A 72,089-nucleotide genomic window follows, 5' to 3' on the forward strand; every position below is an offset into this window, starting at 1 on the left:
GCAGGACAACTACAAGTCCGGTCCAGAATATGAGATTAGAACCACTCTAATGCACGCAGCAGTGCTGTGGTGAGCTTGGCTGGCTTGATCATTGAAGAAGTAAAAAAATTATTGGCTATTTTGGGATCCCTTAAGTCTCCTGAATGGGCAGTTCACCTGCAAGGACTCAGGCCAGTGCTGTGCTTGGTGCGTGCATGTGGGGATTAGCATTTTTGAAGTTTTGAAGTGGTTAGAGTGCTGGACTAGGACCGGGGAGACCCGAGTTCAAATTCCCATTCAGCCATGACACTTGCTGGGTGACTCTGGGCCAGTCACTTCTCTCTCAGCCTAACCTACTTCACAAGGTTGTTGTGAAAGAAAAACTCAAGTATGTAGTACACTGCTCTGGGCTCCTTGGGGGAAGAGCGGGATATAAATGTAATAATAATAATAATAATAATTAATAATAGTATTGATGATAACATTCAGCCATCCCAGGTCCTTGGGAAGGACTCGATGTCTGGATAAAACAAACCAGTCAAAAACACCTGTCTGATTGTGTAAATAAATAATAATAATAACACATGTAGAGTGAAATGATTTCTATTGAGGGGGCATGTACCCAGATTCACTTCTTAAATGAATGCATATGCAGTGCAGTCATTCACACAAAAATATGTACTTATGTACATATACACATACAAAGTAATGTCTGAATAGGATAAGAGGCAGAGATTGAGAGAGAACTCAACTTCTAGCTGGAGTTAGCTGTTTGGGAATGCAGCTTTATCCATCCATCCATCCATCCATCCATCCATCCATCCATCCATCCATCCATTTATTAAAAGTATTGATATTCCACTTTATATAAAAACATGGAAGGTGGCTAAGAACAGGAAATAAAAATACAGTACAATCATATGAGATCCTCCCTGTGCCTTGGAGTGATTTTTGCTTCTAAGCCAATATCTTAGAGCTGCTTCAGGTGGTGGTGGTGGTGATGATGGCGACTAATGACGATATACCACTTTTCAACACAGAGTTATCATAGTGTCTTACATATACCAAAAGATGTGAGAGAACAGGGCAGGCCCAAGTATTTTTGGTGCCAAAGCCTGGCTGCTGCCCTTGCCCCCGCCTTGTGTTTTTGCTGGCTGCCACTCACTGCTGCCAGCATCAGAGCCAGGGGTGTATCTATGGTAGGGCAGGCAGGGCAGGTGCCCCGGGCGCCACTTGAAGGGGGGTGCCATTTTTTAAAATTCTAAAAAAATTTTTAATGGCCACCAAAAACAAAATGGCCACCACACATGCTCAAATGGCCTCTGTGAGGCCCTAGGCCATATCAGGCCTTGCAGAGGCCATTTGAGCATGCACGGTGGCCATTTTGTTTTCAGTGGCCATATATATATATATATATATATATATATATATATATATATATATATATATATAAATGGCCACCGCACATGCGGTGGTAAAGTTATCTGAAAGATGGGTGTCAGATGTTTGGACAGGGGGTGCAATTTCAGTGCTTGCTCTAGGTGCTATTTTCCCTAGATATGCCTCTGATCAGAGCAGATAGCCAGTGGGCAGGCCAGAGGAGAAGAGGAAGTGCAGCAATGGCAGGAGGGGCAGGATGTGGCTGCTGGACAGCTCACTGGCTTCTCTGGTTACCCATGTGGCCAGAGTAATTAGTCAGCTGGTAGTCTTATCCTGCACCCACTGCACCTCCTCTTCTGATTGATCTTGCCCATCCACTCTTTCTCCTTCTGTCTGTCGGGAACCAGGAAGCAGGAAAAGCAGGCGGAGGAGGCAGCAGTGGAGGGTGAGACAATTGGGTGCTACACTCACTACCCCATTCCTGTGCTTCCTGATCCTACTACCCCTAGTGTTGCCAACTGTCCTGGATTGGCTGCGACATCCTGTAATTCCAGGGGAAAGTGGACTTCCTGACCAGGATGCTCTTTTCTCTATATTTATAGGCAGCTGCGGCAGCCAGCGTGAGCTCCAAGCAGCTCCACAATGCCTCCAACAGCAATAGCTCTTTCCCTGCTTGCTCACTCTCTTTGGAGGCTACAGTACTGCTGCTGAGCGGCTCCCCTGTCCACCCAACAATCAGCTTGTTACGTGTCTTATGTAAGGCATCCTGAAACTTAAAAACAGACAGTTTGTAATAAAATGGAATGCTTTTGTCTCTGCCATAGCACGGGTGGCTAGGGATGTGCGAAATTATTCGGGTACAGAACTATTTGTATCCAAATCTACCTAGGAGCCCCTGGTGGCGCAGTGGTAAAACTGCTGCCCTGTAACCAGAAGGTTACAAGTTCGATCCTGACCAGTGGCTCAAGGTTGACTCAGCCTTCCATCCTTCTGAGGTTGGTAAAATGAGTACCCAGAATTTTGGGGGCAATATGCTAAATCATTGTAAACCACTTAGAGAGCTCCGGCTATAGAGAGGTATATAAATGTAAGTGCTATTGCTATTGCTACCTGTTATGGGCAATTTGTATACAAAACAAATTGCTCCTCTGCTAGCCCAGCCAGATTTGGGTACAAAACAAAACACCCAAATTTCAGAGCCAAATGTTTGGTTGTTTCTGACCTCCATTTTGTGGTGATCTCTGTGCAGTCTCCATTTTGTGCTTTGACGTTGTTTTGAATTTCCTGCCCTTCCAAGCTTCAGAGTGGTGAACGAAAGCATGGACTGATTTGCTGATGATTCCCTCCTTGTTCCAGATTGGCTCTTTTTGCTCTTGCCACTGACTGACACTGCATTGGACAGGGAAAGGGTTGAAGAAGGGGCAAGGGTGGGGGGAGTTCAAGGAGAGATTTTCAAATAAAAAGGCAGCAGCCACCATTCTGCCTTTCTGCCTCGTGGGAGGAGAGAGAGAGAGGGAGGGAGGGAGGGAGGGAGGGAGAGCGAGCCAGAGGAGTTTTGCTTTACCTTTTGCCTTGCCAGCCTAAGCCCAGCCTGCCTTGCCACTCAGCCTGCCTTGCCACCCAGCCAGACTGCCCCTGCTGCATGCCAGCCTAGAGTGAATTCTCTGCTGCATTGCTGATTTAGGAATAGAGATGAAAAGAGATTTTTTTTTCACCCCCTTCCTGCTGCTGAGAGAATCACTGCCTGCCTGTGCCTGCTGACTGTACCAGCCACCAGCCCCAGAAACCCTGTGGCCACTGGCCACCTGGCCAGCCATCCCTTTATTTCCAGATTCCCCAGGCTTTTGCCCCAGTCCCGCCCCCCCCCCCCGCTCGAATCTGAAGACTGAAGAAGGAGAAGAAGATTGAAGAAGAAAGAGTAGACTCAGCAGAGACCAGACCACAGAAGTGGACAACTGGAAGCAACATGGGCAAAGTCCTAGGCTGAGTGAGTACCTTTTTTCACACACACCCCTTGAATTGTGTATTTTGCATTTTTTTTTCCTGGTTGGAGGGAAGTTTGACATGACAGATCCACCTTGCCACCCTCTGCAGCGGTCTCTGTGGGGGGTGGGAGCCCGAAGGTTGTGTCTGAGGAGGCCCAGGAGGAAGCCCCTGTGTTTCTTGTCCTTGGGACTTCCCAGGCCAGCTCTGAGGGCAGTGGTGGTAGCGTGCCCCAGAAGGAACCAGCACAAACGCCACCACCCAAGTGGCCCCGTGTCACAGGAGAGTCCAGCAATGTGGGGTAGGATCACTTTGAGCTTTGTCCTGGTGATCCCAGCCTTGCTGCCTGCATCCATTGCAAGGTACTTGTTAGCAGGCGCAAAGACCTGAAGCACTTCAGCCCGTTGGGTCTGCTGTTGCACCTGCGGCAGTGGAAACCGGGGGGTCCAAACCTCTGCTGACAGCGGTGCTAAGCCAAGTGCCTCCTCTAGCAGCAAGCAGTCAGTGTCTCCTGCTCCTAGGCAGGAAAAGCTGACTGAGCATTCAGCCTCTGGGGAAGCAGTCTGATCGCCCAAAACCACACCTGGTTACCCAGACCATTGGGGAGATGATGGCATTGGACGATCAGCCATTTAATATGGTGGAGAATGTCGGCTTTCGCCATCTGCTCCAGTTGCTTGCCCCAGAGTACAAAATCCCCACATGCACCACCTTCAGTAGGAGGGTGGTGCCCTCCCTGTACCATGTGTGCAGGGAGGCTGTGTTGGCCCAGTTTTGTGCAGCTGGGCCCAGCACTAATTTGTACTTCACTGCAGATCTCTGGACGAGCCTCAGCAGGCTGCACACTGCCTTCATGTCCCTGGCAGCCTACTGGTGGGGGCAGGAGGGTGAGGGGACATCCAGCTCCTCTGGCATGGTATCCATCTCCGCCCATGCAGGCAAGACTTCTTGGGCAGTGTTGCATGTGGAGGCAATCCACATGCAGGTCAGATGAGTTGTCAGCGATCCTGGACCAATAGGTGGGAACTTGGCTGGTTGGGGAGCCAAACCTCCGCTGAGACTTTATGGTCACTGACAACTCAGTCAACATTAATAAGGCAGTTAGGCAGGTTCAATTTATGCACATCGCTTGTGTTGCACACACTTTGAACCTGGTGGTGCAGGATGCACTTGGACTTAAGGAGGCAAATCCAAGTGCCAGCAGAGGTTAGGTTTAGTTCTGAAATTTGGGTGGTACCTTCCTTGCACCCATTGGGAACTACCACCCACCACAAACTGCCCTTCCACCAGAGTGAAGAGGCAAGTCGCCTGCTCAAGGTGAGGCAGATTGAGCTGGGCCTTCCCAAACACTTGATCCCTCAGGATGTTCCTACCCGGTGGAACTCCACCTTTCTCTTGCTCCAGTGCCTGCAGGATCAAGAGGGAGCCATCCACAGCCTGGCAAGGCATAGTGGCTTGGATGTATGTGATCTGTCCACTGTGGACTGGAAGCTCATTTCTGAGCTGATCTTAGTACTCGAGCCATTCTATGCTTACTACTCCCTACAGCTGTGCTGAGCAGTCTGTTCTGCTCTACCTGCAGGAGCCAGTGGAAGGCTGGGAGATGGAGCCATGCCAGCTTTGGGCAACGCATTGCCAAATCTGGCAGGACTTGGCAACTGTTGCTGGTCAGTTCCTCTCATGCCCACCAACCAGTGTCTCAAGCAAGAGGTTGTTCTCTATTACCGGGACGTGGTGACCCCTCAACACAGATGGCTGGATGCTGAGTTGGTCGAGCAGCTGGTCTTCTTGAAGGCCAACCTCCCCCTGCTGGGGTACCCCAAGCTGGCTGTGGAGGGTGAGTGACTCACGTCACCTCACTATGCAGTGCCTCCCATGCCACGGCAGCTCATCCCGGTCAAGATGTATCACAGTCTCTGCCCCTTACTGCTGCTGACATACTCAGACATGCACACAGGCACTGCCACACTGCTAGCCCGAGAAAGGTGAGATGAGGCACTGCTGCTGTGCTGGCACTCAGGGCTAGGACAAGTAAGTGCTCCCTGCATCAGGAAGGGGTTCTCCCAGATGTTGCTGAAAGAGACTACAACTCCCATTCCTTGCTGTTTCAATGACTGGCCACCATCGAGACTAGGGACAATGGGAGCTGTAGTCACTCTCAGCAGCATACATCTGTGGATCCCTCCCTCTTGCAGGAGCACTCACTTGCCCAGTCCTGAGGGCTGGAAGGCAGAAGCAGCACACCATCCATCGCAGAGGCAGGCTGCTGCGTGTGTAGCCACAGGAACTTTTGGGTGTTGTTTCACACATGCTTATGTTGAACTACACATGTGAGGAGCATTCTGTCACAGAGGGTTTGTTTTGTTTCCCTTTAACGTTGAATATTGTTATATTTGTCTCAACCATGCATGACACCACGAGGCCCATGATGGAGGTGGGTTGTGTCCTGGCCTGGCACCACCATGGCCCAGCAGCAGCAGCAGCAGCACAACCCATCCATCAGAAGCTGGGGGCGGGGGCAGGCAGGATGGAGGGTTTTGGAAGATGCACGCTGATATGAAAGAATCAATTTAATTGACTAATTGAATTGATGCTGATATGAAATGAATGTGATGATAATATGGTGCTGATGATCTGGTGATGAGTTGTTCATTCATTTCCATTTTGTAGTGAGGCTTTCACTTGTCTCTTTAATGTTTGTTGTATGAGACTTTGCTTTGCTTTTTCCACCCGTGGAAGGACTGTGACTGAAGCAGCACATACACACCTGCACCTACTCCACCCGCCCCCCCAGCTGTGGCCAAGGATGAGCTTGCTGTTGGTGCCCTCACATATTGTCAGCCTGTCTGTCACACAGAGGGCACATAGCATTCTGAGGCCATGGCAAAAAACAACCCTAAACCCACTAATCCTTTTGCTGAGCACACACGCACAGGTAAATGTTTCCCCTCTACATAATCTCGAGTCTAGCAGTATATGTATTATGCAATTCAAATGCCTTGGTTTGTTGTTGTGCCTGTTTTTTGGTGACCTCATGGATGGGCACAGGACAGCTTCTGTCTCTCTCTGTGTGGACTTTTGCAATAAAATTTGGGTCATATTGTGACTGCTAGCATCATCATCATTTTTATTTGAACTAGATTGCTTGCATCTACCATAGGTTGTGCTGGTGCCACAGGCTCTGATCCGTTGCAGAAATGTAAAAAAAAAAAGTGCCAAAAATTGTGTGCCATATTTGCCATCATCACTCTTCTACTTGTGTAGGTGGGAGGGGGCCCAACCTTACTGTTCCACTGGCAGAATGTTTTGCATCCTGACTGAAGCCACTTATGGCTGGGTGCCACAGATGTAACTGTGTCAGTTGCTTGTTGATAAAATGCTTGGCGGGGGGAGGGTATTGATGTTGCTGTTGGCCCTAGTCTGCTGCATCTGTGATATTCATTCATTCATTCATTCATTCATTTGATATCACACTTACTTGCTTGTTGCTGGCTGCTGCTGTTATCCTGCATTAGGAGTGGGTGCGTAGGGCAGTACATTTCATTATTGTTGTTTCACACTGGAAATGAGAGTAGATTCTCTGCTGGAAATGAGAGAATCCACTCTCAGTCATTTCCTACCAGAGAATCTAACACCTCAGACACTGAAAACAACAAAACCCAGTGCCCCATTGGCTTGTGGTTTGGGAGGTGGGTTGGCACCCTATGTGCACTACTCCCCACCCCACTCTGGGCCACCCTCGTGCCCCCCAAGTGGAGTTATGGGGCTGCTGAAATCCCCATTATTCCCTATGGGAAAAAGCTTAGAGACCTGCAAACTTCAGAAATTCTTTAAAAATCACCCCTTTCACTAATTTCTTTGAAATCTGGGTGGTAGCAGGCATCCATTGGCACACTGTCACCTGACCCACTCTTCTGCCCAGAAACCCCTTTTCTGCCCCAAGGACATGCCCTCAAAAATTCTTTAAAAATCACCCCTTTGCCCAATTTCTTTGAAATTTGGGTGGTAGCTTCCACCCATTGGGCACTACCACCAACCCTAATTTTTTGGCCCTGGGACCCTTTTTATCAGAATCAATGCAGATTCAGAAAATTGGGGTACAAATAGAATCTGGAGTGATTTGGGGGGCATATTTGGACCCAAAACAAATCAGGGGTGATTCAATCCAGGTAAAAATCAATTTGTGCACATCCCTATGGGTGGCTACCTTGGAATTGAAATGTTTTACCCTGTTTGTCCTAATGGCACTTATTAAGAGTTTCTATAAAGGTACAATAATCAACTGGGCTAAAAGGTATGGCTATAAGAGGTATCCCAGAATAATAGCTAAAAGGCAAGTGAGTGCACACCCAACAATCATATTCATCTGGAAGCCATGCGGCCTCATAACTAGAGCCACATACTTATTGTTTTGGAATCCTAGGGTGCATCCTAGGACCAAAAGGAGAATCAGGATCATTATACTTGAAGTAAGATGAAGTCTTGCTGGGCGTGCTCCTCTCAACTCACTTGTCTTGTGGCAACCCTGCAGTCATGATTGCTTCTAATTATGGAAGTCCCAATAAACAATCCAGTGAGTTAACAGTGAGGCCATTTAGTGGAATCAAAGAAATATCTCCGTATGTGTCTTCCCCGCAAAGAATGAGTCTCTCATACCAGAATTGATTCAGGTAGAACATTACTATAGGCAACTTCTGTGGCCAAGTGAGGAGTCTCCTCAAAAACACACAAGCATTAGGCCCACAGCCTATTATCCGAATGGTGGGGCCCCATGGAGTGGTTATTCTACCAGCCAGGTGATTAGTCAACCCAGTGGACTCCCAGGTGAGCTTGTATTAGCATGTATCAATGTAAGGTCCCAATAGATGATCTAATACACGAGTGTTACACCTCAGCAGTGTCTGCTAGTGGGCTTGCAACAGGGCCTTTAGGTCTTCTACTTCACCCACTGGGAGTTTAGGGTACCAGCAGTGACTTTGGTAAAGTATTACGGTAGGTACAGTAGCAGTGTATGCTCAAACGTTCCTTGCAAACACTAAGATAGATGGGTTAAGAGTCAAAATGCAGATGGTTGGGTCCCACAAAGCAAGTTCATGCTGCATTGAGTAATGGATCACTCCTCTGGCCAATGTCCTGGATGGCTTGAAGAGTGGTTTCTTTAATCTTCACTCCTAAAGCAGAGTCCTTCTCGGTGCACAACAGAAAATCCCTAACCCTCCCAACCTATCACTTCTTACCCTACCCCTGAGTGTGATGCAATGAGCCAATCTGGTTCAGGAAATTTACCAAGAGGATGATGCCCACTATGATGAGGATACCTCTAACAACCAGCTTCTTCTCTTCAATTCAGATTTTTTTTAAAAAAATTAAAAATCTCCCACTCAACCATGAGGCTATCTGGAAATCATTGTCATACATTTACTGGACCTCAGAAAAATTAATCCAAATTCGATCCAGATCAAGCCCATGGCTATTGCTTGACCTACCCAAAGCCCTTTAGGCCCTTGTGCAAGACAATGATGTCACTAATACATGCATGTCATGGGCTGGAGTCCTCTGACATTACCATTTCAGGACTTTTCAATCAAATCCTTACTTTTTAATCTGATACACTTTGTGGTGAATTGGTGTGTGGAAATTTCCATTCCTGACTCAGGCCACTTAATGAATAAACTGGCTGAACCAGTTTTAACCAGCTCTTAGCAGCCTTCTCAGTCAACTAGCTCAGGAATGACTCCTATCAGCAGTGAGTCATGTCTGCAGTGGGTTCAGATAAGCTACCAAGAACGATTAAAAATCCTTAACTTTCAAAACCCAGAAAGCTAAAAAAAAGATTCTGGTAAACCCAGAAGTTCTGGTAGGGTTCTGCTGCACCAGATCTCTCCTACAGGCTACTCTGAATGGGAATTGGAGTAATCAAAGATCTCCATTTGCCTTTTCCTCCTTGCTAAAAATCAAGTGTATAAATCCAATTGTTTGTGCATCTGCCTGCACATGGAGTTAATTGTTAATATGGCCAAGCTCTCATTGAGACACGTTTTGGCAGAGGCGTAACTATAGGGGGGGCAGGGGGGACACGTGCCCCGGGCGCCATCTTTTCTGGTCACGTGGGGGGTGCCGCCATGACAAAAAATTTTTATTTATTTATTTTTTTTTTTTGTTAATACAAATGTTTCCTGCTCAGTGCAGCAGCGCTGCAGCAGTCAAGGGAGCGCGTCGGTGCCCCCTCCCCCACGAGAGGTCCCTTCCGTGCCGCCCGAGAATTGGCGGCGGTGGCGGGCGCTTGTGAGGAAAAACCTAAGTATAATGTAGTATGTGGGGGGGTGAGGGGCGCCATTTCAGTGCTTGCCCCGGGCGCTGTTTTCCCTAGTTACGCCTCTGCGTTTTGGACCAGAGAAATCCCCTTTATGGCCTCCCTTTCTCCTGCTGGGTTAATAACCAACCCTTGGAGGCTTGTAAAAAGTAAAGAACAGGGGGCGGGGGAAGACTTTTTATTAAAATTACTACAGACTAGTTCCATCTGAGGCTTTTAGCTTTTTAGATACACTTTAAAATGGTTACAAGAATGTTTCAGTACACCTTGCTGATTCTAAGGTGGCACACTTTAAAATCTTAGTCAGTCAGTTGCAAAGAACAGATATTTAGGAAAATGCAAAGTACACACACAAAGAAATATAAATTCCTGACATGAAGTCTGACAAAACACTCGTTTCCTATGCTAAATTCCCAAAGCCAAAGCCCTGGCTTCCTGTCCTTGAACTCAACAAGCTCCTGATGAGAATCAAGCCTCTTGCAATCCTGTCTTACAAGGATGTAGAGTCATACTGTTACAGCAAAATCCATTGCTGCATGTCCTCCATGCTCCCAGTACAGACTACTGGCTAGACTGCACTCTCTGCCAAGACTTCCTTTCTTCTTCCCACAATTCTTCCTGCAGCTCTCATGTTCCATCCACCTTGTGGACTGATTCGTTGAGCTCTGGAGTTCACCAGTCTGTCAGTCAGACAAGAGTTCACTTCTTGTTAACTCTTTAGAGGTGGGGAGGCTGGTCACTACACACTCTATATCCCCATACTTTTTGTGATACACTGAAGGCAGAGAAGATGACTGGATCCCTGTTTACACATTGTGTTCTCAACACATACAATCTGTATAAGGCACACAGTTACAGATCTGTATGAATGTACAGTTATCCACACATCATGTTCAACACATCTGTAGTAATATAGTGTATGGATGTGCGGAATGGTCTGGCAGTCCGATCCGGGGGTTTGGGGTAGAACCAAACCACCACCCCCAGTTCCATCGGACCGGAATCGGACCGCCGCGTCTGGTCTGGCAGGTCCATGAATTTTTTGGTTTGTTTTTTTTTTAAATAAAGTAAAGGATAAGTACCTTTAGCCCCTCGGGGGGCTTGGTGAAGTCACGGGGGGGGCGTTTTGACGGCCGCCGCACATGCGCCAATGCCCTCTGCAAGGGCTGCCATTTTGGTGGCTGCTCGCTTGTACAGAGGCCCGAAAGGGCCAAAAATTCTTTCCATAATGGCCACGGCGGTGATGAGGAAAGCCGGTGGGGGGAGAGGGAACCTGCGCAGACACTCCCCCCCACAGCTTCACCAAGCCCCCCGAAGGGGCTAAAGGTACTTATCCTTTACTTTAAATTTTTTTTTAAAAAATTGCGGACCGGTCCACGACCGGAACAGTCTGGTCCGGTTCCAGAGGGGGGAGTTTGATGTGGGGCTGGACTGAACAGGCCCGGTTCCGTTCAAGGCCTGTCCAACCTTGAACCGAACCGGGCCAGACGGTTCCTTGCACACCCCTAATATAGTGTACTGGCACTGGTGGCCAGCCAGTGTCCAACAGGTTTCTTTTGGATTCAGAGACAATAAGCTCAAACCAGTGCAAAATGCCAAAGCGGTTTTATTAGACAAGGCTGAAGGCCCCCTTGATGATGAAAGGGACATGGCCCTGGTAATGCCACTGGTTGCGCAGCACCTTTCCGGATCTAGGTCTATGCTGAAGCTCCCAATTGCTAACGTGTCTTTGTATCTTTCTTATACTTATTACATCTCTCTCAAGCAGCTTCAAGAAAAGGGCCGCTGGCCCTCCTTATCAGCCAGCCTGTGTGTGACCAAGGCGCTCAGCCAGCAGCCAAGCACATTTCACTCTCAGGCAGTGTCTCTTCCCAAGCTCTTTGCTCCCGGTGGATATTTAACGCATATGTTTTGAGTAGACCTTATCTGTGCCTAGCTGCATTAATTGGCATAGTAATGTAAATTCAAAATATGGATACAGGAAAATGGTTACACAGGTTTCAGTACAAAACAGGAATGCAGGGTTATTACAGTTTAAAGCTAGCGAGGTCTAAAATGAATCCTTTAAATTCATGGATACAAGCAGCACATAGACGTTGACATGTGCTGAGGGTAAAAGTGGATCACACCACTAGGCCTCCTCGCCCATATCTTCCACAGTGTCACTACCTATAGTTCCTATCTGTAGTCTGCATTTGAGTGGGGCTGCACCAGGTTCACCTTTAAAATGAACACATCTTCAGCCATTCACCAAACAAACAAAGTACACAAGTACAGACACCTGTATCTGTGTATAATAGTGTCTGAATTCGGCTTGGTAGTATCTGAAATGCGGTGTGAGAGGGTCGTTAGGGTCTGAGGCCTCAAGGCCTGAAGTGCAGTGATGACATTATCACTGCCAGGGCCTAGAGACTTCTCTGAGATTAGCACTGCCTTGGGTCCCGAATCAGATTCGTTTTAGATTGGACACAGATTTGAAATGATCTGGACCCAATCACAAATCAATCAATGGGACCCCCCTCCCCTTTAAATCTGTCACAAAATCTAGTATTTTCTGAAGTTTGACAGAAGTTCCTATTTATTTTGCCACTTGTCTGAAAGCTGCTGCTGTGCTCATTTGGCATGTCACTATTGTATTTAGTGATTACATGTGTATATCAGCTACTGCCAATGGCTCTAGGCCACAACAAGGAAAACAAAAACAAAACAAAACATTTTAAGAATGTAAAATTAAGCAATTTGAACATTTTATAACCACTAAAAGCCAAGCTAAAATAAATGTGTATTTAAGGCTCTCTTAAAATTTTCTAAGGATGTAAGGTCTTGTATTTCCATGTGGAGTGTGTTACACAACTCAGAACTAGCTACTGAGATGGCCCAAACCTGAGTTGCTGCTGGATGGGCAGGAGGCAACTGAGGATGGACCTCTCCTGATGATCTTCATGAGTGGTGAGGATCATACTGTAGATGATACCCTCTAACCTGGTCCCAAGCCATTCATGGCTTTGAGGCCAAGAGAGACATTCCATTTTTACATCAATACAAATGCGACTAAGATTTGATATGGTGTTTTGTTTTTTAAAAAACTAGGCCCTTCTCTCTCTTTTTATTAAAATGTTTCAAACTGCCACATTGGATTGTTTAGCTCCTCTCCCTAGGGCAGTAAGAAAGCAGTGTCGCAAGAATTAAACATATGAGTTTGTTTTAAATGCTGTTTGGAGCCCTGCCAGACCACAGGCAAGGAGAAGCTGGTAGCTTGTTTTAATCTAATGGTGTTGAAGTGTTTCCTTGCAATTAAACATCTGAACATTAAATAGAAACAGTCATTAGGCCTGCTGATATAAACCCATTAGACCATAGAATATAAATTATATCAAATGGTTAATGCTTCCACCATGTCTAAAACAGAAAAAAAATTATTATCAGTAATTTAAAATCATTGGCACTTAATCCCATTGAAATTAACCACTTCAGACAAATACTCTAAAGGCAGGAGCACATGTTACAATTGCCATGGGATTCTGCCAAAAAAACAGCATTCCTGTGGTGAGTTCTCCTCCTCGACCCAGCTGTGAATAGTTGCCATCACACAGAGTTTCAGGGCAAGGTTAGGGCTGTACCCAAATCTAGACCTGATGGGTATATTCTTCAGCTTAGGAGGATTCCTACATTCTGGAATTCAGCCAAGGGAAGTTACAACCCTGTTGATCAGACAAGGGCAGAAGCTCAGTCTCCTAGTATTTATATCATTCTTGGGAAGTCCAGGGATTTCAGATTGCCTGTCAATCAGAGAGGCCAATGTTTTCCTTCAGTGTCTGAAGAGGGCTTTGAGCTTTAAGTGCACACATGGTCCTAGTAGCTCACGAAGTTGGATCCAGCCTCAGGGGTTTCATACATGTACTAGATACAGATGCATGTCTCAACAGCTTTTTCTATAATAAGAGGAACATAAATTTTGAGAAGGGAGCATTTTTTGTGGAGCATTTTTGTGTGCCATTTCCCCACTGCAATACCCTCTTCCCCCAAGCAGCTGGGGGCGGGGAGAGGGTATTGCAGTGGAAAAACTAGTAGAGGAAGGATTATAACCCATTCTAAGGATGTGCATGGAACCGGCTGATCTGGTTCGATTCGAGTCTGAACTAGACCCAGTTCAGTCCAGGACACCCTTGAACCCACCCACCCCAGTTCAGTTCATGGGGTGGTGGTGGTTTGCAAGCTATTTTTTATTTTTAATCCCCCCCCTGCAAACTTACCTTCTTTGGGGGAGTTGTCTGAGGCAGTGCAGGGTGTGTGTGTCCACAGAGGTTCCCCCTCCTGCTGCTAGCCTCCCTTAGTAAAAAAATTGGCTGTTCAGCCATTCTTTGGCCAGTTTTCAGCCTTTCCCCTCTGCACAGTGACCATTTTGGAGGCCGCTGCACCTGCAGGATGGGCCTCTGCATGGCCTGGCATGATTTTTTGACTAAGAGAGGCAGAGCGGGGGGAGGGGGAACCTCCGCGGACCCCCACTGCCACCTCAGACAACTCCCTCAGAGGAGGTAAGTTTGAAAGAGAGAGAGAGAGAGATCCCCAAACTGGCTGAGGGTTTTTCCCCCTAGTCTGGGGTTGGATCAAACAGGGAGTGGTTTGGTTTGACCCTAAGCAGTCTAACCGAACCTGTTTGCACATCCCTATCCCATGCTTCTCTCTGTGTAAAAATCCTTCCCCTCATGAAACAGGCTTCTCTCTCTCTCTCTCTCTCTCTCTCTCTCTCTCTCTCTCTCTCTCTCTCTCTCTCTCTCATATCTTGTAGCTAGTTCCTGTGACATTGAGTTTGTCACAGGGGCTCCTTATACAAAATCTGTGAAGCTATTCTCAGTGCTTCCCCCACCGACACCCCAAGTATTTCCCCCAACATTTTTCACAATATGAGTTCACTAAAATGTCCAGGAGTGCTTTCAATGGGCATCTGGGAAATTGGTGCCAATTCATGGAGACTCTAGCCAAATCCTGGAGGGTTGGCAACAATTAAGGTTGTGCACGGACTGGGTCCGGGCGGGTTCAGCAGTGGCGGGGGTTACCTTAAAGGAGAAGGGAGTGTGCTCATCCCTTCCTGTGTTTCCCCCACCTGCGCAGTCGAGAAAATGCTGGCATGGGACAGCAGTGTACCTCCTTGCTGCTCTGGCCAGTGTTGGTCCGTAAGTGGCCAGTGCACGTGCACACATCACAAACACGCATGCGCACCGGCCACTTCTGTTCCAACGCTGGCTGAGGCGGCAAGGAGGTATGCTGCCGTCCCGCACCAGCAGTTTTCATGACAGCACTGGTGGGGGAAACGGCGGGGTGATGAGCACTCTCCCTGCTCCTTAAAGGTAACCCCCTCACCACCGAAGTGGCCAAATGCCAGTTCGTGCACATCCCTAGCAACCATAATGCAAACTCTAGCATGCTTAATGTCAATGCTTTATGCCATTCTCCAGCAGTGATTGTCAAAACTATGGATCAGAGATATGGAATTTCTTGCAGAAAACCAGTGCAATTTAAGAATATTTATTGTGCATAGTTTTATAGAAGGGTAATACTTTTTAAGAAGACTTTACCACCAGCTCTCCTTTCTTAGAGGGTGTCATTTGCCTGGGACCTAAATTCTCTCTGAGCTTCAGCTGCCACACCGGAAGGAGATTCCAGTTGCCATTGCAGTCCATGGATATGGAAAAGACAGTCATTGGTTATAAGTACACACACACAAATACATACACATATTGTGAATAATTATTGAAAAACTGAACAGACATTGTCTTATTAATCACATAAACATACAAGCAGCAGTTTACAAGTAAAAAGGTAGCCTGTCTGCCTGGATTATGAGGGAAGGGCAAGACAACTGACTGAACAGTGTTTGATTTACTGAATAGTAATTGTCATTTGCATTCCAGGCATCTGACTCACCTCAATTGGCAAAAAAATGTATTATGACTTCTCTCTTTCCCCGCTGCTAAATCTGTACACATATTTAGCTTATTTCTCAGATCACCGCCTTCTTGCAGACAATCATTAAACATAATTCTGAGTTGATTAACCAGTATTGATATTTTTATAGCAATATTGTCCAGGGAAGCTCTCTAGTCAAAGTTCTGGGCAGTGTCTAAGTCCTTCTTGGGTCTCAACTACATGTGTTAATGTTAACACCAGTGGCCTCTTCTTAACTGCAAAATCGGTGTTGAGGGATTGGGGAGATAATTTGCAGCAGCACAGTCCCCCACTGGCTGTTGCTGGTATCTCCTTTGTGTTTCTTTTTAGCTTGTGAGCCCCTTTGGAACAAGAGACCATTTTCTCATTCCTTTTGCCATGTAAAGCATTTTGAGAACTTTTTGTTGAAAAATGATACAGAAATACTACTACTATGTTACACAGTAGTAAGTAGTAGTAGTAAGGTAGTGGTAGTGGTAGTAGCACATAAGTGATGGGCAAGAGAGGTTGTTTAGTTTCTTGTCTGTCCACCAGTACTGCCTCTCCGCACAGCTACATCTCCACCTCCTGAAGTTCTACAACCAAGTTTTTCTTGTGAGCACAGGACTGGAACTCTGGAGGAAGGGAAAACAGCTGGGTAGCAGGAGCAGATGCAGGAAGAGAGTGAGAAGTGGAGGTTTAGCAATATTTTCCTACCTGTCACTTCTCCACTGTAAGTGATAGCCTCCCAACACAGGGTGCTTTCCAGATTAGACTCTGCAATGGGGCCACGTCAGATCTGGAAGTGTGCTTCCACACTTCCTGCATTGTGACACTGCAGGCCCTACGAGGAGAGCAGGATGCCATTCACATTGCCAATGCCTTGTCTCGAATTTAATCGCTGCAATATAGAGCTAGGATGTCGTATATCCGGTGTAAGGAAGTTGCTGTTTTTTCACATTGTTAGTTGCTGCGAGACTGCTCCCCCTGCTGTTTACATTCCGAATGCGACTTGCCTGGACAGAGGCATTTTGCTGCTGTTGAGCAGCTAGTCTGGAAAGCACCCTGCAGTGAAGAAGCAGCTAGGGATGTGCACAAAACCGGCTTGGCCTGTTTGGTTCGAATTAAAACCAGCTGTGAACCAGGGTGGGCAAGTTCAGTTTGGTTTTGCTCAAAGCCCCCCTGATTCAGTTCAAATTTGAGCCCAATTAGATCTGGTTCTGAAAGGTTTTACATAGTGTATAATGGTGACTTGAACTGGTTCATTATTCCCTATGTAGAGCACCTAGGGGCACAAAACTGGGGTGGGTGGTAGGCACCCAGGGGTGCCAAGCACCCACTGAACCCCAAAGCAATTGGACACTTCTGTGATTATTGATGAATTTCTGAAGATCTTTCCAATTTTTGTATTCTTCCCACAGGGAATAATGGGGGACAGCCCAAAGTGGCACCCCAAAGTGGGTCTGGGGGCATGGCAAGTATGGCCTCAACTCCCCCCAGGCAGCCCCAAGTCTGTAGGATTTATTTATTTTTAAATAATTGTTTAAAAGAATTTACCCCTTCATTGCAATGCATTAGGAAGACTTCTCCATTGATAAGTACTGTGTGTGTGCCCTTAATTGCTGTGAACTCTGAGTTTGGCCCATTTGGGTCTCTGTAGTTCTGCACGGTGACAAAAATGACGGCCACCACGCATGCACAGATGGCCTCTGTGAATCCTGGCATGGCTAAGGGCGTCACAGAGACCATTTGCACATGTGCAGCAGCCATCATTTTGGGCAGCACACCAAACTACAGAGGCCTGAATGGGCCGAAGAACTGGCAGAACGGGCCGGAGGGGGTGATTATGGAGGCCGGTGGGGGGAGGGGGAAACTCTGTAGACCCCACCACCATCACCCCCCAAAGGGACTCCCCAAAAGGGGAGAAAGGTTTAAAAAAAATTCCACTAAAAAAAAAATCATGAAATGCCCCCAACCATCAAGGGTGGGGTTCAGTCTCATGTTGGACTGAATGGGGCGGGGTTGGTTCATCCCCAAACCATCGAACCAAACTGGTTTGACATCAAACTGGTTTGGGGTCAAACCTGTTTGCATATCCCTAGTGCTCGCTCACGGCCATCACTCACCCCCCTTCCGCCCTCCACAGAAAAAGGGCCCTGCTTCACTAGCAGAGGGGCCACCCCATCCACCTCAGCAGCAGATCCTTCCTCCTTGGAGCCAGACTGAGAAGACCCAGCACTGGACTCCGCCACAACCTGGGCATTATCAGCGGAGCCCCACTGAGTGGCAAGAGAAGCATTGGAGGAGCCACAAAAGGGAGGGAAAATCTGGCAGCACTCCCAGCCATCAACTCCCTGCCCTCCGCCTCCACCTCAGAAGGAACTTCCCTGGCAGGAGAGCCCCCCGCACTACCAGGCTCCGCATAGGGCAGCAACACTGGTGGCGAACCACTTGATGGACCTGCCAGTGGTCTAGGAACTGGTTCAGTGGCGGCAGGCTTCTTCAGATAGGAGACCCTTCATGCCACCACCTCACCTGGGCCAAAGAATACAGCAATGGGGGCCTGTGGGACCCCAGGAAGGCATCTTCTCTGCCCACTGCAGCCCCCTGCACCAGCTTCAGGACCCCTACCCCCTCTGCCTGCCACCCTGCTGCGAGCTCTGCTCGCAACACAGCACTCAGACATTCCCATGAAAAAACTTAATTTTTAAAAAAAGTTTTTTTAAAATGGAGTGGGGATTTTTTTAAAAACTTATTTGAGGAAAAAACCTTTTTTAAAAAAAACCTATGGGGGGGAACCTTTTAAAAAAAAAAATCAAAAACTTAAATGTAATTATGCACTGTATGGCTTGTGCTGTATCTGACAAATCACGAAATGACTCCAGTAGAGAATCCCAATATTCCCTGGGGGAAATTTGCTCTGGATTTTTATAACCAACTTGTAAAACAAAGATTTGTTACAGTGATAGTATACCAGGTGGCCAGAAGTTTCATTTACTGACAACAAACAAGGTGATCCAGTTCATGGCTGCAGTTTTTGTGAGTGCTCTGGGAAGAGCAGAAGGTTCCAAGTTCCCTCCCTGGCATCTTCAAGACAAGGCTGAGAGAGATTCCTGCCTGCAGCCTTGGAGAAGCTGCTGCCAGTCTGTAAAGACAATAGCAGGCTAGACAGGCCAATGGTCTGCCTCAGAATATGGCAGCTTCCTACGTTCCTAAGTCTTCCTAAAGAACTAGAGACTGACAGTGGGACACAGCTTACTTCATTGGAAATGGAGCAATACTTGCATAACCATGGGATCAAACACTATTTCTTTGTAACATCCTTGAGGGAATGGCTTAGTGGAAAGAATGAACAGATTAATGAAAGAAAATTTAGCACTGGCTACTATGCAACAATAACCATGGTCAGAGGTAATCTGAAACTCTGTTTGCTTATCGAACTACTCCTCATTCTATTACAGGAAAATCACCTTTTGAACTACTGAGAGGACACAAAGCAACCACCATACTTACCTAATGGCAACAACTGATAGGGCTTTCCATGCCATCTCACTCTGAGGATGCAGATATTTGTGGTCGGGTAAGGGAGAAGAAGCAACAAATATATAAATTGTATATAGATTTGAAATAAGGTGTGAAACAGCCAACATTTCAAGTGGGGGACTTTGTTCAAATATGGCTGCCTTACTTTGTTCAAAGTATGGCTGCCTTTGTTCAAGTATGGCTGAGAAAGGGATGTTCCCAATATTTTGCACCAAAACAAAAAATCAAGATCTGAGGAGATCCTGTCCTATTGGATGATGGAAAGAAATGGAGCAGTTCGAGACTTTCCAGCCTGCATACTATGAGACAAGAGGGAAGGGAGTCTAATTTTAAGAGGGGAACTGAAGAAGAATTTGATCTTGCCTCTAGTTTTGACCTTGCAGATGAGGCTGATGAAAGTGATGGACAATCCTTGATGCCAGAAGAACAAACAGCTCCTGTGTCAGATAACCCAAGAATTAGGAGAAGTGTGCATGACAGACTACCTAAAAGACTTGAAGACTTTGTCACTAGATTTTAAATCAATTTTAAAATCAATTCAATTGTTGGTTGTTTTAAAGGGGAGGGATGCATTGTATCCTAACCAATTATCTTTTGCAGTTTGCTTGTTTGGACTTTTGTCCCAAGGGAGATCCAGTAGAGAGTGTGGGGGAGGAATCAGAAAGGAAAAGGCTGGGAAAGGAGGAGGAGAAAGTGGAGTTGTTGCTGAATAAAACTTCAGCTAAATCTACATAAGATTTCTTTGTGTGCATGAGGGAAGCAGCTATAAAACAAAGTGCCGCTATTTTTCTGTGTCTTCCATACGACCCTTTGGTTGACACTGAATTATTATAGAAATGTATGGTCCAAGTTTGATGCACCATTGATGACAATATGCCTGCTCACTATAGCTTTTACCCTGTCTAATAAGCATCCCTCTCCCTCTGGACACACACCAAAGAGGTTACTGAGAAGTTCTAGCTGATCACTGAGCAGAGAAATGCATTTGGTAGAAGCAAGGGAAGGAATGGAACGACATATTAATTCAACCTTGGGAAGCTAGGTGAGTTTCTTAACTACTGAAGTCTTGGGGGAGCTGTGTGAGCATTCCAAGATGTCATAACTGATTCCTACTCAACCCTTTGTATATATCCCCTATGCTGATCCTGCCCCTTTAGAGGACAAGCCAATGGGGCGAATGTGGCTCAGTAGGAATGCTGGGAATCATGCTTCTCAATGGAAAGGTAGAAGTGTTGATATTTTCAGCAATGGCTGGAACCTCTGAAGATGGACGCAAAAGATCACTAGTGATTAAAGGGGTGGTGTGGGAGTGAATTATGCCAGGGTGCCAATTATGCAGGAAGAACTGCATTTGTTTGAGGTACCAGTTGATTTTATAGTTTTAATGCAACAAACCTGATTTGAGGATGCCAGGTATCTGTGCTCTCCTCTCTACATACAGGAGTTCTGCACAACTTAATCAAGTTAGGCATTTTGATTCCGAATACTGAATAAATCCTTATTTAATCAAAGTTATGAATTACAAAGGTAACATTAATATGTTCAGGCAAGGGTGTAGCTATAATTGAGTGGATGGGTTCAAAGAGCCTGGGGCCCTCAGCTCCACCCCTCCCTATTTTCTTCATTATCTCCCTCACTCTGAGAGGCCTCCAGGGAGAGGGGCAAACACGGTCCTTCCCCTAGCTACACCCCTGTTTTCAGGCTTCTAATAATACATGTACAAAGACTTGTGTGATTCCTAAAACATAGGAACAATATACTACAGAAACATTGAGATTCCTGTGCTCAGTGACATCCATGACTTTTTCTCCTTAAACAATCATACAATATTATTATGAATTCAATCCCTGAAGTATCTTAATTTAGACAAGCAGAGATTTAGGTACTTGAAGTAGCTGCTTAAAAGATTCAAAGAGTTCCTTAGGCAACACTCATTTGAAACAATATGTCATCTTTGTGCTGTATGGGATCATTTTGTATAGCTGTGTAACATATCTTATTTGGAAATTAAAATAATCTACAAGGAACCCAGGGCTGAGTTTAACCACAGGTCAGGGTTGCAGCAAGGTAGAGGAAGCAAATGCTAAATTCGGCAAACAAAAGCAGGCAATTGATACTGGAGATACTCAATGGAGAAGCAGCTCCACTATAAACATCACTGTTTGAGTGGTTGTTTATGAATATGTAACAGACAAAGGTCAGTTTCTAGTAAATTGTTAAGGAAATTGTTCTTCTGTACTTGAGTAAAGATAGGGTTGGGAGAAGAAGCAAGAATATCTGAAAGTGATATTCCTCCATAGAATCTTGAAGATGGTTGCAACATCATAGGTGAAACATTTTTATTCCACACTGAGGCTGATGTCTTCAGTTCCCAGGAGACTGATGAAGTGGGGCAATGTGGTTGGAGCCCTGGAGGTTGCAGCATGAGAAGCTGACCTTGAAAGCCAAACTACAGAAGACATGTGAGATCCATGACTGGATCTTTTCATTTCATAAAAACAGGTACAGCACAGGATTTGGACTGGGGCTGTGGCATGCAGGAGGTGGGATTTAATTAATTCTTTTCCCCTGCACTAATTTTCCAATACAAATGAGCCCCCACCCCACATTTTAATGAGCTGTAGAGGGGAAAACATGTAGGAACTCCTAATGTGCTTGTGTATTTCCCCCTCTGTGCTAATAGCAACTGTGGTGAGGGGGAGGATTTGGGATGGAATCAGTGCAAGGAGAAGGGTTAAACCTTCTCCCCCAGACAACCTAAATTGGAGGAAGGGTACAGGTGCTCTTAGGAAAAGAACCAGTCACTGGGAGATCAACTCCCATACTATGTGTAGTTTGGCCCTGAGACACAGAGGACATGTGAGACAAAGTGTGCATGCACACACACATGCACAGGGATAGCAAGACCCCTGGGGGCCTGGGGACAAAATCTTGGCAGTGCCCCCATCACATGTGCAAAGTGCACGCACGCCCCTGCACCCCAAGTCCTACCTCCTGCATCCGACGTCAGGCGCAAGGGGTGGGGCAACCAACATCGCTCCGTTGCTGCTCCTACCTCCTGTTGGCTGCCCCAAACACCACTGCTGTTGCCACCTCTGCTCTGCCGCTTCTTATCTTGGTCCCATGCTGTGGCTGTTGGGCCTCTCCAGTCGACCTATGCTCCTCTCTGGCCGAACTTCAGCCGAACATTTGTCCCTGCTTGTCCAATGCACGCTACGCCCATGCACACACACCTACCTAAATCTGAATGTGTGAAGCAGCCTTTGTCTTCCCCTGATTGAGAAGATCTATTTAAATCTTTTTAAAACAAAACAGAAGTGTACCTATGGGCAGCTCCTAGCAAGTTTATGTTTTTATTACATTTTACCTCACCTTTTCTCCAGCATGGAGCTCAAAACAGCATACTGTGAAGTCTATCTATCTATCTATCTATCTATCTATCTATCTATCTATCTATCTATATCTTGGCAGTGTATATAATCCAAATTACAATATAAAAATTAAAAAAAAAACAATTAAACAGAGTAAGACAATTAAACAGTTAACGATTAGTTTTAATTAAAAGCCTGATAAAACAGGTGTGTCTTAAGAGTCTTTTAACAAGCAATCAGAAATGGAGAAACTCTTATTTTGACAGAGAGTGCATTCCAAAGCCCTGGGGCCGCCACAGAGAAGGCCCGATCACAAGTTGCTACCAAACAAGCCGTGGCAACCATAAACAGACCTCCCCAGATGATCTTAATAGGCGTTCTCTTAAGTATCCTGGATCTAAGTAGTTCAGGGCTTTATAAGTAATAACAAACACTTTGTATTTCTCTTGGAAACATATCGGCAGCCTATGCAATTCTTTAAAAATTGGTGTAATATGGTCTCTCAGAGACCAGTCTGGCTGCCACATTCTGTACCAGTTGTAGTTTCTGGACTATGTACAAAGGCACCTCCACATAGAGTGGATTACAGTAGTCAAGCCTGGAGGTTACCAGGAGCATTGATCTTTCAGGGGGAGTGTGACCCCATTCAGAATAGGCAGATCTAAACCATCTCTCAGGTCTTGACCCCCTCCCCCCAAATCAGTACCTCCATCTTATTTGGATTCAACTTCAGTTTGATAACCCTTATCCAAGCCATTGCTGCCTCCAGGCAGGCATTTAGGGAAGTCATGCCATTGCCTAATGAAGGTGACAGGGTGAAATAGATCTGGGTGTGTCATCAACTTATTGCTAACACCCTGAAGCAAATATACTGATGATCTCTCCTAGCGATTTCGTGTGGATGTTAAAGAGCATTGGAGACAATATGGAGCCTTGTGGAACTCCATTAGTTCTTGCTTTGCAGAACAGCATTCTTCAAGCAACACCATCTGGAATCTACCAGAGAGATAGGAATGGAACCACTGTAAAACAGTGTCACCTAATCCCACCTCCCCCAGGAGAGGTTGATGGTATCGAAAGTCTCCAGGAGATCCAAAAGGATCAGCAGAGTGACACTCCCTCTGTCAGTACCTAATTGGAGATGATCCATCAGGCCAACCCCATAGCCCGTTCGAAAGCCAGTTTGAAATGGGTTTAGAAAATCAGTTTCCTCCACAACTGCCTGGAGCTGAGAGGCCACCACCCTCTTAATCACCTAGCCCAACCATGGGAGATTAGAGATGAACTTATAGTTGCCCCACTCTCAGTAGTCCAATGTAGTTCCCCCCCCCAAAAAAATATGGTCTAATGAAAGCCTCCTTAAGTCAAGGAGGCATCCTACCCTTCCTCAGAGAAGCATTAATATTGTTTACCTGATCCTCTCTGATAATCTGATTGTTAGATAAAATAAACCAAGTTGGGCAAGGGTCAAGAGAGCAGGTGGTGGGACACACAGCTTGAAATAGCTTGTCCACATCCTCAGGAGTCACAAACTGAAAGTGATCCAGTCTGACTACATTAGAGGAGTTGATGGATACCTCCATAACAGATTCTGCCCTAATTGTTCGGCCTGAATATGAGAGATTTTGTTCTTTTAAAAAAATCATTAAAAGGGTCACAGTGGGTCACACCTCCCTCAGGAGAGGTTGATGGTATAAAAAGCCTCCAAGAGATCCAAAAGATCTCTTTGATCTCTTTGACAACATTACAAAAAGATCTCTTTGACAACATTATGTGTTGTCAAGTTGCAACAGAACTTGACAGCATTATGTGTTACGAAAGGGTTACAGTCAGAGAGTAGTAGGGAGATGTAGAATTGGCCTATGTGGCCTGGCAATCTAGTAAATAGTGGGAGAATAAGGATATTGTGGATGTCTCTTTAAAATAGGCAGTGAAGAAGGAGGTAGGGATGTGCACAGAACCAGTTCAGGGGCCCTTTATGGGCCTCCAAACCGTTTCGAAGAACTGGCTGTTCTGCTGGTTCGAAGGCGGTGGGGGTGCCGCTTTAAGAGCGGTGGAGGGTGCACTTACCCCTCCCGCCGCTTTTCCACTGCTGGAAAAGTCCTTTGTTTAGAAAGCTAAATGGGGCAGCAGCGTACCTCCCTGCCTCCCCATTACCCTCTTTGGCCAGATATGGCTGGAAGTCCCTGATGCGCCTGTGCGTGCTGGCATGAGCACGTGTGTGCATCGGTGCACACAAGTGTGTTGGGGACCTCCGGCCAATGGGGGCAATGGGGTGGCAGGGAAGTATGCTGCCGCCCTGGTTAGCTTTCTAAACAAAGGACACCGGCAGGGGGAAAGTGGTGGGAGGGGTAAGTCCACCCTCCCCTGCTCTTAAAGCGGCACCCCACTGCCCCTCTGTGGTCCCATGCACATCCCTACAAGGAGGTGCTCAGTGATTTCAACTTGCCTGGAGTCGCAGGGGCACAGACATTCCAAGAAGGGGATCTTCTTCCTGTATCTTCTGTCTAACACAGCCAAAGGGAGGGCACCACAACAAGCCAGAGGTGAAGGCCCTTCTGTGGTTAGGGGCTTCTAGCAAGCTTTCCTGCTTCTGCTTGTATTTTTAATGGGGGTTTTTTTTGTGTGTTTTTAATGGGTTTTATTGTATAAATGATTTTAAGGTTTTAAATGTGATTTGTATGGAATTTTCCTGTATTTTAACTCTAGTAAATTGCCTTAGGATGTCTTAGGAAAGACAGTATAAAAATTGAATGAACAACAAACAAACAAACAAGATACACAGCAGGAGTTGCTATATATCTTATTCAGTGATAAGGAATTTCAGGACCCTGCCTAAGTCATTTTGGTGCACTGCATCCATTATGTGCTGTTTAAAGAGTGTTCTGGCTTGTTCGTAACCAATGGAAAGTAAGTGGGAACTGATGGTATTTTCACCAACAGAGTTCATTTCCATGGGGATTGGTAGCCATTCTGGAGAGTTATCGGGGCTAGGCCCATTGGGAAGTATGATAGTCTTAACTAGTAATTGAGTATAGTCATACTCTAGCCTTCACTTTCACCAGGCCTGCCTCCAGTTGTAGACTGGAGTTAGAGACTCGATGGGGTACTTGAAATACTGCTTTTAGGAATTTGGATTGGACAAGCTCCAGAGGAACGAAGCTGGAAAAGGGGCCCAGCTGAGCACCATAGAAAAGTTGCGCCATCAACTTAACTTCAAATAGTTTAAGGGCTGAAGGTATGTAATGACCAACTTTTGTTCAAAAGAATTTTAGGATGGCCACAGTGCTCCTCTGCTCTGGGTTCCTTGAAGGAGGATTGGAATATAAAGTCCCTTCAGCATTATAGATGCTTGTGCCTTGAGGCTTCAGCTGCATTGCATTCATGGGGTTGTGTGTGCCTCATTACTGCATCCGACAGATTTTTGTTTAAACATCTCACACCTAGGCTGTGAACCTTGAGAGGTTTTGATTAGGGGTGTGCTCAAATCAAGATCTACGATTTGATTTGGGGTCAAATCGATTGCAGACCCCCTAATTGATTCACCAAAAGCATTGATTCATCAAAAGCATTGGCAGACCAGCTTTCCTGGTTTTCTGGGGAGAGCTGGTCTACCAATTGGGATTGGTGGGTAGACTAACCCTCTGCTTAGGACCTGGTGTGTCAACCCATCTTGGAGAGCTGGTCTACCTGCTGATCCCAATTGGTAGACTAGCTCTCCCTGGAAAGAAGTGCCATTTTGAGGCCTGTTTCCCCAGAAAAATAGGCCTCAAAATGGCACACAAATTGATTTGAATTGAATTGGAGTTGATTCTATTCTACCCCAAATCTGGCCTTTTGTTTTCAGGGTGATTTGATTTGGAATAGAATTGTCAAATCACCCCCTATTCAACCCAAATCGATTCATGGGCAAATAAATTTGCACATCCCTAGTTCTGATACAATTAAAGGGTTGTTATGTCTATAATAAATAGCCATGTCTGAGACCTGTGGCTTCCTTCTGAAAGTAAAACCTGTGTCTCTTATTTTCATTAGTCAGCATTATCCAATGAATATTTTGGCTTTTTTGCCCAGAGGTATTTTACAAGATATGGGGTTTGTCTCAAGAATTATGTTGCCATATTGATCACAGAGCATAGATGATAACTATATATATAATTATCTAAAGCGTACCTGTGGCTAATCCCATGTGTGGAAGTTCTCGCGGGAGTTCGTGAGCAGAAGCACCATAGTGATTGGGCAGTGGGGATTCCATATGCATATAGGGATGAGGAGCCTGTGATGGTTATGGTCAGTTGGAATGCAACTGTTACTGAAGATATTCTTGATTGTAGAGGAGAGGATAGATAGATAGATAGATAGATAGATAGATAGATAGATAGATAGATAGATAGATAATGGGCAGGGGTCTGTGAAGAGAGGGGTCGTGAGGGAGGAAATAGCCCCTTCAGGAGAAGGAGGCTGCCATTGTGTGAATTAGATGAGGAAATAAAGTGAACAAGATCTGTTAACTCAGAAAGGGAGAGAATGAGAAAGAGAGAAAGAAAGAAGAAAAGAAGGGAGGGGAAGAAAGACAGGGGAAGAGCAAGTGGAGGAGAGAGAAAGGGAGAAAAAGAAGGGAGGGGGAAAGAGAAAGAAGGAAGGGTGAAGAATGAGCCCGAGCCTGTCAGCAGCCTGAGGGGAATGAGTGGCCATGGCGGTGGGGGCAGGCAGCAGCAAGGAAGGGCCCAGTCAACCACTGCTGCTGTTTGGGGCTACCGAGGATATTGGCAGAGGGAGGCAGGAAGACAAGGAACAGGTCCAGGCCTGTTAGCAGCCTGAGGGGAACGAGTGGCCATGGCGGTAGCGGCAGTGAAGAAGGGCCCAGTCAACCGCTGCTGCTGCTGCTCCTGTTGGGAGGAGCAGGAGCGGGGCTCAGGTGAGGGTGAGGAGGTCCTTGGGGATAGGAGATTGCAGCTTGGCCAATAGGCAACAGCAGTGCTGGAGCTGCAACAAAGAGGGATGAGGGCGATGGAGTAAAGGGATGGAGGAGTGACCAAGAAGGGCGAGGGGGATGAAAGCAACAGGATAGAAGAGGAGGGGCAGAAGTGTGGCTCAGGTGAGAGTGGAGAGATCTCTGAGGTGAGGGGGCTGTGGCAGGAGGGAGCAATCAAGTACTAGTGTGCAGATGCTCTCTCTCTCTCTCTCTCTCTCTCTCTCTCTGTATATATATATGGTGTACCCATCACTAATCCCATGCGTGGCAGCTCTCACGAGAGTTTGCAAGCAGCTGCAGGCAGTGGGCAAAGGAAATAAGGTGGGGGTGGGTGGGAGCAGGGAAAGTGCCCAGACAGCCCAGGTACCGATAACTACAGTGGGTGGGAGAAAAGAAACTGCTGCCCTGCTGCCATGCCTGCATAGTGCTGCCCGAGGAGACCGACCAAGCAGGCGGCAGAGAGGACGGTGCAGCCTCCCTCTCCGAGCCTGCATGCTGGCCAAATATTAGGTCGGGCGGCACTGGGGCCAAATGAAGCCTCTCTGCACCTGCGCAGAGAGGTATGAAGAACGGCCAAGCAGGCAGCAGAGAGGGTGGCACAGCCTCCCTCTCTGGGCCTGCTTACCCGCCATTTGGCTGGGGGAACTAGAGATGCAGACGCTCTGCACCCCGCCCAGCTAGTCTCTATAGTCTCTATACATAATTCTCTAAGGTATACCTGTGGCTAATCCTATGTGTGGCAGCTCTCGCAAGAGTTTGCGAGCAGAAACAGCATGGTGATTGGGCAATGGGGATTCCATATGCAGATAGGGAGGAGGAGCCTGTGAGAGAAGAAGCACCATGGTGATTGGGTAGCGGGGATTCCATATGCAGATAGGGAAGAGGAGCCTGTGATGGTTATGGTCAGTTGGAATACAACTGTTACTGAAGATGTTCTTGATTGTAGAGGAGCAGAAGATAGATAGATAGATAATGGGCAGAGGTCTGTGAAGAGAGGGGTCGTGAGGGAGGAAAGAGCCTCTTCAGGAGAAGGAGGCTGCCACTGTGTGAATTAGATGAGGAAATAAGGTGAACAAAATCTGTTAACTCAGAAAGGGAGAGAATGAGAAAGAGAGAATGAAAGAAAAAAAGAAGGGAAGGGGGAAAGACAGGGGAAGAGCAAGTGGATGAGAGAGAACGAGAGAAAAAGAAGGGAGGGAAAGAGAGAAAGAAGGAAGGGCAAGGAAGGGGCCTGAGCTTGTCAGCAGCCTGAGGGGAACGAGTGGCTATGGCGGTGGTGACAGCAAGGAATCACCCAGTCAACCACTGCTGCTGTTTGGGGCTACCAAGGCCATTAGCGGAGGGATGTAGGCAGGCAAAGAACAGGCCCGGGCCTGTCAGCGGCCTGAGGGGAATGAGTGGCCATGGCAGTGGCAGCAGTTTGGGCCCCGTCAACCACTGCTGCTGCTGCTCCTGTGGACTGAGCGGGGCTCCGGTGAGGGTGGGAAGGTCTCTGGAGATAGGGGGCTGCAGCTTGGCCAATAGGCACACAACCAGGGCTGTCCTTAGGGCATGGCAAGCAGGGTGACTGCCCCGAGCTCTGCTCTTTTAATCCTCATTAGAATTAACTGGAAGGGGGTGGCAGCGAGGAAGGGCCCGTCCAACCATCGCCGCTGTTTGGAGCTACAGAGTCCATTGGCGGAGGGAGGCAGGCAGACAAGGGACAGGCCCAAGCCCGTCAGAGTCCAGAGGGGAACAAGCAGCCATGGCTGCAGCAATGAGGAAGGGCCTGGTCAACTGCTTCTGCTGCTACTCCTGCAGGGAGGAGTAGGAGCGGGGCTCAGGTGAGGAGGTCTCTGGGGTTAGGGGGCTGCGTCTAGGCCAATAGGCAACGCTGCAGCTGTAGCCAAGAGGAGTGAGGGGGTGGAAGCAATGGGATGGAGGAGGAGGAGAAGCAGGATCACAGCTCAGGTGAGGGTGGAGAGAACTCTGAGGGGGTGGGGGCTGTGGCGGGGGTTGAGGGAAGCAATGAAGTACTAGCATGCAGATGCTCTCTGTGGGTTAAGCTAGTATAGAATACTTTCCTAGGGATAATTTGAGATCTAGTATCAGGAGGTAAAGTCCTCGTCTATGTAGTTTGCTTGACATACATGACAAGATAATTTCGATAAGATTTCTAATCATAGCAAGTTGTTTTTGGTATCCTTTAAGCAAGGTTCTGCTGCCAGCCCGAGTCCTGTGATGGATGGACAGATGGTCAGACTCCATATAAGGCAGCTTCAGATGTTCCTATCTCCATTTGTTCAAGCAGATTTTGTGAATGTGCCTATTCCCTCCTCCTCTGTTATTTATCTACTGTCTTGACTTTTACCCTATTTTAATTGTCTTATGTTTTATTGTTTCATTTGTACATTTTGAACCTTTTTTTTTTGGAAAATTGTATATTAACAAAAAAGGAAGTTAGTATTTTGCCTTCCTGGCAGTGTATTTTACATGGCTTTTTTGCCCATAAATTTGCTCAGAAAGTATAATAATTTCTTTTCTTTTCTTTTCTTTTCTAAGGTAATAGCAGACAATTCGTCACTAAAAAAAAAAAAAAGGCATCCGAGCAATAAAGGGAATGCAGAGCAGATTGCTCAGGGTGATCTATCAGATACAGAGAAACTTGAAAGGTCAAGTGTATTATTATTGTGTAACACCTTAAGTGGCGTAGCGGGGAAGTGCTTGACTAACAAGCAGAAGGTTGCTGGTTCAAATCCCCACTGGTACGCAGCAGCAATATAGGAAGATGTCTCATACTGCGCGGGAGGCGGCAATGGTAAACCCCTCCTGTATGCGGAGGCGGCAATGGTAAACCCCTCTACCAAAGAAAACCACAGGGCTCTGTGGGCGCCAGGAGTCAAAATTGACTTGGCAGCATATTTTACCTTTAGCTAATAATATTATTGTGAAATAATAACTATTATTCTATAATAATAATATTATAGTGTCCTCAGAGGAAGGTGTAAACATAAATAAAAATAAAATTAACTATTGCTTATTATCATTACTTGATAATTTCAAAATGCATAATAAACATTGTTTTTGCATATAATCATAATATTTTTGAAAGGATGCATATAATAAATTATCTTGTCCTCACAAGGAGACTCGGTGGCGATGGATGCTGTTGCTCAGTGTCTGAGGGGAGACTGGCTGAGGGGCTGAGGGGAGTTGGCTGGCTGAGGGGGTGGTGGCGGAGACGGGGTGGGGTGGGGGTAGGAGACTGGGTGAGGGGGTGAGCGAGCAGTAAAGTCCTAGAGCACAGATGCCTTGCGCAGGATAAGCTAGTAATTTATTATTATATGCATGATTGCATACAATTTTAAATGGGAGGGGACTGTAGATGGACCAGGGACTGTGAGCCAAGGCCACTGATCTTTTAAGGACCTAGCAATGCCCCTGTTCTCCAGAATGATCTCTCAAACATTCTTCATGCTCTGGTATCTGGTATTCAGCTGGTATCCTGAACTATTAGCTTTAAAAAGCAGCCGCATTCCTGACCACAAACTCATTACAATACATTAAGGTACATTCACACCCAGTTCAAAAACAAAGGACTTGGTTTATCAGATTTGGAGAGTGTATTCGCCATTCCTCCCAAGACACCTCCTGAATTTCTCTAGAAGTAGTGCTTCTCTCCTACTAGCAGACCTAACAGATGGTTCTCTCTTGATTGTTCAACCATGTAAAGTAAAGTTGTGCTGTCAAGTTGGTGAGACCACAGAGCCCTGTGGTTTTCTTTGGTAGAATACAGGAGGGGTTTAGCATTGCCTCCTCCTGTGCAGTATAAGATGATGCCTTTCAGCATCTTCCTATATCTCTGCTGCCCGATATAGGTGTTTCCCATATTCTTATATTCTGGGAAACATACGAGCAGGGATTCAAACCAGCAACCTCTTGCTCCCTAGGCGAGTTATTTCCCGGCTGTGCCATTAGGTACCTCTCTCCAAAATGCTCTCATTCCTAAGCTGGGCCTGCTTCTTCCTTGGCTGATGTGAACATTCCAATATGGGTTCAGGTCAGGCCATTACATACACAGTCTCTGTGTATGGTGGCAAGTCTCTCAAAGGCTGAGATCACATCAGGAACCCATGCCACCTGGCACCTTCACATCTTAGGCTACAGTCCTAAGCACTCTTGCTTGAAAGTCCAGCTCATCTGAGATCAGTGGGACACTCCCAGTCATGTGCTTAAGACCCAGGGCCAGCTTTTTCATGAAATGTGATCACTTGCTCACCTTAACTGGTAAGGCATTCCAGTTGTTGTGCAAGATGTTTTTATCAAAACTGGCATTTGTTGGACACGGAGAGGAAGGGAGAGGGAGGGATGGGGTAGGATTATTATAAATAATATAATTATTATATAATAATAATATATAATAATATATAATATAATTTATAATTATTATAAATAATAGAGTTGCCTGCTCTGAGTCCTCAGAATGAAGCAGGCTATAAATTCAGGTAAATAAATTAACATTCTTTCTCTTTTCCAGAATCTCCGTGATGAGAAGCCTCCATGCCAATGAAATAACCATCTTTTGTTTCAGGAATCATAGGTACAGATTACAAGAAAAATGTGCCCTCCTTCAAACACCCCACCCCCCCAAGCCAGAGATGCTCTTACCCCTGGACTTCAGGGCCGAAGTCCAGGGCCTCCACACAGCCCCTGGGCCCCCCAAATCCTCTTTAGTCTGTCCTGGTGGTGTGGTTGCCTAGCAGAGCATGATGATGCTTAATTTGCAGGGGAGGGGGCCCTCCAAAGGCCTTTAGGTCTAGGCTCCAAAATTACCTAGGTGCACCTCTGCCCAAAGCAAACAGTTTATACACATAGTCTTAAAACACCAGCACACACACACACTGGTGCAAACACATTTCAAATAATCTCACTTGCACCATTGATTGTCTGCATAATGCACTATTATGCAGACAATCAGTGGCACAAGTGATATTATTTTAAAAGTTCTCAAAAGAAATCCCAGTGGGTATGTTTCTTCTCTGCAAAATTATGGCTCATACAAGTCTCCAGTCCTAAAGTCCTAGTAGCTATAGAATCTAATACTAATACCTAGTATAGTTCGATGAAGTTTTCATTGTTAGAAAGAATGTCAAACACTTTGTCAATCTATTTGTCCTAAAAATTCAGAAGCTAGAAAGTAATTTTTTTAAATGGAATTGTTATCCCCGCCCCCTGTCCACCCCCAACAGCCTTATGACTTTAGGGTCTGGCTAATCATTTGGAGTATATCTAATCTCTTGGATTGTCCCAATATGATACTAGTTCTACAAGCCTAAAACAGCTTTATTTCCAGGGGGTGGGGAATCCCTACCCTAGGACTGCACACTAAAGTCACAAATGTGTGTGTGTGTGTGTGTGTGTGAGAGAGAGAGAGAGATTGAACGTGGTGGTAGCCATGGTGACTGACCTGTATTAATAACATTGCTTGCTATAAGGAGCAATTTTTAAAAGTAACCTCACCAAATGCTCTTAAAATCTCTCTCCCTCTCCCTGGAATGTCTCACTGACAGATTTGGTAAAGCTGTGTCTGGATTTGTACCTCTTCAGTAAAAGGTCACATATACCCTGCATCATCCCTCCCCAAATCCCACCCCCCAACAGAAGACTAACAGGTCCGGGAGAAGAGTGCACGAAATGCTTTGTACGAGGTGCAAGCCAATCAATCATCCACCTGAGCACTCTGAAGTGATACAGCCTGGACACATATTTACCTTCTCAGGCAGGTCTGTATCTTTACCCTCTACGGAGACTTCCGCCCCCCGCCCACCTCTCCTCCGTTCTCTAGTGTTTCCGGACCAGGTGCCCTTACAGGAGCGTCTGCAGGCATCCTTGATTTGTAAGCAAGTCCCACTTTTGGATGCCGTGGCGATTACAGCCGTGCACCGCGATCTGATTATGCCTAATGACTCATCCGTCAAAAATACTAGTAGCAGGAATTCTTTTCATCTGTGCTCTCAAGGTGTCCTCCATCTCCATTGACTCTCACACACCGCTGTCCGCTGAGGCCGAAATGCGAGACTGTTGGGATGCTCCATTAAGCTGTCGTTGTGTCGCATCACAGCACGAGAAGTCGCTACACTTGTGCGGAGCCTGTTGGTGACTGAGTGAGGGGAACCTCAAGCCAGGAGGGGCGGGGGGGGGGTGAGGGGAAGAAGAGGCGCCTCTTTCTGAGAATGAAATACAACTGCTGGTATTTCATTTTTTTCTACCCAATCCCTTACTCCGCCCCAAACTCTTGTCTCTTTTGAAATCTTTGCTCTCTATCCGGGATATTTAAAGAGGATTCGATTCCGATTTTGAAGAAATCTATTCCTATAAAATCTATTCCTGTAAATAGAAATCAATTAATTTGCGCCTACCTCACAAATAAACAGACTTAACAGACTGGCCCTAACCATGTTCGTCTACTCAGAGGGAAGTCTCAGTGGTTCAATGAGACTTACTTCCCAATAAGTTTACTCTCTTGAAGTAAACCCTTCTGAAATCCGTGAGGATTTACTTCTGAGCAAATAGGACCACCAAGCTGCAGCTCAGAAGCCATTCGACGAGTCTGACCCCCACCTCTCCAGCCATCTCAAACAACAGCCGAGTCAAGGCCGTTATCCCCCCGTCTAGAGCCCTCGCGTCGTGTGAATGCATTGATTGCAGGGGCGTGACTACTATTAGGCAAGGGGAGGCGGCTGCCTCGGCCCCCACGCCTCGAGGGGCCCCCCAGAGGCAAGTCACATGTGAAGTGTGTATATCAGTGAGGGGCCCATTTTAAAATTTTGTCTCTGGGCCCACTCCAGACTTGTTAGGCCCCTGATTGATTGCCATCACATGCTATCATCATCACATAATACCAAGGCAGCTACGTCTGGCAACCCATTTTAGACAAGGGAAGGCATCGGATTCATTATGGCTCTCAAAGCACTACCCAGTTCCACAGCTGTTACGCTTGCGCGCTCTGTCTCCCTCTCCGTCGGAACAAGACTGTAGGTTCTTCGGGGCAGGGATGCGATTCTGCAAAGTGTTGTGTACACTGGATGAAACATCAATCGGAGGAATCCAACAACAACAACTCAGGAGTCCAAACGGTTGGATCCAGTATTTCGACTTAGACTTAGCTATTCAGAACTGAAAACTGGAGGAGAGAGAGAGAAGACGACCTGGCAGTCTCTGGCTGGGCTGGGTCAAACAAATGCAGCGCACAGGAGAGCCGTGCGTGTGGGATCAGACGAAAGATCCATCCAGTCTAGCGTTCTGTTTCGAAGGGTGGTGGATCAGAAGTTTCCTGAAGGCTTACAAGCGGGGCCTGAAGGCGATGGCCGATCCTTGCAGTTTGTCCACGGCGCTTAATATTCAGAAGTAATAGTAACGGAGCAAAGCGGAGCATTTTAAAGTGGCGATTCTCTTCTATATCAGGGGGAGAGCAACTGGCCCTCGCCAGCTGTAGCTCAACATCCCTGCAGTGGTTGTTGCTGGTGTCTACCTTATGTTTCTTTATAGATTGTGAGCCCTTTGGGGACAGGAAGCCATTGTGTTTATTTATTTGTCTATGTAAATAACTTTGATAACTTTTGTTGAAAAGCAAGATATTAGTATTCCATGTAGTAGTGGTAGTAGTAGCAGAAGAAGAACATGAAGGCTCCATTTAGTTGTCACGGCTAATAGCCATTGAAAGACCAGGCATATGAACTTTTATAATTCTCTTTTAAAGCCATCTAAACCAAAGGTCATCATCCCAACTTGTAGCAGTGAGTTCCGTAGGTTGATTTTGCATTGTATGGAGAATTAGCTTCTTCGCTCTGTGCACAATCTACTGCCCACCAAAGAGGAGGAAAGTAGTTATTGTCCCTTTCTCTCTCCCAGCTTCGTGCAGATCGAGGAAAAGGCTATACCCTATGTCCCTCGTCGCCTGGTAAGCCGTGGCTTTCCCATTCGTGATTTGATGGAATCACTTTGAACCTGCACTTGCTTTTTGTCTTCACACCTTTTGTTGGTGGTTCGTTTCACAGTTACTTAATTACTTCCTTGCCTGAAAATACAGGAAAGCTTTGAATATCTTATCCGTGCACTTCTTTTTTAGATGACATCATCATCTATTCGGATTATACTGTCAGAGTGGTGTAGGATTTAGGATGTGAGGCTAGGACTGGAGCGTCTGAGATCCAGCCGTGAAGCCCATTGGGCAGCCTTGGCCCAGGTATCTTTCAAACTGCCCCTCCCCTTTTAAATTAAAGCACTTATAAAAATAAGTAGATAGATAATACTGGAGCTATCAGTCCATCAGGGTCGGACACCACCACTAACCCAAGGGAGGCGGAAGGCTTCAAAAAGCAGATTCGGGGTATCATGAAAAGGCAGCAAATTATACTTACCTAAATATCGTTTCCCTCCATCAAAGGATCTTGAGACTGGCCTTCAGAAGCCAATGGCCAGAAGCTCTGGATCCACCGGCGACGACTGCAAATTATTATCCTGCTTGTTACTGGTATACCACGTCTCAAAACAAGTTCTCAAAGCGGTTTATATAGAGGGGGGAGGGGGAAAGATGTTTCCCTGTCTCCAAGGGGCTCACAGTCTAAAACGAAGAACAAAGGTAGACCGCAGCAACAGCCACTGGAGAGGGACGCTGTGCGGGCGTTGAAAGAGGGACAGCTGCTCTCTCCCTAGCCTGCTATGTCTAAGAGAGTCACCACTTTGCTAAAGGCATGCTCGGTATGCCAGAGTGTAGGTACTTCTGTGGAAGAACTGCATCTCCCCGCCTCCCTTGCAGGAGAGTTAATTGCTTTAAAGAAAAGCGCTCGGCCCTCCTTTAGTCGGTCGTGAACTTGCTCAGGGCTACTACGGGTTACGACTTACGCAGAGACGGTTGCGCTCTCTGCACTTGCTGAAAACGGCTCTCTCCACGCACAGAGCTTGCAGATATGACAGTTCTTCTTCCCACAAGTGCAAATGTCTTTCTCCTCCAGACTGAGGTCCCGTAATGCACGCCACAGTGCGAGCAAGGACCGTGGAACTCAGTGCCACTAACCCGGGTCAACCTGAAAAGGCTCAAGCTGCAAGGGAAGTAAGTTCCGCCGACTGGAATCGGAAAAGTAGTTCTAACTCGATGGCACATTTACACCAAGACAGAGAGAGAAGTTTTATTCTCCTCTCATCCTCTGTATGATGAATAAGCTGGAATGCGTGCTAATAAGGAAAAGATGCTTGCTCGATGGTTTTTGGTGACTGGTGTCTACTAGCTACGACGCACTTGGGGGCCCTGCTGTCTGAAGAGGGAGAGTTTGAGTTGGAATGTGGCCAGCGAAGGAGACCGACCGACTTCTCAGTTTTACAGCTGGCTGAAGGCTCTTTTCGCTCTCGCTCTCTGTTTTTTTTGTTTTTTGTTTTTGGTGCTTTGCGAAGAAGTTGAACCCGTGGATAGATTAGAATGGCCTCTTCCAGTGCTTCCCCATGCTGAACGTGTATATTTGTAAATAAATGGAGATCTCGTAGAGCGCCCTGCATCTCCAGCACCCTCTCCTTCAAAGGATACTGACAAGGTAGCAGTTGAGCTGCCCCTTGTATGTCCGAGAAGTTTTGCAGCGCCTTTAACTCCATCTTGTTGGTAGCCAGTTCGCCCAAGGAGAAGCAGCAGATCAAAGAGGAGTGCAACTGTTTCTGCAGGTTCTTAGACGGCAGATTTCAAAAGCACTTCGTTGCCCAATAGGGAAACCTGATAGTAATTATTACCCTGATGGTAATTCGCTGGATTATTTCCAGGCACCCCTAAACCTGATGGGAATCGCTAGAGGAAGCAAGAGCTAGTGCGTCCTCGGTCCTAAGCATGGCACACGAAACTGGAGGGGAAACTATGCTTTCCCTAAAGATTCCGTATAGTCTTCTCTCTCAAAAGGATTTTATTGCATATTATAGAAAAGATAAGTACGTTTTCATTTGTCAGAGTATAAACAGGTTTATAAGAATTGCCCCGCTCCGGCCAGTATTGCTGTTTGTAAAGTTCACGACTACACCCTACTCTCTTTGATTTTAGGGAGAGACTGAAAATCACGAGCGTAAACCTCTCCCAGGTGAAATCGATGGAATGCAAGGAGTGCAGAACTTGGGATGGATCCTTCCATCTTATACTTAACTTTTTTATATTGCTTATTTACGGCACTCTGGGTGTCGGCTCAGTTACTCTCCCGGACGTGAAATGCTTTTCAGGGGTTCTTTATTTCACAACAGGGACCCTCCAATTCTCACGGCTGATCAAGATCTTTTTGGTAACTAAGCCAACTAATTTGAAAGGTTTTCACACTAAGAATGCTTCTACATTGTCTGCGACTATCAGTGCTAGAGAACCATTAAATAACCCAGTACACATTCTAGCAAAGTAGGTTCTATATAGTCATTACAAACAGGAAATGGGGGAAGGCCCATTTTAGCATACGTTTTATAGGAAGTACCCTAGGTGTGCAGAGAACGAGCCCAGATTTCCGACAGAGGGCGACAAAAAGCTAACTTTTTGCACTCCTTTTGCGTTGGGAGCATTTGAATTTGTTCCCCTCTTAGTTAGAAAGTAAATGGGTCCTTCTCTCCTTAACCTACTCTTTATTAACCGCACTTTGAGACATTTCTCGCCTCCGACTGTGAAGTGAGAGAGTTGCGAAACCTTCAGTGTTTTACGCAGGCTGTCTCTTTTCCTTTGCAATTTAAAAAGATCCTAGTTAAACATATATTTAAAAAGACTGATGAAACATAAATGATTTCCAAGGGTGTGTCACTTATGCTTTATGCACTCTATGGGAGGTCGAGGGAAGACTTTTGTAGGGCAAAGTAAGAAAGAAGAGACGTTATTTAAATTTAGAAATAAATTGTCAGACACTTGCAAAATAAAATATTGTGAACTCCAGATACTCATGGAATGAAAGGCTACGATCCAGAGGATCTGTTAGGCTATAAAGGGGTCCCAGTCTATACATGGTATAAACAATAAAGTGGCTCAGTGGGGAAATGCTTAACTAACAAACAGAAGGTTGCCGGTTCAAATCCACGCTAGTACTTTATCAGCCAGTAGTGATATAGGAAGGTGCTGAAAGGCATCATCTCATATTGCCGGCAGGAGGAGGCGATGGTAAACCCCTCCTGCCAGACCAACACCAACTGGACGCCACACTTTACCTTTTACCTGTCAGAAGGTTGTGCAAAGCCTTCTGGATCGGGACCATTGTTACTTGAAGCAGCAGTAAGCCTAGATCATGATGTCGGTTTTTTTTTTAAGGGGGCTAGGCGAGAAAAATAAATTATTTAGAACAAAGGGAATGGGACTTTCTAAGCTATAGTATCGTTAGGAAAACACCCCACACCTAAAACTGGTTAATTTCATTGTAATGATCATTCACCAGCTGACGCACTTAAATCTCTTCACGCTCGTAGCTGTTTAGTTGAATTTTCTTTCGACAACATCTTCTGTGGGAGTTCCTGGATTTTTACGAAAAATAAATAAAAATTTTAAAAATAGCCACATAAAAACATCTCTGCTCGATCCTAAAGGCTCAGTGGGAAATCAGTGCCACTGAGTCCAATGAGGCTCAGGAGGGATTGGGGAGCAGTTTCTCCCTCTCGAGTTTCAGACCACGTGTGATTATTCCTCAGAAAAGCCTATGACGTTTAAAGAAATAACCACAAGAAGTGTTGTTAAAATAAACAGACTTTTAGCGTAATTTAGTCTTGATTAAAATGGTTCTGTCCTTTAGCGGAAACCTGCCAAAGCCCTTCCCTGTGGCTTACGCCACGTCTGTGTTCATGGAATGGATTGCTACCTGAATAGGATTCTTCTGACTTTTCAACGCTTTGGAAGAATAGATTGTCTCATAAAGTCTGAATGATTGACTGACTGACAAATCATTTATATACCGCTTTTCCAATGCTGAAAGCGGTGGACAAATAATAAAACCACCACTCTAAAACAGAAGTTGAAGTTCTTCAATTGACTGCTTAACTTGGGTGGAGTTCTCACTTGAGTCAAATAAAACTGATTTGGCAAGACTGGGGCTCTAGACACAGAGATTAACCAAGAGGAGATCAAGGCTGTAGCAATAGCAATAGCAATAGCACTTACATTTATATACCGCTCTATAGCCGGAGCTCTCTAAGCGGTTTACAATGATTTTTAGCATATTGCCCCCAACATTCTGGGTACTCATTTTACCGACCTCGGAAGGATGGAAGGCTGAGTCAACCTTGAGCCCCTGGTCAGGATCGAACTTGTAACCTTCTGGTTACAGGGCGGCAGTTTTACCACTGCGCCACCAGGGGCTCGGAAGAAATAGGTCTTCAAGTAGTGGGCGGAGTTTTCAGACCAGGGGCTTACCTGACAATAAATCCGGATTAATTCCGGATTAATTGTTTGGGAAGTGGATTTCTCTAACACCTGATGTAAACGGATCGCTCCCGTAAGGACAAAGTCCACTATAAGTACATCTGTGAAGATGTAAGGAAGCTCCTGGACTATATATGGGGTTATTTTGTCCACACGACAGTCTTACTGGGTAGACTATTCTGAACTTTGTGGAGTACAATCCGTTGGGAATTTATCCGGCGCCACTGAAATGAACGAAAAGAATACTGTTGCAGTTCCCATTCATTTATTGAGCTGAAAACTTCATAGATGTGGTGGATCGTGTCCCTTATGCCTAACTTCACATCAGGCGGCCTCGATTTTAAAACAGAAATTACTAGTTCATTTTGCTCTATGAACATGCCTTTCCCAATTTATGTTAAAGCCCTGATGGACTGTGCAGGCCGTTTCTATCTGTAATTTATTACTCTCTTTCCTACTAATTGGCGTATAAATATATGTTGCTTGCGAGCTAACGATGCTTTTTTGGAGTAGCCAGTCAAGGTAAAAGGATCAGGGTCAGGTCAGGGAAAGGCTATTATCTGCCCTTCTCTTGATCTTTTCCATCTGTGAGCCTTTGCGGGAAGAAAAAGCGGCATCCGTTTTATAACGTCTGACACAAGAATATTTGGTGCATGCCTGTGGCCTATAAGAAAATATAAAGGGCGCGCACGGTCACCGGGGAGTTGTGCTGGGAGAGCCGTGTTCCTAAGGGGGCGCGCAGAAAATTTCCCTGCCTGGTACCTAAGAGAAGCGGCGGTGGGATTCCAGAGATTTTCTATACAATGCCAACGTTTAGGTCCTTGCAGTCAGCCCCGAATAACTTTGCATTAGCCTTGGGACGTGGTACAGTTGCTAAAGGATGTGAATTCCCATTACTCCCACCACCACCTGGCTGTGAAAGGGTGGGCGAAATTATGGCTAGAGCCTGGAACATTGGCTAACAGGAGATCTCATTTCCCATTCAAGCATATTCTCAAGCGATGCAAAGAACGTCGTTTCGTCTGGAATGGGTCCCCTTCGAGTGCTGTATCCGAGGGGCAGAAAACGATCTCTGCCATGGTTTTCATTCCTTTTAGTGTGGTCATGTTTTAAAACTGTTTTGTGGACCGCCATGGGAGCCAGGAACGACGGCATATAAGCAATCAAATAAATCAGTGCTGTTAGCATTTGTCCTGACTTAGTTGGCTTTGAATCATTTGTCAGGAGAGGAATAGAGGGAAACTAACCGATAACATGTAGGGAAAGTTAGTTAGTTAGTTAGTTTCTATACCGCCCTTCCAAAAATGGCTCAGGGAGGTTTACACTGAAAAATAATAAATAAATAAGATGAATCCCTGTCCCTAGAGGGCTCACAACCTAAAAGGAACATAAGCTAGACACCAGCAACAGTCACTGGAGGGATACTGAGCTGGGGGTGGATAGGGCCAGTTACTCTCCCCCTGCTAAATAAAGAGAATCACCACGTTCAAAGGTGCCTCTTTGCCAAGTTAGCTATATATTCCATTTACACTCATGAATACACAACTTTTGACGTCCAGATAACCTGCTTTGTTTACATAATTCGTCTTTAGGACCAGATCCTATCTTGGTTAATTAAGCACTCTGAGGCAAGCTCTTCTACTACTATTAATATTACTTCCAATGTGCTGCATTCTAACTGAATCTTGCTGCAGGTTTCTAACTCAGTGGTTAATGCGGGAGTCCGGGACAAAGTTAGCCAGCCACAAGTTACGTAAACATTTACACAACATCGATACAGCCTGCAGGGAATGGCCGGCACTGAGAGAAGCTGTTAAATGATGCGCTGCGGCCCTTACACAACTACATCTGCAAGGTGTTTCAATCCTGAGGATGGCGACATACAGTAAACAGATACATACATAACAGATGTGTGGACCGCAAGCACTGTGGACGGCCAGTTAGTAGAAGAAATTTTACGCTCTTTGTGAAATACAATCCTAAAATGATCTCGAAGAAAAATAATAGAACTGGATGGCGTAAACAGAGAGGCTTTTCACCCCCCACCCCCTCCTTTTTTGTTTGTTTGTTTTTTTAAATCAGTTGGAATCGGTTTGGTAGGTGGCAGGTGCCAATTTCCTAGGCAAATAGGTGACTGTAACAGGGCATCAGGAACAAATGTGATGTTCAAGGCAGTCCCTGGAATAAGGTGAAAGGGCTTGTTTTTAATAATGCCTTCTAAGGAAACAGGAAAATGATCAATTCATGCTGAAAACTTTGTTCCACCTCATTCCTTAACGCAGGCATGTGGAAGTAAGCTGCATTAAAATTAATGGGACTTACTTTCGAGTAGAACTGCCTTGGACTGAGATGTTCCTATCCAACCCTTTACAATTTTAAAACGGAGATCATCTGGACAGATTAGCCCGGATTTATCTGTTGATCCCCCCCCCAACATCTAAGGGAGGGGGGGACGCTGTTCAGAGAAGGCTAAGATTACAAACTAAACAAAAACAAAACTCAACTCGTCAGCACAGAGAATCTTTGACACTAGAATTTCGAAAAGAAAATGAAAAACTGCTTATGCTGTTAGCTAAAAGCTCCGACTACGTTTAAAACAGGCAAGGAACAGAAGAGAACAAAATGTGTCGCTGGGGCCTTTTTCTTGAAAGCTGAAATCACACACACACACAGAACCACATCCACTTCAGGTCTAAAGTATTCACGCCTAGCTACCTAATTCCATAGGTGTTACATACTTGCTTTTTGTTTTAATGTAGACTCGGAATGTCTTCAACACGTTCTGTGGAAGTAAAATACGATTGTTTTCAATGGAAATTACTTCCATATCTATGTGATTAAGATCATATTAACTGGAAGTTTGTTTGCTTTTTAAATCGCCCCGACCCCCCTCCCCATTCCGGCTGTGGGAAAATCAGAGATGGTGGAAATTACTGCAGTGTTTCCCTCGGTCTCCCATTGGGCAAGGAATGAAGTTTTTAAAGAGTGACACCCCTACGCAGTCAGTTTGTGTCCATCCTATATTCACCAGCCGTAAGTTAAGTTCCCTTAAAACAAGTGGGGCCTTCCAAATAAGACTGCACTGCAGTACATTAGCAGAACTACTTGAAAGAAAATCTCACGGAAACTAGTGGAAGTTACTTGTACGAAAACAGGGCAAATCCTGGGCTGAAAGAGTGCATAAATTTGCTGCCTTTCTTGGGAACAATCCCGCAATTGAGGTAAATCCGTAGGACTTACTTCCTTACGAACGTCCTTAGGATCGGACTGCTCCTCTGTTTAGAGCCGGGTCATCTACCTAACAGTTGGACAGACCTGCAGGTGTTGCAGGTGACCCACCTATCCTGCGACCTGCCAGAAGCCAATCATGTTTCACCTAAACGGAGAATCGTTTTCTCTACAGAGATCGGGCCCTCTTGCAAAAACAGGCACCCAGAAGTCGGGGGTCACCTGACTGGAAAAATATATGCTTGCTAAAACTGTGGTGGGTGCGGGTTGTGCAGCCTCCTCCTCGCTCCCGTCCCCAGGGATGGTCAGCAGCAGCAGCAGGCAGAGTCTTTTCCGTGATCCAAGCAAGGGGAGTGGTGGGGGCGGGGCGGGGAGTTTGGCTGAGGGGTGCTCCAAGCTGCTTGGGGCGCTTAAAGGCTCGGGGTCTGCTTGAGATCGACTTGGCAGGAGGAACCGGGCGGCGGGGCGGGGGGGGGGGGGGGAGAGGAGGCGCTCCAAGCGGGGCGGAACCTGCCCGCTGCACCTCGCTGTGCCTCCCTTCCAGGGCTGGCCGGGCTAGGGAGGACACCCGGCGGGAGCCAATGAGCGGCCCAAGCCATGCCGGCGCCTCCAGCGTGAGCCTCGAGATTGACGTGGGAGACACGTCAAGTGGAGCGGGAGCCGAAGCGGCGGACTGACATCCCCTCACCCCCGCGTCGGATGCGGAGCGCACGCCGGAGGTCCCTTGGCTGCTCCGGCCTCGGCTTCGCTTTGGCCAAGAGGCGCGGACGCAAAGGGAGGCCCCGCAGGGCTTGCCAAGACGCTCCCGGCAGGACCCAGCCTCTCTTCTCCATGCGCCGGGAGAGCCGGGAGTTGCGGGCGCCTCTGTTAGCCGGCCATGGGTAAGAAGGAGGCCGTCGGCGAGGCGAGGGCGGCGGGCAGAGAAGGGGAATCGAGGGCAGCGCCGCGCTGCGCTCCCGCCTAGCTCTGCTGGGGCGGGCGGGGAGAGGAGCACTTTCGTTTTGAGAGGCCGGGATCGCCTCTCGGCGGTGACTTGGCCAACTCGTTGGGCCGCCTGGGGCTCGGGAGGAGGCGCGGCTCAGCCATAACAGCTGTCTGGAGCCGCGGGGCCCGAATGACAACAAGCCCGGTTGGCGGCGGGGTTTCTGCAGCACTGGTGGAAAGCGCAGAGTTTTCCTTGGAGCCGGGTCCTAGGGTCCACCGGGAAAGTGCAGTGAGCGGGAATGCATGTGCTTTCCTGGCATATGTGACACACAGAGGACTCGTAAGGGCGTAAGAAGAGCCCCGAGTAACCACATCCAAGGCTCAGATAGTCCGGCAGCCTGTTTATAACAGTGGCCAGCCAGATCGCTCCGTCAGAAGGCCCCAGCAGAATATTAAGGCAGACTCCCGTCCTTATCTTGTATTCAGAGGTATACTGCCTCTGGATCTAGAGGTTCTATTTCGTTGTCTTGGCTAGTGATTGATAGACCTGTCCTTCATGAATGTGTCCAATCCATTTGCTTTAAAACAAAGGTTGATGTTCAGTCTTACTACTTCTGGCAGGGGCTTCCATCCCTTACATCGCCATATCTTTAGTCACCCTTGTGTTCTGTCAAGATCAGGGTGCTGAAAGAGCTGTAAAAGAGATGGATGCCCCCATCCTCTTTTAATTCATTGCTGCGGTAGGGATTCCAGATTGGGAAGGTCAGGGCATCAGTGATAGTTCTTCTGGACCACTTCGCCTAGACTTTAAACAAGCAAAGGCTTGTGATTCGCTGCACAGCGGCGTCACCAGCATCGCCGCTGGCCCGTCAGCTCTGCTGCTTCTTCCCTTGCCACCACCGCCAGAGCTCAGCCCGTGTTTCCTTCTCCCTCCTCCCCCGGTTGCTTCTAGAGCAAACTTACGGCGAAGTGAACCAGCTGGGAGGCGTCTTCGTCAACGGGAGACCCCTGCCCAATGCCATCCGGCTGCGGATCGTGGAGCTGGCTCAGCTGGGCATTCGGCCTTGCGACATCAGCCGGCAGCTGCGAGTGTCTCATGGCTGCGTGAGTAAGATCTTAGCCCGCTACAACGAGACGGGCTCCATCCTTCCCGGCGCCATCGGCGGGAGCAAGCCGAGGGTCACCACGCCCAATGTGGTGAAGCACATCCGAGACTACAAGCAGGGAGACCCGGGGATCTTCGCCTGGGAAATCCGTGACCGGCTGCTGGCCGATGGCGTCTGCGACAAGTACAACGTGCCCTCGGTGAGCTCCATCAGCAGGATCCTGAGGAACAAGATCGGCAACCTCTCGCAACCCGGCGGGCCTTATGACAGCGGTAGTGGCGGCAGCGGCAGCAAGCAACCCGCCCCGCAGCCGGCGCTGCCCTACAACCACATCTACCAGTATCCTTACCCCAGCGCGGTGTCCGCCACCGGCACCAAGATGGGCAGTCATCCCGGCGCGCCAGTCTCCGCAGCCCACGTCAGCCTCCCTCGCTCTTGGCCCTCGGCTCACTCGGTCAGCAACATTCTGGGCATCCGCACCTTCATGGAACAAAGCGGTAAGTGGACTCAGCCCGGCCTGCCACTCTCCTGCTGGAGATGATCGCCTTCTTGTAGCAGTAGTAGTAGTAGTAGTTGTTGTTAAGTATTACTGTGTATGGGGCCCTACAGAGTAACAACGAAAAGACAGATCTCTGCCTCGAGAAACTCACCTTGAACACAGGAGAGGAAAGAGAGGGAGGGAAGGGGAGCTGAGGATAAAGAGGGAAATAATATGCGACCAGGTCGGTTACAGTGTTTAGTCCTGGTTTCAATAAGTGATGAGTGATAAGACATTATCACACACACACGTGTATAACTGTCCTTCTTTCAAAGAACTATGGACAACCTTTTTTCCTCACAACAACCCGGTGAGGTAGGTTCGGCTGGAAGAGAGTGACTGGTTCAAGGTCATCCCTTGCCTCACGTTGGCTCCATAAATTATGTCAAAGTCTTTGTGGAAAGGGAGTTTTCTATTAGGGGGACCCTACAAGCAAATGTCAAGTAACCCTAAGCAAACTAATAGAAACAGCTTCCTCAATCTTTTTAAAAAACTGTTGTTTTATTTCTTGGTTTTATTTCTGCATTTAAAGAATAAACATCCAGAATAAAATCAAGTCGAGATATATCAATCAAGAAGCGATATCAAGAAAGCGAGTTTGTCAAGAAAAAGAGATGGCACTTCTGCTACTGTTGTGATTCATTATGTACTGTGTAGTTTACCAAGTCCCTGTCTATTTTTATTTTATGGGTTCTTGAAACAATTCCACGAGACAGTCACTCCTGGAAATCGGGGTGGCCAAACTAGAGGTCCTAGCCTAGGAACCAGGTGTGGTCCATGGAGCGATTTTATCTATCGCCTGTAAACCTCACAGAATCTAGATTAAAGTGGGCTTTAAAAGAAAAGAAAATTATACACTCAGTTTCACTTTTAAGGAAAATATACTTGTTTTCCAGATAAAGGAGAGAGAGAAAGCGCTGAAAGCGTGTGTGTGGGGGAGTGGGGGAATGTGAAACGTACTTCTCTCTTTGGAGTTTGCATGGACTGCCTTGGCCAAGTCCATGTGCTTCCTGTATGCTGATTTCCATGGATTTAATTCTAGAGACTGACAACTGGAGAAGGAAGGATCGGGTTGTGTGGTCAGGGGCACCATTTCAGATCGTGTGTGTGTGTGTTGTGGGGAGAGATTGGGTCGTCAAGATCCCCTTGCGAAAGAAGCCAGTGTACTGACAGTGTAATGGTTATGGTTACGTTTTTATGCCACACGATAATTATAGGTATCTTATCAACACAGATTAGGCGATTTTTTTTAAAAAAAGATAAGTACAGAGATTGTACTTGGCATGCACAGAGGCCTACTTAATTAACGATAATCACTTGGTGTGTAGAACTCCTGGGTTATTCTGGGTGTTTGTGAAGATTTATCAGGTGGTCCGAAGCTGGGGAATGTTCCCCTGCCCTTTCTCACTACATTGGCACCCCTGCGTGTGGCAAAGTATACTCCCCGCCCCCCACACACATACTCAGGAGAAGATAATCCCCACAGTGCAGAAGATGACCACCCCTGGAGGTTTATAGGAAGCGCTATTTGCCCAAGGCCTTCAAATGAGCTTCATAGCTGAGGCAGGAGGAATGAGGGAACAGAGGTTCAACCCCATCCCACTGTACCCCCTTGCTTGAAGCCCAGAGATGTCCTGGGAGCTGTTGTAGCAACCCGGAGGGCCAGAATCCAGCAGACAGAGCTCCGGCTGTTGTTGCAGGGAAGGCCCGGACATCTTGAACTTCTTATGAAAAAATGTGGAAAATATTTTCGTAGCGATGATAGATTGCCAACCGCAAACTCTGAGCCCTTATGCCGCCCTCCTCCCTTATTTAAGTTTAAAAAGTGGACCCAGCGAGTGCATATTGTGATTACTTTTTGTAAGATTAAATAGCTGAGACAGGTTTTTTTTCTCCCCACCTCCAAAAACATTCACTCGCCTTCCGGTCGAAAAGACTCAGTTCTTTCTTCTGTATTCCTTCTTGTCAAGCAAAAGAAACACGCCCGGATAGTCTACAGTTCTATTATTCTAGAACCGCAGATCAAAACGACCCACAGACTCACTGTTAGGCAAATGGCTGCCAATTACAGGGCAGCTTTTCTTTTTTTTCCTCGTTATCTGCTACTTTTTGTTACCAGGAAATCAAGCTTCAGTTCCATCATTTATTTATATACACATTTATTTAGTTATGTATTTATTTTAAAATTTGAAGACCATATCGGGAAAGGAGTATGTTTCCCTGTGTGGCTAAGCCAATCAATCGCAGACGTTGAGAACTCTTCCTTTTAATGGGATCTCTTATCACTTACCTTTAAATGCACACAATTTTTTCAGTTCAGAAGACGGGGCGCAATTCAGGAAGGTCAGGGGGTCATTGACCAGCCCCAGTTTCAGAGCACGTGTCCTCACCTATATGTCTGTCCAACTCACTGCTACGGAGTGACGATCCTGACTGGTACTCAATGCCAAATGCAGAAATCTTTGTTCTTAAAGGGACGAGGATTGTGTTGGTAACCCTGCTACAATTCTTAGGAAGCAAGGACTCGCACATGCTTTTAAAATAGACTCTCTCTCCCATTTGATCTTGAGTGTATGCAGAGCAGGCGGTTGGACGGTGAGTGTCGCCCCCACCCCTTCAGTTGCAATCTCTCCCCCCTCCTCGAAAAGGCGTCCCGTCAGAAGGGCCTCTTCAACGACTGGAGAACCTAAAGGACTGGCCCATGTAAATGAAACAGGCATGGAAGAAGTGGTGGGAGAAGAATATGTTTCAAATGAAACCTTGGCAAAAGCTGTTTGCAATTTAAGGCCCTCGCTTTTTTGCTTTATATCCTTCACATCGGCCTAGTTTGCAACCGAGTTTTCTGCAAACGGCGCAGCCTTGCAGTTTGGCTGCAACCCCCCCTGTGACCCTCGAGCATCTTCCGAAAGCTCAGTCCCCGCCGGCTTCCCAGTCCCACCCCGCCAATATTTCTTCCTGAAGCGCTTCCCACCCAAACAGAGTGGAGCGATGCTGGGAGTGAGCGTTTCATAAATAAATCTGGATTGCGTTTAGCTGGAGCCTCTTTACGAGCCTGCTGCACCACAGTCGGGGTGACATAAAAATCAGCCTCAAATAAAACCTTGTCAGAGGGACGGTACAGAAATGAATCAAACCAGCAGCGAGATCGCCGTCGAAGCCCCCTTCCCGCTCCCCAGCGAGGCAAGCGAGCAGCGTCTCTCCTCCTTTGTGCTATTCGCCAGGGAGGAGACGCTCTGGGCCGTGGCTGCCAAGCAGACGCCCGTCTTCTGCCTGGACATCCACATCCCTCTGCCTTTGACCTATGCCTTCAGGTGGCAGCGAAGGGCGACCCCGCCCGCGCCCTTTGACAGGCATATTCTTCATTGATCCTTGGAGGGGCCATTTGGGACTTAAGGAGAGCTCTGAAGTTTGGGGGGATTTTACTGAGCCTGCCTGTCAGAGGAAGAGTTCCTTCTCCTGATTGCTAACTTTACCCCGATCTTTCCCAACCCAGGAGCTCTGGCTGGGACAGAGGGCTCTGCCTACCCTCCCAAAATAGAAGACTGGCCGAGTGTGAACAGAACCACCTTCCCTGCTTCCGGACAAGGCGTCCACGCGCTTGACAAATCGGCAGCGGAAGCAGACATTAAATACCCCCAGGTAACAGTACGGCCAGTCGGAATTCTGTGGCAGAGAAGGGCAGGGCTGTGACGGGGAGAGGGTCCAGTTAGGAGCTGCAAAGCCGACACGAGGAAGATAATTCCCCCACTGATTTTGAGGTGGCATCCAGTACAATGGGTAGGAAGGGAGAGGGAGCGGGGAACGGCAAATTAATGGGCAATTATGAATTTGACTGATCTGGTGTACTGTAGTCTCTTCGATCTCTGGGAATATGTTTCTTATCTATAGTGGAAACAGGCATTAAAATGATGTCCTGGAGATGCACGAACTCATTTTACAGAAGTATATACCGCCCTTCATCATTGATATTAGGGAGATGTACTAAAAAAGAAACAAAAATAGAAACAAGCAACATCTCTAAATTACACGTCTGTCCTGAAAGTCAAGGGGTGGGAGTTGTGTGGAAAATAAAATGAATGGGGAAGGGAGAGAAGCGGAGGAAAATAATAGCTTACTACTTTTTTTTAGTGTAAAAGTTTCACAACCCCCACTTTTTGTTGTTGCTTCGCACACAACATTCGCATTTTTGTTGTGTCGTTCCTTTGGGTGGAAAACATCATTTCAGACTGCAAGCTCAGGATTTAGTCATCATCCTACGGCTGTCTGTTTTAAATTTGCATTTTGCAAATCCGTTTAAAAATGTTACCAGTATATAGTTATGTGTTTAATCATGTCAGTTTCCCAGGAGCATACACTTATTTGAATGTTAACAACGTGTGTATTTGCTTGTACTAGTTTCCATGCTTAATGCGGTGGGGATCCTACAACTTCATGCCAACCTGCCCACATTAAGCATGTGAGAACGGCTACTATGCATTTTTGTGTGCGCCCGTGTACTTTGTGCCTTTAAACTTATACCGCTCTGTGCACCGTTACTTGGAAGTAAGTCCTCTTCAAGATCAATTTAATACAAGGCAACCTGTTCAGAATCGGGACGGGGTGGCGGCGGCTTTTCTTTACAGTCGGACTGAGTCTCACGTCCTAGATGGATTCCTTTGTTCTAAGCAGTCTCTGTTTCCTGTTCACAGCCGCCTCCTGGGCTCTCGGCTGTGAGTACCTTCCTGTCCCCATGCGCGTACCCGTCTTCAAACCAGCCCAGTGTCTACGGCGGGCCCGGCGGAGGCTACCTAAGTCCGGCCCATCATCACTGGCAGACGCAAGGCAACCCCCTGGCCCATCATCACGGGCCCGGAGTGGCGGTCCACGGAGGAGAGTTGGCTTCCGCCGTGGCCTTCAAACATGCGCGAGAAGGTAAGGAAAGGCAAAGCAACTGGAGAAAGTCTGCTTGCGTGAGGTGTAGAAAGACAGCGGAGTGGGCGGCTGGCAGCATCCATTTTGTTGAGGCTGCAATCCCTCGTTACCTGGGTGTAAACCCCATAGAAAATAGTGGGACTTCCTTCCGAATACACACGCAGTGGATCGGGCTGCACAGGTCTACATGACGTCCTATATCCAAGCACTGCTTGGACTGTTAAAAGGGAGGGGAGACTAGCTCATGGCCTCCGCACCTGCAGCTCTCTTCCTTGGTCGAATCTGATGGGAAATCCGGCAAATACTTCAAACAATGTCCTGTCCTGGTGTTGGTCTTCTTTAACTCAAGGAATTAGAAGGGGTCGAAAAACGTCGGGAGACCTACAGAGCGGGAGAAGCAAGCGAAGCTCTTCCTTGGGCAGCGGGTGATGATGCGTCTGTCCTTCTGAGAGACACGGCTTTCTTGGGGAAAGGTTCCTCTGAAATCAAAGGGGATGCATTTGTAAGCACACCTCCTCCTGTACCGAAGATATTCCAGGGAGTTCTAGTTGCGTCCAAGTCACATTTCCCATTCCCTGGATCAGCAGGAAATGTCATTGGAGTAGGCTCAAGCCTGGCTCACGTGGAGGGACGCCAACTAGACCTGCGGGATTTCCTGTCCGTCACTGTTGTCCTCGCTAGAGAGAGCCTCGATCTTACTCTGCCTGCCCCTGACTGCAGCCACCATTCAGGCCTCGGTGGGAGTTAAATCAGACATCGGGGGTGCTTTCCGGGTGGGAAAAGAAACCTCAGCCTGCCAAAATATTTTCTTTCCCCTTGTATTTTCCTCCCGTACAAAGCTCCTCCTCCGCCCTTTCTGTAGCTAACCCTTGTATTTTCCTTATAATCCATTGTGCGCAGTCACGAACTGTGTGTGGTCCCCTTTAGAGTATTAGACCGAAGTGGGCGTCATTTAGCCTGGCGTAATAATTGACAATGATTGACGACGCTGAAATGGTGCGCCGTATATACGTGGAAGTGGCCCAAAGGCATAGATATATTTAAACAATTAAAATAAAAAGGATAGAAGGTGGCGATAATTTTCCGAACAAGAAAGCATTTCATTTGGCGTGTCCTGCCACCGTTTTTCCTGTTGGATAGTCTGTAACTGAGTCTGTCCATTACGACCTTTTGTCACGATCCATTCAAAGTTAAGCACCTAAAAGTCGCGTTAAGATTTCAGTAGGAAAGACTGGCTGACAGCCAGACTCCATTACTCCCAAGTAGTACTATTGAAATTAAGTAGTCCTTTACCATAACTCCGGAGTTCAAGTGAGTAAACCAGTATCAGTCACTTGAACTCGTATTTAACGCTCCTTATGGGCAGCCCTGTTCTGTCACTTGGAATGTTTTCTGAATATGTCAACAAGCAAGCAAAAAGACAATGCAACACTTTTCCACCTCAAAGGGACACCTGAATATTTTCAAAATTATTTTTATACGGTAATTTGCAATGAAATTATATTCAGAGTGGGGCATATTCCCACGGAAGGGTTATAGTCTTCGATATTTCACAAAGTAAGAAAACAAGCAATAATGTCAAATACAACTTCGCTGGAAAGAAACATCTTTCTTTTCGTCTCCTTTCATCACAGTCCCTTAGGAAGTGGAGAGAACAGTTTTAGAATAAACTTCCACTTTCTAGTAATTCTTTAAAATGAAAACTGTCTATGACTGACAGAAGTATTTGCATATTTTTCTTGCATGCGATGGAACAGGAAATAAATGGATCAGAAATATACAAAGGCGATTCCCCTACACACATGGAAAATTGACAGAGATTGATTGGAGAGGAATAGTAATTTCAATACTACAACTAATTATTTTTATGTAAACATTTCACCATAAATCTTGATGAGCAGGTCGATTTTCTGGAGTAAAAAAGAGAAGCCTTATAAGGGCCTAATGATTTTAGTCTGTATTTGGAAAGTCCCCCGCCCCCTTCTCTCATAGTTTTGGTTTTTAAAAAATAAACTCGAGAGTGCCATCTTCTTTAAATCCTTGAATTAGTTGTAAGTAATACAGTAATTGCATGGATTGCTTTATGGAAGTTACCCCTCTTCTTCCTTACCCTCTCCCACTCTTGTAAACTCTTATTTTAAATTTATTTATTTATTTATTTATTTATTCGATTTCTATACTGCCCTTCCAAAAATGGTGGCTCAGGGTGGTTTACACAGAGAAATAATAAATAAATAAGATGGAACCCTGTCCCCAAAGGGCTCACAATCTAAAAAGAAACATAAGATAGACACCAGCAACAGTCACTGGAGGTACTGTGCTGGGGGTGGATAGGGCCAGTTACTCTCCCCCTGCTAAATAAAGAGAATCGCCACGTTAAAAGGTGCCTCTTTGCCAAGTTAGTAAGGGTTGAATGAGGATATATAATCATTTTAAGGATAACTCTTTCCATAGTTAGAAGTAAATCACTCTGAGGGACTTATTTTTGAATAGTCATGTTTAGGATTCGACTGGAAGTAGTTCTGAATCAGCTTTTTCATCCTGAGATTTTTAGTTGGTATAGTTCGCCTTTACAGAAATCAAAAACAACATTTCCGTTTATTTGGATGGAGTTAAATTGTTTCTTGATCCTAAACACATTTACTTGAAATAAATTTTTCATTGTTACAGATCGTACATCTGCACAAAAATGCTGTGTACATTTCTCTTTTCTTCAATAATATACTATTCAAGGAATAATTTAGTTATTGTTTTAATTTTGTAATTGCACCTTCTGATGCTTTCATTGGACATCACTACCTATTAGCTGGTGTCTCACCGCTGACTTTGGGATGTTGTCTGTTCACTTCAAATTCACCATATTATAAGGCACAGCTTCGCTTTCCAAACCCACCTAATTTCACAAATTAGCAGGGAATGACTATTTTCACCGATGTAGTTTCCCCTCCCACTTTTTCCTTCCAGTAGAGTGGAAGCCTGAATAGGACCTTAAAAAAAGAAAGACAAAGCTCTCCACAGTGGAAATGGTCCCTCCTTCCTCTTTTGAATATTGAGTGTTAGGCTCCTATCCTAAACATAGCTTGCAAGTACCACTGAAATCAGGGGGTTTAGGATTGTGGTGGTGTTCAGTGTAACAATGAGAAACAGGCGCGCCTTTCCCGACCTTTCATTAGCGGTGCTTGTCTTCACCCCGGTGGTTAACTCTGTTTGGAGAGGGTGGGAATGGGGAGGCTATTATTTCTGGTACTTAGAGACACTTACATCTGGTGTAATGTGGCAGTCTAAGTCATTTGCATGAATCCCCCCCTCCTTCTTTAAAGTCTCGGGATCACAGTATATTGCCTTTGTTTGGTGGGTTTTTTGGTTTTTTTATTGGCTTCTGGACAGATTATTTAAAAAGTTTCTTGCCAGTTTGTTTCCGTGCTGTACCATGCAACACGAATATCCCGGTATTGCCAACGGACCGGGGTTCTGTGCTCCTGTAGGTAACAAATGTGTATAAATCCAACGCGTCTCCGGTATTCTTTCTTTTTAAAAATCTCGGTGGTTTTGTTTTTTGTTTTTAAAACGCGAGTCAGCTGCAATGGCTTTTGCTTGGGGATTATGGGAGTTGTAGTTAACATCTGGGAATCTCTCTTAGAGGGAACGCTGGGTAAGATTCTATCTGAGCCCCAAACAAACAAACTGTCCCCGTCAGGTAAAACAATCACTATAGTTCAACAGGAAATCACCACTTCCCCGTTCAAATATCACCTTAGGAATTAACTAATTAGGCAAACTTCTCTCCACCTCGGCCCCTTTCCCTTCTGAAATATGGGACTAGTGACCTCTTCACCGACATGATTGTTGTAAGAATGACTACTTTGGATGGTATATACCAGATGTATATGAATGGTTATAAAACAGTTGTAAGCTAATTGCATCAACTTGTTCTAAAATAACAACTATACTTTCATAAAGACCTGTAGTTGCCAAAAGGGGCAGATTCTGCTGAGAGTACAGGATGAAGGATGGATATGTCCGCTAATGTAAAACCTTCCAGACCAGATTATTCTCATTATTGCAAAGTGAGGAATCTGTGGTGGCATAATGTTTTATTTTTGAATGTTTTATATTTAAATAGCTTATTGTATCTTTGACTGAAAAACGTGCGGTAAGTCTTCTGAGAAGGCGGGATATAAATGTGTTAAATACACAGACACTCACAACTGATACTTTAAATACTGCCGCTTGGTCTGATCAAAGTTTTGCGTACAGTATCTAGGGTCAGGACAAGTTCTGATTAGTATCCAAACTACAGTAAATCCAGTCCTTCCTTTCCCTAGATAATGATCACTGCCACCCACAAATCCTTTAAGCTAGAGTGGCACCTCGCCCACCCCACTCCTGAACATATTTGCTTGTAATATGACTCCAGCCAGTGGACATAGTCACAACCAAGAACACCTGCTAGTAGAGGCTCCTGATTGATACTTAAACCCTAAATTTATACACAAATGAGGCTCAAACTACACGCGGCAATGGCAGACCTGTAGTGATAAGCCTTATCACATATCAAGAGGGAGGGGCTCCGAATTAAGAAAAAGGGGTGTGGGAGTGCTCCTCCTCCCATGTTTAACTCTCCAGATGCTCTCTCCTACCTTACTTCCCCCTACCTTGGGGCCATAGAAGTGAGCTGGACGGGGAGAAAGACGCTTGGGGAAAGTGGTTATGGGGAGTAAGCTGCCGGTATAAAGAAGGTTCAGTTACCTTCACCCAGGTTGCTCTTTTACTCTAAAAACCTGACAGGTCCTCTTCATGTGAGGTTAGACACCGCTTTACATGGGGCAGATTCAATGGGGAAGTTCTTTGCGAGAGCTCCACTAAAATCCGATCAGTTGTATCCGACCCCTCCTCCAAATAGCAACAGCTAAATATTTTTACAGGTCCGGACAACATAAGGCATAGCTTCTTACCGAATATTCAGGTTATACTATTTGATTAGTTGGACAAACATATTTGCTTAAGTCTAAATTGCAGCTTATGGTTAAGATTTTAAGACATTTATTTTCTGAAATCAAAGAGACGTCTTATTAAAGATTGGCGAGCAGACACCTAATGGCGGAGCGAGGAAAGAACTTGCCTAGGGAGCAAGAGGTTGCCGGTTTGAATCCCCGTTAGTATGTTTCCCAGACTATGGGAAACACCTATATCAGCTATACAGGAAGGGATACAGGAAGATGCTGAGAGGCATCATCTCATAATGCTCGGGAGATGGCAGTGGTAAACCCGTCCTGCAGAGGCGCTCTTACCCCTGGACTTTGGGGCCGAAGTCCAGGGCCTCCACACCCCCTGGGTCTCCCCAAATCCTCTTTAGTCTGCCCTGGGTGGTGTGGTTTATTATTATTATTATTATTATTATTATATTCTATTTCTATACCGCCCTTCCAAATATGGCTCAGAGTGGTTTACACAGAGAAATAATACATAAATAAGATGGATCCCTGTCCCCAAAGGGCTCACAATCTAAAAAGAAACATAAGATAAGACACCAGCAACAGTCACTGGAGGTACTGTGCTGGGGGTGAATGGGGCCAGTTACTCTCCCCCTGCTAAATAAAGAGAATCGCCACGTTAAAAGGTGCCTCTTTGCCAAGTTGGCAGGGGTTTGGAAGGGGTTTATGCCGTCAAGAACCTCAACCTGCCCTTCTGTATTCTACCAAAGACAACCATAGGGCTCTGTGGTCGCCAGGAGTCATCACCGACTGGATGGCACAACTTTACTGCTAATTTAGGAACTGAGGTGAAAGGAGTGTAAAGCTGAAGTCTTCAGCCCAATAGTAATCAAAACGGTTCCACTTAAACGAGTGGGGCTTAGAAGTAAATGCGTTTAGGATCTGAGTCTGAGGGTACAAGTATGAATCACAATAAATACTTGGCCATTCATACTTTTCTGGGACGCTTCATTTCTGCCAGGCCAGGCTCTGCATGCCGGATTGCAACTCTCTTTCAACGCGGGTTTGGGGAAGGAATTTTAAGAAAGAGATCCCATAATTCTCAGTGCGAAGATAAGGCTTCCATCAGGTTGCGCCAGCTTTATTTAAAGCAGAGGCACAACCCACGGGCAAGTTCTTCCGCACATACTGTCGAAATGAATGGAAGCAGGGAAGTCAGAGCGTGGTAGAGTCACTCACAAGCCTTTTAATACTGAAGAAGAAAATTCATACAAGTGAGTCCCCCATAAATATCATTTTGCCTTTTGAGGTTGTCAGTATAGTCATTTTCCCTTTGGTCTTGTTCATATATGCAAGTTCATCACTGCAACTTTAAATGGCCAGTTAGGTGAGAGGATAGATAGCTGGTCTTGAGGTAGCAAGCATGAACCCTTTGCTAAGCAGAGTTTGCCATGGTTTGCATTTGGATGGGAGTGCTGTCAGCTGAAAGACATTCCTCTTAGGGAATGGGGCCGTAGCTCCTTATTAGAGCACCATGCAGATGGTCCCAGATTCACGCCCTGGCATTTCTAGGTAGGGCTGGATGAGAGTCCTGCCTCAAACCTTGAAGAGCCACTGCCAGTCAAGCGTCCTGAGCTAGATGGACCAAGGGTCTGTTTCTGTAGAAGGCAGCTTTCTACGTTCCTATGTGTGCATAAATGTGAACAGCAGAGCAAACACACCAAAGGGATGTCACATCTCATCTGCTCAGACACATACATTTTCGCTGGAGGAAAAGCACACATGCAGTCCCCAGTAATCAAGTGCTGAGTAATGAAATGATGGAAGGTCAGGTGAGATTTGTGTGCATGGTCCCTTTTTGATAGTTTCTACTACACTATAGTTATATCTAGTAGGATGTGACAGCGTGGTGTAGTGGTTAGAGTGCTGGACTAGGACCCGGGAGACCCGAGTTCAAATCCCCATTCAGCCATGAGACTTGCTGGGTGACTCTGGGCCAGTCAGTTCTCTCTCAGCCTAACCTACTTCACAGGGTTGTTGTGAAAGAGAAATTCAAGTATGTAGTACACCGCTCTGGGCTCCTTGGAGGAAGAGTGAGATATAAATGTAATAATAACAATAGTATTATTTGAAGATTCCATTGTTTTAAGTTCTTTGGCTTGCCAAGTAACTCTTTCTCTTTGTTTCCTTTTCACAGCAGTTAAGAGAAAACTCAAGAAATTTTGATTTTAAGGCACAATTATAATTAGGGTGTGAGCAAGGAAGAGCAAAACTGTCCCCAGGACATACCACCTTCCTGCATCTGCCTGTCCAGACTTTACCAAGCAGCAGACCTCTTTACTGAATGTAAACTGATGTTTCCCACAGTAGACACATAATGTGCGGATATCAAACATGTAGCTGTAGACACCTGTGTACATCTGTCTTTGACAACTGACTGGGTCAGGATCCTCAAACAGCATTATGCAGGTGATATCTTGCTTCAGACATTATGCAGAGGAAAATCCATACTAACCACGCAGTACCACTGACCAGGGAGCACAGTCAATTCCAGCTCTCCCAATGGTGTTTGTATAACACATACGTTTGCAAACCCGTGTTAGTCCGCACTCAGACGTCATATATGTATTTGTAAAGCCCCTTTCCCAGTACTTTGAAAATGCTATACCAGGAGTTGTAATAATCGAGCTCCAGTGAAACCAAATGAGTAATGTAGTTCTTGCTTCCAAGGCCTAGTTCTCACTGAGATGACATAGATCTGTCTGGGATGGACTACTGTCTGCACCTGCAAATGAACGAAATGTTATAAATCTTTGCTGATGGTAAACTACCATATATGGGGAAATGGTAGACTAGAATCCTGCTCCCCAACATGTTTGTTTTGCATGCAGATTTTTTTTTTTTTTAAAGAGAGGGGCATTCTACTCCTGTGAGTTGCAACCTGCAATCTAAGGTACAGCACAGACTCGGTTTCCCACTTCCGCGAGAATTAGTCCTATGATTAAGTGGCTAACTTCCGGGATTTGAGACTTTCCCATTTGCTGTGGGAAAACACTGGTCTGGTACATACAGCATCAGCACTCACGTTTGCGTGGAGCTGTTGCATCTCTGGCAAGGAAGCATGGCGTATCAACCAATTTGCCTCACTTCGCATTCTCTCTCTCTCCCCCCACCCCGCCCCTCTCCCCGGCAGCTGTGGACAGAAAACAAGCCGCTAGCCCTGCAGGGAAAGCTCCAGCAGATGCCCTCGCCAACATTCATGGACTCTCTATTCCATCCTCTTCGTCTTAGAGAGCATTGAAGGCGGGAAACGGCGTCTGACTCAGGCAGAGGAAGCTCGGAGGCGGGAAAGAGTTGGAGGAGCTTCCCTGCCCCGCCTTGCGGTCAAGGTTTGAGGAGAGGAGAAGCTGCAGCCCATAAACCAGCTCGCGGCGACAGGGCGGCAAAATCTACCCTGCGTTCTTTCTCTGCGCATTCCCGCCCAATCCAAAGCGGAGGAGGAATCCGAAAGGCGAACTTGTCTTTGACTGTCGCGGGCGCACTAAAGACTCCGTGGAGTGAGGGTGGGGGAGAGGGGGCCACTGAGGGACCCGGCAAAAAACCAAACAAAACTGTTTTGCCTCTCCTCGGTAGGAATCGCTGACGAAGGAAAGGTCTTTGGATTTACAGAGAGCTGAGCGAAACTCAAGAAAACGTTTGGTTCGAAGACATTTTGAGGAGGTGGAAACAATCCAAACGGGATCCTCTCCCTGACTAAGACTAACACAATGCTTTAAAACCAAACCCAAACAAAAAAAACCCTGACGATTTTATGACCCTTTTTGCTTCCCCAAATCGACCGCCTCGAAGTAGGGCTGGCCCTGTAACTTTGCTACTCTGACTTCCCCTCACAGCAGGAGGCAAGTTGGACTGACCTCAAATTGTCACAGAAACACTTTCTTCTTTCTTCCTCTCTTTCTTTTTCTGGATGCAAGAGGAGAGTTATTTCTCCCCACATCCATCCCAAACACAAATCTAATTACAATCTTCCATTCTGCCTCATTTAAAAGACAAGAGCCAGCAAATATCAAACACTGGGAGACTGAACTGAGGTTTGGCAGCTCAATATGATTTTTGAACAAGGATTCCATTTCCTTTTTCTTAATGGTAAAGAGTTCTGGAATTAGCAACACAGCAAAATAACATTTTAATTTTTTTGTTTTGTTTAAATACAGGAGGGAATAACAATAAAAGGACTGTGCTCTGTGAAGCACACACCTGCACACCTTTCCTCCCTTTCCAGGCCTAAGCAGTCACAATGCCTCAGCTCAACCTTCTGTGCTGCTAAAGTCCACTGCTTTTGTCCTGTAGTGATGCCTCTAACCCCTAATATAAAAGGACAAGTCAGTAACTATCTTTTCTGATTTTATATTTTTATAACAAACCAATAAAAGATGGAAGAAAGAGAACTCTCCTTGCGTTTTCATTCTTTCCCTGTCCTCCTATTTCCTTAGGGTGGAGGAGAGGTGTCTCATGATAGCTGCTGTTAAAGACCCTCTTACAGCCCAATTTTAACTCAGTTTACTCAGAAGTAAGCCCCACTGGTTTCACTGGGATTTTCACATTTTACATTTTGAATGTTACATTTGAAACAGGAAACTGGATCTGGAAACTCAACAGCTGAGTCATCAAATGTTAAATATGACATTTTACCTCAAAGGGTTTTAAAAACAACAACAACAACATTTTATTGACATCTCTTGATTTATTTGGCATTCATCAAATTTGAACTCTCATAAATTGTTAAGTGTCAAATACTAAAACCAGTTGTATTTCAGTCAGCTGGTGTGTCAGTGCAGCTGCATGCCAGCTGTTGAAGTATGAAATACCATTGTATATTTCATAGAGAGATGTCATTAGGTAGTTTATAAATTAAATACATAGATTAAACAAATCAGTTATAAAATCTAGTCAAATATCAAATATTGAAATCGAAGCTTCATGAGAGACACGGAGTTATTTCGCAATAGCTCAGGTTCAAATCCCTGTTCACATTCTTGTGAAACAGTGGGTGATTTAGAAACAGTAACTATTTTTCAGCTCTATCCTATAGCGCTATAAGCAGAACAAATAGGAGGTGGAGACTGTGTACGCTCTGAATGTCTTGAAGGAAAGGTAGGATGCAAACATAATACATATAACTAAGGATAACTAATACATTTAACTTTGACACTATAATCGAGTGTCAAGTACAGATATCAAATATTTAGTGAAAATTCTGAGGGAAGAGAGTTCTGCTTCCACCTCAGGAACCACCAGTTATTGCATGTGAGTACTATATACAGGTATATAGCTGAACTGGGGCCAATAACTCAAAAGCAAATTCCATTAATAAATTAGATCCCCCCCCCCTCATATGAATTGCTTAGTTAGGCTTGTATAAAACTGAATGAATGAATATCTGAGTACACAATTGTATGAATGCAGGCATCCTTTTCTGGATCCCTGCACAATCCTATACTTTTTAATTATTTGAATTTAGAAGAAAATTTATTTATTTATTTATTTATTTATTACATTTATATCCCGCTGTTCCTCCAAGGAGCCCAGAGCAGTGTACTACATACATAGGTTTCTCCTCACAACAACCCTGTGAAGTAGGTTAGGCTGAGAGAGAAGTGACTGGCCCAGAGTCACCCAGCAAGTATCATGGCTGAATGGGGATTTGAACTCAGCTCTCCCCGGTCCTAGTCCAGCACTCTAACCACTACACCATGCTGGCTCATCTAACCACTACACCACGCTGGCTCATAAAATAGTTCATCAACAATTCTATTTATTAATTAACATTGAGGACATCTGCATTTTTTATTAAGAGCATTAACTCTCATTTTTTAACATCAGCATAGCATAGTTTGAATTCCATACAATTTGATCTGACCCACCTAATCAGTCATATTCTTATCTTCTGTAAATCTACACCAGCCTACAGATAGATTTGAGCAGAATGAGGGCTTAATACAGCAGCTAAAAAACACTGTCTGCAGCTAAAAACAACTTCCCTAGGGGATAATGTAGCAAAAAGCAAGATGGAGGAGACACAAAACATATAACACATTATTTCAAAATATTGCCTCAGAGAAAAGAAGAATCTCCCTATATCACCCAATCCAATAGCCCAATACAAAAGTTTCTTTAGTTCCCACACTTGGTGTGATATGAGGTTTTGTTTCAGTCAAATTGATGATCTACTTATATTACATACTGTAGATTGCCAGTGTTCTATGAAAGAGCCAACCAGAGAACAACGGCTAACAAATAAAGTTCTTCATGATGATGACGATGATGATCATTACTCCTCATTACTTCGCAGCAGTTACATAAGAACATAAGAACAGCCCTGCTTGATCAGGCCCAAGACCCATCTAGTCCAGCATCCTGTTTCGCACAGTGGCCCACCAGATGCCGCTGGAAGCCACAGACAGGAGTTGAGGGCGTGCCCGCTCTCCTGCCATTACTCCCCCGCAACTGGTACTCAGAGGCACCCTGCCTTTGAGGCTGGAGGTGGCCCAGAGCCCTCTGACTAGTAGCCATTGATAGACCTCTCCTCCCTGAAGTCATCCAAACCCCTCTTAAAGCCATCCAGGTTGTTGGCTGTCACCACATCCTGTGGCAGAGAGTTCCACAAGTGGATCACACGTTGTGTGAAAAAGTACTTCCGTTTGTTGGTCCTAGACCTCCTGGTAATCAATTTCATGAAGTGACCCCTAGTTCTAGTGTTGTGTGAGAGGGAAAAGAATCTCTCTCTCTCCACTTTCTCCACGCCATGCATGATTTTATAGACCTCTATCATGTCTCCCCGCAGTCATCTTTTTTCTAAACTAAAAAGCCCCAGGTGTTGTAGTCTTGTCTCATAAGAAAGGTGCTCTAGGCCCCTGATCATCTTGGTTGCCCTCTTCTGTACCTTCTCCAGTTCAACAATGTCCTTTTAAAGATGTGGTGACCAGAATTGTACGCAGTACTCCAAGTGTGGTTGCACCATAGTTTTGTATAAGGGCATGATAATGTTAGCCGTTTTATTTTCAACCCCCTTTCTAATGATCCCTAGCATGGAATTGGCCTTTTTCACAGCTGCCGCACATTGAGTCAACACTTTCAACGAGCTGTCAACCACAACCCCAAGATCCCTCTCCTGGTCCGTCACCGACAGCTCGGATCCCATCAGCATATTCTTGAAGTTGGGGTTTTTTGTCCCAATGTGCATCACTTTACACTTGCTAACATTGAACCGCATTTGCCATTTTGTTGCCCACTCCCCCAGTTTGGAGAGATCCTTTTGGAGCTGCTCACAATCCGTTTTGGATTTCACTACCCGGAAGAGTTTGGTATCATCTGCAAATTTGGCCACATCGCTGCTTACCCCTGCTTCTAGATCATTTATGAATAAATTAAAAAGCACCGGTCCCAGTACAGATCCCTGGGGGACCCCACTTCTTACTTCCCTCCATTGTGAAAACTCTCCATTTATACCTACCCTCTGTTTCCTGTCTTTCAACCAGTTAGCAATCCACACATGTACTTGTCCCTTTATCCCATGACAGCTAAGTTTCCTCAGGAGTCTTTGATGAGGAACTTTGTCAAAAGCTTTTTGGAAGTCCAGGTAGACTATGTCAACTGGATCACCTTGATCCACATACTTGTTGACACTCTCAAAGAAGTCCAAAAGGTTGGTGAGGCAAGATTTACCTTTGCGGAAGCCATGCTGGCTCACTCCCAGCAGGGCCTGTTCTTCTAGGTGCTTTACAATTTTATCCTTGAGGATGCTTTCCATCAATTTGCCTGGAACGGATGTTAGGCTAACTGGCCTGTAATTTAGAACATCATCCCTTGTCACTTTTATCTGACTCAGCTCTCTAGCCTCCATCCCTAAAAAGCCTGGTTCAGGAACAGGTATATGCTCAGTATCCTCTGCTGTGAAGACAGACGCAAAGAACTCATTCAGTTTCTCTGCAACCTCCATATCCTCCTTAATAATCCCTTTCACTCCCTCATTGTCTAATGGCCCAACCACCTCCCTGGCAGGTTTCCTGCTTCTGATGTACTTAAAGAAGTTTTTGTTATTCCCCTTGATACTTTTGGCTAAATGATCCTCAAACTCTCTTTTTGCCTCCCTTATTGTCACCTTGCATTTAGTTTGCCAGAGTTTGTGTTCCTTTCTGTTCTCTTCATTTGGACAGGCCTTCCAATTTCGGAAGGAAGTCTTCTTCCCTTTTATGGCTTCCTTGACGGTACCCGTTAGTCATGCTTGCATCCTCCTGGACTTAGTGGTACCTTTCCTCCTTTTGGGTATACAATCTAACTGGGCTTCTAGTATTGTGGTTTTGAGTAAACGCCATGCACTCTGGAGCGAAGTGACTCTCCTGATTTCCCCCCTCAGCTTTCTTTTCACCATACTCCTCATTTTGGAGAATTTTCCTCTTTTGAAATTTAAAATGTCTGTGTTTGACATCCTTGGTGATTCTCTCCCCACATGTATGCTGAATTTGATGGCACTGTGGTCACTGTTCCCTAAAGGGTTGATGACGCCGACATCACGCACCAGGTCCTGGGTGTCACTCAGAATTAGATCCAAGGTCGCCTTCTCTCTGGTCGGTTCCATGACTAACTGTTCTAAGGCACAGTCATTTAGCGTATCTAGAAATTTGACCTCTTTGACCTGACTTGAATGTGAATTTACCCAGTCTATGTGTGGGTAGTTGAAATCACCCATAATTACAGCCCTGCCTCTCCTTGACGCCTCCCTGATTTCCTCCTGCATCTCCCAGTCACTGTCGGCATTTTGATCCGGAGGGCGATAGCACGTCCCCAGTAGGACGATTCCTTTCCGGCCTTGTATAGTCACCCACAGGGTTTTTGTGGAGGACTCCAGTCCACTTAGGTTTTCTAGCTTGTTAGATTCTATCCCTTCTCTAACATACAGTGCTACCCCTCCTCCAAGGCGCCCCTCCCTGTCCTTCCTATAGAGTTTATACCCAGGGATAACAGTGTCCCACCGGTTCTCACTGTTCCACCATGTTTCTGTTATGCCCACTATGTCTATTTCTGCGTTAGCAACCAAGCACTCCAGCTCACCCATCTTGGCTCGGAGGCTTCTGGCATTGGCATACAAGCACCTATACACTGAATCTCTCCCCTGATGAATGCTATTCTTTTGACTCTTTGACCTGCTGGCACAGCCTCCCATCTGCTCTTTATGCAGTTCTGCTCCGTCCCCTTCTGTTTTATTTGAATTCTTTGCAGCCTCACACTTTAAAGGATGGCTTTGCCAAACGGGATACTGCCCAGATCCCATTGGCTGTTCCCCAGGTGTCATTTAAAAAGCTGCTCTGCAACCTTTTTGATTTTAAGCGCCAGCAGTCTGGTTCCATCTTGGTTCAAGTGCAGCCCGTCCCTTTTGTACAGGCCTTGCTTGCCCCAAAATGTGTCCCAGTGCCTAACAAATCTAAACCCCTCCTCCTGGCACCAATGTCTCATCCACGCATTGAAACCCCTCAGCTCTGCCTGTCTCACTGTACTTGCGCGTGGAACAGGTAGCATTTCTGAGAATGCTACCTTGGGTGTCCTGGATTTCAAAATGCTACCTATCAGCCTAAATTTGGCTCCCAGGACCTCCCGACTGCATTTCCCCACATCGTTGGTGCCGACGTGCACCACGACAGCTGTCTCCTCCCCAGCACTGCCTAGGAGCCTGTCTAGACAGGGGCGTATCTAGGGGTAGGGCAGGCAGGACATGTGCCCCGGGCGCCACTTGAAGGGGCGCGCCATTTTGTAAAATTAATTTTTTTTAAAAAAATGGCTGCCAAAAACAAAATGGCCACCGTGCATGCTGAAATGGCCTCTGTGAGGTTCTAGGTCATGCCAGGCTTTGCAGAGGCCATTTGAGCATGCACGGTGGCCATTTTGTTTTCAGTGGCCTTTAAAAAAAAAAAAAGATTATTTTTAAAAACGGCCACTGCACATGCTCAAATGGTCCCTGCGAGGCCAGCGGGGTGAGGGGGAATCTTTGCAACCCCCCCAGCCTTTAGGAAGCCCCCCAAAGGGGCTACAGGTAAAAATAATAATAATAAAAATAATATAAGACACTGTACACATATTCAGATTGGCACTATGTACAGAGAATCAGGGCTTGTGAATACTGAGCTGACGCTTAAGAGCTAGGATTGTATTCATTTGCTCTTACTTTACTTCTTGTGATAGGTGAGTTAAATGTGATGTCTTGCTAATATGGCTATTAATGGTGAGTTTGTCTTTGAATCAGTGTGAAACCCTTAATATTAAGGCCCACTGGGAGTTTCTTGCTCTCTTTCTCTCATTTTAACTGTCTTTCTGAAAGACTAGAATATATTCCAAGCAGTGACACAGTTTACTCTGCATATCCTTTAATTATTTACAGAGTATCTGGGAAAAGTCAAATTCTCCATTGATTTTTAAAACTTATGTAATGGTGATGCTACAATGCATAGTAGAGAATTAGACAGGCACTTCTGCTTAGTTTTCCAAGTACATCTCCACATAGTATTTGGGTATTTCATGAGCCCCCACATACTGAAATTTGTAGTTTTCCAGCATTTTTTAGTCTGGCTAAGTCCACTGCTAAATAGTTTTTGAAATATTAAAAGATTAATGAGCTTGACTTGTATTTTTCAGCTGATATTATGGTAAAGTTATCTGAAAGATGGGTGTCAGATGTTTGGACAGGGGGCGCAATTTCAGTGTTTGCCCTAGGCGCTATTTTCCCTAGATACGCCTCTGTGTCTAGACGCTGCGTAATGTCCGCAACCTTCGCACCAGGCAGGCAAGTCACCGTGCGGTCAACACGCGGGTCACAAACCCATCTCTCTATCCCTCTAATGATTGAATCACCCACTACAAGGAGGCCCCCACCCCCCAGAGGAGTATCCCCTGTGCAAGAGGATATGGGCTCATCATCCACGGAAGGTGTCCCTTCTAAAGGAGCATTTCCCTCTTCCTCAGACCGATGTCCTCCTTGCCCAAGACCTTTATTCTCCCTGACAGCAGAGGAGCTACCAGCCCTGGAGTGGGATGCCTCTATCACATCCCTGAAGGTCTCATCCACATGCCTCTCTGTCTCCCTGAGCTTCTCCAGATCCGCCACCTTGGTCTCGAGGGAATGGATTTGTTCCCTGAGAGCCAGGATCTCTTTGCACCGAGCACACACCCATGACTTCTGTCTATGGGGCAAATAGTCGTACATGTGGCACTCTGTGCAATACACTGGGAAGTGCCCCTTCCCCTGCTGACCTTCAATCTTCATACTGTTTTGGTTGGCTCTTTACAGTATTTAGGGAGCTTATTGTCCGTTTATTAGATAGTTTATTAGGATAGGTCTCAGCTGTAATGGTCAGCTATTTAACTGTCCAAACAGCCTTTCCCAAGAATATGAGGGATACGAGGGAGGGATATATACTTACATTCTCTTCTCCACCAGGCTCCTTGTGATCCTTGTGATCGCGGGGGCTTGTTCCAGGCTCCCCCGCACACTTCCCGCTAAACTCCTGCAAAACTCCTACGTCCTGTTTGCTATCCCTGTTAGCTATGCTCTCGGGCCTACACCTCATATGTAGAGTAGGCTTCCAACTGTCACACAGGATGGGAGTCAAAGGAAAGGACATTTGGAAGATCCAAAAAATATTTTGCACATTGCATAACTTCCCTGAACAAGCTGCATGCCAATACATGGCTTTTCATTACTACGTGTTTTCCTAATTTGATCATGGAAGGGGAAATTTTTGTGCAAGGAGGAAAAGGTATTGATGGAACATGGCACAACCTGTAGAAAAGTGGTTACCTGTGTAGGTGGTGACATATGGGAGAGCTGGCTCCCAGTGGTAACCCCCTGCATGCCCCCTCACTTCTGCACCTTAGCCTCTTTTCTTCTGATCCTTGCCTTGTGCAGTCTCCTCACTTTCTAAAATCAAGTCCTGCTGATAAATACTATGATCTTTTGGCACCCTTTATTTTTTTTAAAAAAAATTATTGACTTTCCCCTATGATTGCACTCTTCCTTAGCCTTTAGGAAAAGAAGCCTTCTCACCCACCTCATACTCCACCTCTGCCTTTTCAAATGATTGTTGCTGCTGCTGCTCTTGAACCAGTATTGCACGCAGCATAACTCTCTCTAACCAGGAGCACATAGAAGGGACACTGGAAACATTGTCTCCTTCTCACACCTGCCAGATCATGGAAACTTCAAGACTTGCTGTGCAATCCCTCCTGCCACATATATGTGCTTGATGTTTTGAAGACATAAAGGCTGTTTACATGATTTCTGGGCAGGTGGGTGGGGGGAAGGCTGTGCTGAACACATCTTCCCCCCAGATGATCATCCACATGCTGCTGGGAGCGTGGCTCCCACTCCCAGACAATCCATGCTGCTCCAAGTAGTGCAGATCCCCGGAGGCTGGGACAATGCGTCCAGGCCTCCGGATATCCCACAATGCACCGTGAGAAAAGAGTGGTATATTGTGGGATACTGCCAGGAGTCAGGTGCTCTAGGCACCCAACTCATTGTGTGCTCAGGTTGCATGCAGCCCGAGCACCCACAGGACCCCAGCACTGGGGTCAAGGGTGCCCTTAACCTTGGCTAAAGGCTGGGATTCAAAGCAGGGTTAGGTGAGTGGGAAGGACCAGAATTGGCCCAGATTCCAGGGTTGCACACGAGCAGCCTAGCCCAGCCTGGGCTGCCATAGCCTGGGCTAGACTGCTCATGTGAATAGCCTTACTATGGCCTCACAAGGATCTACCACACATCCAGTTTTCATTCCATCAGGACAGGAAACAAACCAGTTATAAACAATTTAGTGATTTCCCATTATAGTATATGGCTATTCAAGACTATAATAAATAAGCAGTATCTGTACTGTATCACTTATTCCTCTTCCAGTAAATGAAAGGGTGCAAAAGCAGCAATATAACATCAAACTGAAAAAGGACAAAACTGTGGTCACAACAGCAGAATATTTATTTATTTGGAAGTAGGTCCCACTAAGATCAATGGAACTTACTCCCAGCAAGTGTGCATAAGACTGCCGCCAAGTCATTTTGGACAATTGGGCAAAAAGAAGGGGAACAATTCACTGCAATTTCAGGAACTGATTTATTAAGCAGAATTTTCAGCAAGTGATTTAATGCAAGAACAAGGAGATATTGAAAACCACACAAAACATGGTTTCCTGCATTCCAAACTTGACAGAAATATTGGCAGAAGTGTATTTGAGAAATTCCATAGAAGTTTGTTAAGTAGGAAATGTGCTAAACTGGAAGTGCACAACAACAAAATGTAAATAACAAATTACACTTTAATGGGAGGGACCCCAACTCACAGGTTTCCCCAACTCTTCACTGCTGGTGCAGACAGAAAATAATGTACAGGAACAGCTAGATATAGACACCCAGTGATGACTCCCCATGCAATTCCTTTGGTGAGCCACAGAAGCTCATGTGAAAGTTCTCGATTTGGAAATACCCATTTTATGACACTAGAAAAGCCAAGTAAATGGTAAGAGATTTGCAAATGACAGCAACATATTTCCATTTTGGAGTACATTATACAGTAGTCTCACTTTTTACAAATCATTAAAAATATATAAATGTAAGACTTAAGGGAAGCATTGAGTAAAAGTAATCCACAGAAACACTGGAGAAAGAGTAAAGGTAAAGTGTGCTGTCAAGCAGATTTTGATTCCTGGTGCCCACAGAGCCCTGTGGTTTTCTTTTGGTAGAATACAGGAGGGGTTTACCATTGCCTCCTTCCGTGCAGTATGAGATGATGCCTTTCAGCATCTTCCTATATTGCTGCTGCCCGATATAGGTGTTTCCCATAGTCTGCCAGCTTTCATGGAGGCCTCTTTCCCATAGTCTGGGAAACATACCAGTGGGGATTCGAACGGGCAACCTTCTGCTTGTTAGTCAAGCATTTCCCCACTGTGCCACTGGGTCAAAAAGAGAGAGTGGATAAACACTGGGTTGAGAAGGAGGTAATACTTTCTTCTCATATCTGACTTGGCTATGTCTTTAGTTGTGTGATTTTTTCTTTGTCTATGTCCATTTCTCAGTCAAGTCAAGAGACAAAGTCAAGAGACAAAGAAGAGTGCCGAAATTTTCAGCTGGTGCCATCATGTGTGGTAGATGAAGGCCAGGTACCAGAGAAAATGAGGACTGGGACGAAAGGCATCAGCCATGCTGAATTGGTCTGTCAGGTGAAACAGTCAAACATTTCTCTTATTCCAGTCAGATTTGTCTAGTGGCCGATGCAATGCTAATGGGTACCATATGTATGTGCAGGGAATTTTTAGTAGATGAATGCCCTGTTCATTAGCCAACTTGGAGGCAGTAGTAATTTTTCAGAGTCATATACAATATATTGCACAATATTGTATATATATATTTCTTTTCTGGGAACATTAAAGGGCCAGTTCTGTAGTGTGTGATGTGGAATAGGCCTATGACAATTTATGTGACATTCATTGTCCTAATTTTAGGAAAATACTTTATAATAAAGATCTGTGAAGGAAGTAAGAATGATAATCAGTGTTTTCTGATGCATTTCTCTGTTTTAGGGACAGCTTCCCAGGTGGCAGAAAGAAAAAGGGTTGGTTCACACCAGTTGGTGGTCCCCATATGTGAGCACCTTGGGAACACATTGGGTTGATGGCAAGCTTGATTTGTTCAATCACAGGGCCTTGAAAAGTGGTACCACAGTTGTGCAAACCATAGCAACTGTATAGTCCCTACATGAAAGTGGTAGTTCTTGCAGATAGCATCTCTACATAAAAGTTAATAGGTACTGGAGACATGGAGACACTTTCGAGCATATGTATTGGGAACTCCACTAATTGCTGAATATGGGCAAGAGAGGTAAGTAAATGAATTAATCTGATCCTAGGAATGTGTGCAAAATGGTCTTTCAAAGAGTTAGTATTAGGAAACTATATGGAAGCTAAACAAGGAACAATAGGCTTGGATCATAAGAGCAGCAGCGCTTGCTAAATGGAAGGATAAAACTAAACCAGATATAGATTATTGGATGTTAGGGTTAGTAGTAGCATGTTAAAACTGAGGTAGGGAAGACAGAGATAAAGAAATATAGGAGAACTGTGTGAAAAGATATGCAGCACAATGAGAAGGTTTTATTGAGGATCATCTGGATTTTCTCTCTCTCATCTTTCCTCCACTCACACCTTATTCTGGTTTTCCTGCTTATTGGATGATCTCTCTGGCATGGATATGGAAGTATGAATGGTGGCTGAATGTGTACAACTTTTATAAAGGAGAATCCAGAGTTTTCACTGGATTCTGTAAAGGAACTTCCACAGAAAGTTTGAAATGGCAAGCATGCACACATATTAGCTGCTCCTGGAAGACCTATTTCCTCAAATCATAGACTGACTGAAGCATATAACAAAAGCAATGGAACTCTTACAGTTCATCAGTTCTATCCTAAACGTAGCTTGGTTTTTTTTAATGTGCTGGTGAAGTCCTGACCTCTTATAATGACAAATATTTATATACTGCTTATCAACAAAAGTTCCTAAAGCAGTTTAGATAGATAGATCGACATACATACATACATACATACATACATGAAATGGCTCCCTGTCCCCAAAGGGCACACAATCCAAAAAAGAAACATATGAAAGACACCAGCAAAGGCCACTGGAGGGATGCTGTGTGCTGTGCTGGGGATAGATAGGGTCAGTTGCTCTCCCCCTGCTAAATAAAGAGAATCACCACTTTAAAAAAGATGCCCCTTTGTTCATTTAGCAGGGGGTAAGCTTCACGTTCCAGATTTTGACTGGTAGATGTTGAAATGACCCATTTTTAGGCTTACAAAACAAAATGGGGGATATGTGTGTTACAAGACAGCTTCCAATCCCACCTTGGAAACTTTGGCCTCTAATCTGAGCAAGATTGAGTGTGACCCTGAGCACAGACAGCCATTTGATGTCAAAAGAAGGAGGTGAATCCTCAGATGAGTCAAACTGTATAAGCTGTGTCTGGAAAGGTGACACACCTATGGCAATTGAAGCCAGAGGTCTTAAACAAAAGATCATTTCTGGAGACTTGAACAGCCACAATCCAGGCAGCTAATTAGACTCAGTAATTAGCATGGGTCCCTTTTGTTTTGGGATCCATCTGAATAACAGGCTGTCCCCTTCACTTCCTTTAGATCCTGTGCTGCAACATTCTCCTTTGTATTTCTCTTCTCCCACCTTTGGAACTTCACAGAGGACTACAAAAAGCTTCAGCTCTTGAATCTCAGTGCTGATATCTTTGTTGTGGTAGCTTGGTGGCACATACCCCCTTAGAAGCCTGCCTGCTGGAGTATCCACCTGTGTACTCAAACATTTTCCTCAAAGCTGAATCACTGGACTGTTGAGTCCCTAAGTTGAGTCATTGGACCATGTGATCTAAAACCACTGAGTTAACATAAGAACAGCCCTGTGTTATGAACGGTCTATAACATATCAGAACCAGAGGTACCAACTCAGAAGTATGGTGAAGTATAGGCCTGGAATACAGGTCTGTGTCT

At 45.8% G+C, this 72,089-nt stretch overlaps 1 protein-coding gene and 1 long non-coding RNA gene across 2 annotated transcripts; both read left to right on the plus strand.

Moving 5' to 3' along the window:
• The first annotated feature begins 28,421 nt into the window (after nt 1-28,421).
• On the plus strand, nt 28,422-33,601 carry LOC128325110 (uncharacterized). The gene is made up of 3 exons (XR_008307264.1): nt 28,422-28,537; nt 31,986-32,048; nt 33,019-33,601. It is a non-coding gene; the product is annotated as an uncharacterized LOC128325110 (long non-coding RNA).
• A 10,269-nt stretch (nt 33,602-43,870) lies between these two features.
• PAX1 (paired box 1) lies at nt 43,871-59,920 on the plus strand. Its single transcript, XM_053248002.1, has 5 exons — nt 43,871-43,966; nt 44,962-45,612; nt 49,147-49,292; nt 50,342-50,564; nt 58,692-59,920. The coding sequence occupies exons 1-5, from the start codon at nt 43,963-43,965 to the stop codon at nt 58,787-58,789; spliced, it is 1,122 nt and encodes a 373-aa protein (XP_053103977.1). The 5' UTR covers nt 43,871-43,962; the 3' UTR covers nt 58,790-59,920.
• Nucleotides 59,921-72,089: the final 12,169 nt, after the last annotated feature.

Source organism: Hemicordylus capensis, chromosome 4 (assembly GCF_027244095.1).
Source record: "Hemicordylus capensis ecotype Gifberg chromosome 4, rHemCap1.1.pri, whole genome shotgun sequence".
NCBI lineage: Eukaryota > Metazoa > Chordata > Lepidosauria > Squamata > Cordylidae > Hemicordylus > Hemicordylus capensis.

Bases quoted from the DNA above. Each gene is read 5' to 3' on its own strand.
- PAX1 (XM_053248002.1), top strand. The intron at 45,613-49,146 runs GTAAGTGGACTC...TTCCCAACCCAG, and splicing joins CACCTTCATGGAACAAAGCG to GAGCTCTGGCTGGGACAGAG. The intron at 50,565-58,691 runs GTAAGGAAAGGC...TCTCCCCGGCAG, and splicing joins CTTCAAACATGCGCGAGAAG to CTGTGGACAGAAAACAAGCC.